Here is a 60,948-nt window from a genome sequence, read left to right as displayed (position 1 = left end):
TTGATTTACTGACACTAAACTTACAAGGGATAGATGGGATCACATGAGACCTGATTAAAGAAAATGTAAAAGCTTTGTAAGTTAGACACCCATCCCACCCAAAATAACGAAACCAAATATATTAGAAAAAAATATTAACTCTAATAGCAACGTGCCATTATTCCCTTATCATCCAGGACTGACAGAAACAGAAAATAATGGCAAAAACCAACTATGCTGACTCTGAATTCACTAAACTGGTGCACAGAGGGTTTTAGTAAGTAAATGCAGCAAGGTTGACTAATCCATTTAGGATGACTTGGGAATTATAGATTCTTAGGTTAGCACTTTTAATTTAAAAATAAAGATACACAATCTGTAGTTTAGAAAAATGAAGCAACACTAAGCAAGGCAAAGCCAGGATGGGACAGCTTTGGTTACTAGATGCTATTCTATGTGTTTATATTGCTATATAACTGAAAGGGGAAAATGCCTTTGGGTTTTTCAGAAAGTAAGTGTTCACGTCACATCCATTAGCTACTGTATAAAATGTAGATAAACTCACCGTATTCAAGATCTATGAAAGGAGTGTAGCTGCTAACAGACTCACGGATACATCGAAAGCTTACTTCACTCCTAATCTTGACATGGCTACGCTAATAAATCTCCAAATGCTCCAACTCTCTCTCCTCTCTCTGTTCCCCTCACATCCTGGGTATCACTCACTGCCGAGGGGAAGTAGTAATTGGTAAATGATGGAGAAGCAGAGAGAGTCCTTTATAAAAGACTTTTATTTTGTCACACAGACATATAAACACTTGCTCACAGACAGAGCATTTAAGACACAGTAGTGATGATTACTGCAGGTGACAACACTCATCAGTCTCCTCAGTCATCTCTGAGGACTCACTAAGATGTCTCAGCGTACTGGTTAAACTGAGAAGCTTACTTTTCATTGAGGAGAGTAAGACTGATTTGGATTAAGTGAGAACCCAAGGCACAGACTGTTTGTGAAATGTCAGATAAAAACAATACTGCAGTGTCCTGCAGGGATGAAGCACTGTACCTTCTACAATTACCTTTTTACAGTCTAAAAGCAGCTTTTGAACTCCTGTGGCTGGGACAATGCAGAAGACACCTTCAGGGACTTTCAAATGGACCATGCCAAACACAGTGCTGTTCTTTCACTAATAATCCTCAACAGGAGCACTGTACCCTAAATCTTTCTGAGTGGGTCGTGACCCTATTGTAGATAACCTAATATGGCTGTATTTTAAATCCTCTTTTTTCTCTCCCTCCCTCCTCTCCCTCTTCCCTGATGGTTTTGAGGATAGATCTCAGGGCTTTAACACATGCTAGGTAGGCACTCCGCCATTAAGCTTCATCTCTAGGCAATTTTCCCCCTGAAAAATTTTCATAAATATGCCCAGTATTTTCCATTTTGAAAATGTAAACTATCTCATAATGGGAAATTGGAACCAGTTATGACTATAATATTACAGAACTGTTTATGTCCTAATGCTCTTTCATATATCCAATTAATCTTTAATTTAATACAAATAGGTTATGTTAACTATAGTTAACTTTAATTTTATTATATTAAAAACATAACTTATCAATGAAAAATAAAGCACATTTTGAAGCTCTGTGCTCTATTTATGAACACATACTGTAGGTGAAAACTCCTATCGTTCCACATTCTTAAAGCATTTATTAATGTGCACTGATTACATTATGCACACATTAAGAATGCTGTAACGAATGCCAGGCTATTAGCGAAGCGCCGTCTATGGAGTGTGCCAACACACAGCAGGACTGGAGAGCCCCTCTCCACTGCCACACAGTTTGTGCACTTCCACACTTGCTGCTCTTCTCTTTTCCTCGTCCACTCTGAAGCACACTTTCTGAATGCAACAGCGGCAACCCTCTATGGGAAATGATCATTTTTTCTTTGATTCAAATCAAAAGAATGTAAAAAAATATATAGTCTGGGGATGTAGCTCAGTTGGCAGAGTACTTATTTAATATAGCATAAGGTCCTGGGTGTTGTCTCCAGTACTGTACACACTAGGGGTGGTGGCATACATGGTACTCTTTAAGAAAAAGGTCAAAAAAAAAAAAAAAGAAAAAGAAAAACCACTAAGTTTTTTTGTTTGTTTTGGTTTTTGGTTTTTCAAGACAGGGTTTCTCTATGTAGCCCTAGCTATCCTGGAACTTGCTGTATGAGACCAGGTTGGCCTGGAACTCACAGAGATCTGTCTGCCTCTGCCTCCCAAGTGCTGGGATTAAAGGCGTGCGCCACCACTGCCTGGCTATGAATGAGATTTCTAAAATGAGTGGAGCTTATGTTTCATTATAACCTTGCAGTCAATGATGTCAAGTGTTCACACACTTAGTAAGTGTCCATGAGACACCTACAGATCATAGATGGTTTCAAGAACAGCAGCCATTGACCACGCTTGTGTCTCACAACTGAAAGGGCAGTACTGGCCATTCTCATTGGTGAGTTCCGGAAGTCCTTTCCACGGGGATCTGAAAAAGAAAAAGAAAGAAAGAAAAGCATTTTATGAGGCATAATTTAATGCATATGAGCAAAGTAGGCAAGTCCTGATGATTTTTGTTTTTTACTATAAAAGCAATCATTTTGTCATTTGTTGCAAAATAAAACAATATTCTACAAGTATATATACAAAGAATTTAGATTAAAAACTATTCTTTGGTATATTCTATTTTGTGATTTAATACTAGCAAATACAAATGAATATTTCATCATTGCTATTTGTTTTTGTTTGTTTGTTTGAGCTAGGGTCTTGCTGTGTGACCCTCGTTGGCTGGGAACTTATGTAGCTGAGGCTGACCTTGAAATTGCTGTAATGCTCCTCTCTGCCTTCCAAGTGTTGTAAACAAAGATGTGTTTCACTAGGCCCAGCTGCATGATTAAAATTTTAAAAAACTACCATTCCAGAAAAATCTATAAATATATATGTAATATCCTCTCAAGCCTAATTTTAATCTTGTTTGTGCTTTGAGATACGGTCTTATGTAGCTCATGTGGCTCTGAACTCACGCTCTCCCTGTTTTGTTTTGCCATGTGCTGAGATCACAGGCTGATGCCTCCATGCTGGCAATAATTTCAGTCTTTCAGAGTAAGTTCATGACTCACACTGCAAATATATAAGTGTATTATGTGTGAATTTGATAGAACTAGAAAACTAAAGGAAGTAATACAGAGACAGCGAGAGTTATAATTAGGAAAATGCCAATTAGTTCCTTATTCTACAGACTAACAAGCCAACTGATTAAATATTTACCTCTAATACTTAGTACTTTATGTACAGTACCTCAACACTGACAGCAACTCCACGAGATAAATGCTATACCTATCCCTACATGTACAGAGAGAAGAGGGATGGACAGACGTGACGTGACTAGTGACAGATCCCAGCAGCACTACACGGACTGTTAGTGCATCTCCTGATGCTTACGTGTAAGGCCACTTACACATTTAGTGTAAGCACGCAGAAGGAGACACACTTTTGTCTAGACGTAGAGAAATGCAGGTAGACTCTGGCTGAGTGTATGCCATCTCAGAAAAATACTCAGCACTGACCCTGCTTAATTCACTAATCATCAGGAGAAAGAGTGTAACAAATACCACTTGAAATAACAGTCAAATACCAACTGATATTTTAAGGATAATGGAAACTATGACTTGAAAAATGAATCATCTCAAAAGGTCCAACCTGGATACTTCAAGTACTTTATGTATCCTAATCACATCCAAATTATCAGTTATCTTGAAAATTAAAGACTATTCTACAAGTACAGACCATAAAACATAATATCCTCAAATTAAAACCAAAATAGTTAAGGGAGGTAAAAATTACATGGTTGAATTGAGGTGCAGATGCATACAGCTTGCAGAAGTGAATTCTGAGAAAGCCTTGTTTACCTGATATCTGATACACTGACTGGACATTAGTCATGCAATAACTTACCTCTCAAGATAAACATAATGTCTGGAAAGGACATTTTTAACCAAAACTACAGTCTTTGCAGCAGTCTCTGGGCCCATCAGTTTGGAAAAATACAACTTTGCACGAAGAAAATACCCAATAGGCCATAGCCACTCCTAAAGTATGATTTAAAAAGAAAGGAAAAAAGAATTGTGATATCTAAATTTATTTCAAAACCAATTTAAATTGAACACTCTGAAAAGAGAAACAAAATTCTTACAGGTCCTTGGTGGTAATTGAAACCTTTAGCAAGATTGTAGTTGTCGTTGTCTAAGGCATTATCATAAACTCCACAGTAAACCATATCGCTGCAAAATGATTGGAGTTTGAGGTCAGTAAGAGGTCAGGCATCATAGAGGAACATCAGAATTTCAACAGTAAAGGCAAGAAAAATAATCATCTTCTCTTCCAATCTATAGAGTGAGCCTGCTCAGTATTAGTACATTACTTAACACACAATTAGTACATATGAGCACAGAGGACTTTATAATGTGCTCAGGAAAGATTAACAGAGAAGCCAAGTGTCCTTAAGCTTTCTTTCATATTTAGAGCCCAGATATTAACTTATTTACAGTTGAAGGTCATGATACTAGAGGTGGGAGTATACAAAGGGGGGGAGGAAAGGAAAAGGAAGATAACAGCATATATGTGATGTGGGAACAGAGGGAGGGCTATAAGGTGGGAGGAAGAACAGGTGGCCAGGAAATGGGAGAGGGGCGTCACAGAAATATATATGAAAATGTAGATGCCACAGCTATTACTTTGTATGCTAATTTTAGAAAATTAATAAAAAATATTGAGGCATCTTGTCTTCAAAAAGCTAGTCTATTGTTTAACCATTTCACTAGGCTTCTAATATGTGAACATGTGTAACACTGGGTAGTGGTGGCACATAACTTTAATCCCAGCACTTGGAGGCAGAAGCAGGTGATCTCTCTGAGTTCAAGGCCAGTCTGGTTTAAAGAGCCAAGTTCCAGGACAGCCAGGACTATTATACAGAGAAACCCTGTCTCGAAACCGCACCCCCCCCAAAAGTGTATAACAATTAAAATACCCATACAGTTATTTGAATCAGTAAAACATCATTAAAGACAAGGTTTCACTGATTGTAGAGCAGAAAGCCATTTATTTATTTATGTAAATTATTTATCTTGTGGTGCCTATTGATCAAACCTAAGGCCTTATCTATGCTAGGCAAACATCCCACCACTTAGCTTCATCCTTAGTCCACGTAAGGTTATATTTTAAACTTCTCAATGAAGCTATTTTAAAACTTAAATTAGCATACTGTCAGATTATAAATAACAATTGAATATAGATACTGCTATAATATATAGAATTTATAACATAGTTATATACTGAACAGTGTTACAAACAAGACCACTAGATGAGTTATGCATATTGAAATTTAATTAAATTGTAATTTTAAAATCCCGTTTAGTGATACAAAATGGCCACATGTGCTTTTAACATATCTTTTAGTTCTGATCAGCAGGTTTTCTGTTTGTTTTTTTGGAGGGAACAGGAGTTTGAAACAGGGTCTTACTGTGTGGTCCTGGCTGACCTGGAACTTTCTCAATAGACCAGGCTAGCTTTGAACTCACAGAGATCTTCCTGTATATGTACACCTGACAAGTTTTTAATCTGCTCTGAGTATGTAAGCATGCAGAAAATGACAAGTATTAGCATATAAAATGTTGCATATATCAGAATGAAATGAAGCCAAGCATGGTGGTATGTATCTAATTCTGGAACTTGGGAGGTTGAGACAGGAGAGTCAGTAATTCAAGGTTGGCTTCAAAAGAGCCTGGCATGGTGGCACACACCTTTAATTCCAGCACCTGGGAGGTAGAGGCAAGTAGAGCTTGTGAGTTCAAGGCCAAGCTGGTCTGCAAAGTGAGTTCTAGAACAGCCAAGGCTGTTACACAGAGAAACCCTAGCTCGTAAAACAGAAAAAAACAAACAAACAAAATCAAAAATAAAAGACCAAAAAAAAAATGAAATCAGTATATAGAAAGGTGGGTACAATGGCACACACCTTTAATCCAGCACTCTTTATGCAGTGGCAGACAGATTTCTGAGTTCCAGGTCGGCCTAGACCACATAGTGGAAATCAGTATATAGTAAAGTAGAAAACCCAGGACCAGCTGTTGAGCGCCCTGGCGTGTGTGTGTGTGTGTGTGTGTGTGCGCGCACATGTGTGTGTTTGTGTGTGTGTGTGTTTGTGTGTGTGCGCGCAGGTGCACAAGACCCAACAAAACACCAAACTCCCAAAACTGAGAAAGGCCATTAGAAATTTAATTTATAAAATTAAAGACATTTGCACATGCAAATTGTAAAATAAAAACAAAGTTATTTACTAATTTAAGTAAAAAGAATGGTGTAATTATACAGGAAGACTGCCAGTAAAGAACACAATTAAGCTCTCTCCTGCGCAAATGAACAGATAATGCTCAGTATCTGAAACAGCACAGACAGTTCCAGTTCAGCAGGATGAAGAACTGCCAGCAAAGAAACACAGAGACTGTCTCTGAGGACCTGGAGAGATGGCCCAGTAGTTAAGAGAAGGCCCGGGTTCACATGGTGGTCACAACTATCTGTAACTCCAGTTCCAGGGTATTTCCACACCCTTATACCAGACATGAATGTGGCACATAGGCACACAGACATAGATAAAGGCAAAACACTCATACACATTGAAAAAAAAAGATGGCCTTTAGTTGTGGGGCGTGGTGCTGGGGACATAACCCAGGGTCTTGTTGGGGCAAGCACATGCTCTACCACTGAGCTACAAACTCCCAGCAGCTCTCCCCTGCCCAGGACAGGCTCTCCTGTAGCCAGGCTGGCCTCAACTAGTCAGACAGTAGAAGATGATCATGAGCTCCAATTCTCCCGGTTCAGCTTTCTAGGTGCTGGGTACAGGCATGTGCCATCATGCTGGCCATTTATAAAATTATTTATTTTTGTCATCTTGGGAATTGAACTTGTGGAACTTTTTAGTGAGAGTGGGTGCTGGGGCCCTCCTACACGCTAGGTTAATGTCTGCCAGTGACCTACATCCCTATGAAGTTGTTTTTTTGATTTTTATTTTTTCTCTTTGTTTCTTCTTTCTAGATAAACTTGCTTTTGTTCCCTTTTAGACAAACTTAGGTAGCTGGAACTCATGTGCCAAACTGGCCGGGAATAATCAGCAATCTTCCTGCTAAAGCCTCCAAGCGCTGGTGTCATGGTACTGAGCTTCCATCCTCAGACTTGAGTCTGTTGTTTTGTTTCTGAGACAGGGCCTGGCTAGCGGTCCAGACTGACGTTGAACCTGTGATCACCCTGCTTCAGATTCCCCAGTTCTAGGACTCAGACGTGAGGCACCAAGTCTTAGTCTTTCATACAAATTCTCCTAGATTTGCGACTATATGGATACAAAATGTACAAAAATGAGTAGAAATGACTTGAGTAATAGAGAAGATGCGAATGCTGCTTGGGTCTTGGACAAAGGGATTTAAAGAAACTTCTTTTTCTTTATACACTGTTGGTACTTTTCAACATCCACAATAATCATGTATTACTTTTATAGTCAGAAAAGAAATAAAAGCTATTCATGACATTAGCTTCATGTTTTTATAACTTTTAAGTTAATTAGTGAATATAGGAGAAACCACACACACAATAAAGTGGCAAATGTTTTCAGAAGTTTGAATGCAATTTTTGAGAAGTTATTTGTAAACAAGTACAAAATGGCTAATGCTAGTCTATGTGGATTAAAGACAATATCAACAACTTTCTTAATACTTATGTTCCAACTTACTCTGGATCTAAAGTTTTCATGCCAAGGGGACCAAGCAATTTTTTTTCTGCAATTTCCAAAGCTTTCCAAGCTTTTTCAGCAGTAAACAGTTCAGGGGCCTAATGAAGAAGGTAAAACAAGCAAAGAAAAAAACCAAGCATTTTAATATCACAGAAAAATGAGCTCTTACCTAGATACGTTAAGTATAAACTTTGAAAAGAAAGAAAAAATTAAGGCTATGGTGTGGTCAGAATTTGAGAGTGCATACCAAAAAATCTCACCCGATGAGGCCGAGCCCGAATTGCCTTTGTCAGCCTGAGAAGCTGGGAAAGCTCAGAGTGACCATTCCCTCGGGGCACGCAAGAAGGAGTAACCAGATCCAAGAGTAACCATAGCTCCCAGAAAGGCAGGGCTCACTTCGACCCATCACTTTATTTCTAGACTTACAGAAGCACCCTGTAAGAGTACTTGAACTGCTGGCAGTGGTGGCGCACGCTTTTAATTCCAGCACTTGGGAGGCAGAGGCAGGCGGATCTCTGTGAGTTTGAGGCCAGCCTGGTCCACAGAGTGAGTTCTAGGACAAACAAGCTGTTACATAGAGAAACCTGTCTCGAAAAATTGAAGAAAAAAAGAAAAAAACCTTAAACCTTTTCCCCTCTCTTGGCCATAATGAATTCAGAACTTGTACTCCAACAGTGGAAGTACTTTCCTGTGTTATGCGGAAGGGGAAAACATTTTGCATCCACTTTAATAGTAAAATGACGTGAAAAATGAATCAAACCAAAGCTACCTCTGTGCAAGCTTGCACTTCCATACCACGATACTTAGTAATATTCTGCTTAGCAATCCTTTTGACAAAGTCACACACCTAGGGAGGCATGGATAAACACAAAGCTTTCCTAGTCTACTTGATCTTAAGGGTTCATCTTTAGACTGAGATTTAACAACAAAACAGTCAAGAATTCTTAGCTAGGTGGATGGAGAGATGGTTCAGTAGTTAAGAGACCTTCTAAAGGACACAAGTTTGATTACCAGCACCCACATGATTAACTCAAAACAGTCTGTCATGCTAGGCGTGGGGGATCTGATGCCCTCTTCTGGCCTCGGGGGGTACTGCATGTACATGGTGCACAGATATACACGTGGGCAAAACACCCCCTACACAAAATAATAAAATAATTAAATAAATTACTATGATAATTTACATTAACAATACTATATAATACCGAATACATAAGTAAATAATTTAAAACATTCTTATCTAAATAGAACTAATTAAGAGAAAAATGCAAAGGAGACCAAAAGTGAACATAAGCTGCCTGTGCACAACTTTCCAACTGGTGCACCGGGGAGCTGCTTGTGGCACCTGCTTGTGTAGTACGAACGCCCACAGCCTTCAGGGAGAATGTGTGAGGGCTGAGGCTAATGGAAGCAGCCCAAGTCATCCAGTGTGTGGCACAGGTACCAAGTACTGTCCTATACACAAACACTCGGAAACACTTTGTTTATCATCACCCATTGTTTTCTATTTTTGACACTAAATGTTATAGATTAGAGATAATATGCCTACTTAATTCCTTAAGCTATATAAAATTATCCAGAAAGCAATGACTTTTCATGGTTAAGGGGAGCTGAAAACCAAACAGGAAAAAAAAAATCCCATAGTATAGGTATGATAGCATTTTTGAAATTTGAAAGTAACACATGGCTTACCACGACCATTGCTATGGTAAAATTAGGCCTGAGCTGATAGTCACACCAAGGACTTGATGCTCCATAGCTATCCTTGTAGATGCCACGCTTGTGAACCAGATTCGGATGCTTCTCATTAGGATCTGAAGGGTCTTCAGAAACATGGAACAGCTTTTCAAAGTTGTTCTGTATTTTTCTGTTCCACTCGTCATATGAAACTGTTACAACTTTTCCTGAAAAGCAATAAGACATGGCAATTGTAGGCATTAAGAATATCCCAAGTACTATTGCTAAAACCTCATGTTTAGCTTACTTGTGAAACACATTATTTATGTTTTGGAAAATGTGGCTACTTTGGATGAAAGTATAAGTTCAAAGACCAGCTAGCTGCCTCTCCTAAAAAGAACGTAAAGGGCCCAGGAATAACTTCAGATTCATCACACGTTGAACATTTCCCATACATTGAATTAAAAATACAATTGGCTTTACCCAATTCTTTTTACTTTTTACAAAGTTTAAAGTTGTGTGGGTAGCTCAAACATTATTTCTATTGTATAGAAATTGTTCCAGAAAAAAAAAATGTAATGATTTCCAGCTGTTCAGAGAATGTAACTTGCTCACAAAGTTAGGGCAGAGAGACGCACAATGAGGCCAGCATGATGCTGCCTTCCTCTGTCAGTTCAGGGGTGCTGTGGGAATGTTGTTAGTAACCAACTTCATCATAATTTCCACATCGGTAAATTAATGACTTTTCTTGCTTCTTAAAATTTTGGGTCTTCAGTCCGATGATGGAAACAAAGGTTAGTACCTTGTGTGCTCCTTGTAAAACAGGCCACCTTACCGTGCCTTCTCACGCTGACTTCATGGTAAGGGAAAATATTTTTCTTGGACAATTCCAGCAACCAACGAACAGCAGATTTGCACATGCCAACAATTTCCACAGCAGATCCATCTCTAAAATTAAAAAGATTTATTCTCTATGTTGAACTTATTTAAGCATTATTTAAAAGGGCATTCAGTAAGTAATTTTGGGTTGGGGATGTAACTCAGTGGTAGAAGGTTTGTCTAACATTAAGGAAGTCTCTGGGGTAACACAGAACTAAAGCAAACAAACCACTATCAACAAATGTTGGTGAACAACGCATCATATAAGCAACCATCTGTCCCCACCTCTTCACTTTATAAGCAGTACATATTATATCATATAAGAAAGCTCTTCCCTTACCATTTTCGCACTGATTATGGTCCTAACATTAAAAACATTTACATTTTTACTTTGTGTATACATGTGTTTACATGTGTATACATGTGTGTCTCTATGGGAATGTGCACGTATGTGGAAGCCCACAGAGTCCGTAAGTGCACTGGATTTCATGGAACTGCTGTTACGTTAGGTTGTAAGCCTCCTGCCCTGAATGCTGGGAAATGAACTTGAAGAAAAGCAAGCAGCTCTCTTCCCAGCTTAGCCATCTCACCAGCCCCTCCCCTCCTAACATTTATTTATTAGTTTTGAGACAAGGTCTTTCTATTTAGTATGCCTGACCTGTTTGAAGATAAAAATCTTTTATATGAAAATAGCTTATGGGCTTGAGAGATGGCTCATCAATTAAGAGCAAATATTGCTCTTTTACCCAAGCCTGGTTTGGTTCCCAGCACTCACAGTGAGCAGCTCCAACGTGCCTGTAACTCCAGTTCTGGAGAATCAGATGCCCTCTTCTGGCTTCCAAGGGCACCTGCACACACACGCACCTTCCCACACAGACGCATCAGTTTTTATTTTAAAAAACTAGAAAATAGCTTCTGAGCTTCACTCAGTATAAAAAAACTTCTGGTATTTGTTGACAACTTCTGAAATCATAAATGAAAACTCCTTAAATAACAAAGCTAGAGATAAAAGGTTCAGAAAATAAAAACTTTTTTTTTTTTTGAGAAAGCCCTGACTGTCCTAGAACTAGCTATGTAGACCAGGCTGGCCTCAAATTTACAGAGGTCTGCTTGCCTCTGCCTCCTGAGTACAGGACTAAAGGCGTGTGCTACCACCATCTGGCAATAAAAAAACATTTTTTTTTTTTTTTTTTTTTTTTTGCTTTTTGAGACAGGTTTTCTCTATGTAGCCATGGCTGTCCTGGAACTCACTCTGTAAACCAGGCTGGCCTCAGATTCACAGAGATCTGCCTGCTTCTCCCTCCCAAGTGCTGGGATCAAAAAGCGTGAGCCACCACTGCCCAGCTAAAAAAACATTTTTAAAAGATCAATTTCAACTAGTTGTTTTCCATACTTGTAAAGATAGGCATAATAAAATCTAAACATTGTATGAAGTTCGGATTAGGAAATGTCTTAGCCAGGGCTGGGGAGACGGCTCAGCAGGTGAAGGCCCCTGGTGCCAAGTCTGATGACCTGAGAACCACATGGCAGGAAGAGCAAACTGACTACCGCAAGTGGTCCTCTGACCTCCATGCGTGTGCTGTGGCGTGAACACACACATGTACTTCCTCCACTCCACAAATAATTGTAACAATTTCTTTAAAGAATTATTTTTGTGATTTATTTAACTTTATTTTAAGTGCATTGGTGTAAAGGTGTCAGATTCCCTGAAACTGGATTTACAGATAGTCAGGAGCTGCCATGTGGGTGCTGGGAATTGAAGCCAGGTCCTCTGGAAGAGCCATCTCTCCAGCCCTGTAACTTTTTTTTTTTTAAATTTAAAGAAAATGTCTTAACCATTAAGATGATGAATTATAAAATGTTTGAGATTCTTGCAGAGGTGCAAAATCCAGATCTCCTGGAGGAGACCAGGTCACTCTCCTTGATGACTTAGCCCAAGACAGCTGCTAATCTGTATAATGGGGAAAGGAAGGGAGGAGCAGAGGAGGAAACGAAGAGAAGGATCTGGAATGATGCGGAGACTGTGGTGAGTAACAAAAGATTCCGTGAGTGAGTGTGTGTGCAAAAAGAACTGGAATCGCAAGAGCATCACTGCTGCAGCATCCAAAAGGAACTCTACCTCGGGGTGGCTGGGATTCCTCTGTTCCTAGCTCGGTCGCTTTCTCCCATCTTATCCATCCACGTGCCACAGTTGAAGCGATTCCCTCCATAGACAAATCCCGTTTCTTCATCAACCCCTATAGTTATATTGAAACCTAAAAAAAGCAAAACAAACACGTATAAAATAGTCATGATGGCACAGGTTTGTAACCCGGGCACTCAGGAGGCAGAGGCAGGGGTGTCTGAACACGGCCATGACACGTGGTGAACAGTGCCGTGGGGAGCTGTGACAGAGGCTCCAGGAGAAAGGCAGAGCCTGTTACCTCAGTGCCTCTTGTTCTCTGGTTGTTCTGGATGTGATTTTGTGCTTCTCATGACAAACATGTACATTCAGTGTATAAGACAGGCTTATTCTTGTTGGATGTCAGCACATAGCTACAGAACCCAATCTGGTGAAAGGACGTGCTGAGTGCTGTCCCCAGTGTGCTCTGAATCTGCATATGGCCTCTGCTTTGCTTTCGTGCTTCCCCAGAAGAATGTGAATAATTAATAATAATAATCAATAGAATGTGCCAGGAAATTCTGTTTAAACTGGTCTGTCCTGAGAACGTTCTGAAAAAGGGCAGCTCTGCTCATTCTTAGTAGGAGCTTACTGATGGTTGTTTACATATTTTTTGAACTCAAACCTTCCTCTGATCATTGCTTTCTTTGTTACATTTGTGTATAAAAGCACAATGAAACTGAAATAAGGTGTCTACAGTGTTACACTGTAGTCCACCCCATTCTTTCAGGTCCTCAGATCCCAAGTTAAACAGAAGAGTTCTGCACAGGTCAATGGAAGTCGACACAGGAGAATGACATAAGTTTGAAGCTGGCTTATATAGTGAGCTTGAGGCTAGGTAAGCCTATACAATGAGACTCTTTAAAAACAAAACAAGCAAAAAAAAACCCGAAAGAAACTAAAAATCATTAAGTTTTATAATAATAAATACATGTAAATTTTATTTCTCCTTCAAGAAAACACACATATACATGATGTTCATTCTAAAGTACTGCTTACAGCCGGGCGGTGGTGGCGCACGCCTTTAATCCCAGCACTTGGGAGGCAGAGGCAGGCAGATCTCTGTGAGTTCGAGACCAGCCTGGTCTACAAGAGCTAGTTCCAGGACAGGCTCCAAAGCCACAGAGAAACCCTGTCTCAAAAAACCAAAAATAAATAAATAAATAAAATAAAATAAAGTACTGCTTACATTAGCAAAATCATAAGTCACTACTCAGTGGAGGGACAGCTGAGCGTGTGTACACGAGGAAATCATAAGTCATCACTTGGTGGAGGGATGGCTTAGCGTGTGTACACTAGGAAATGTTCTGCCCTTTAAATAAAAAAACAGAATGTATATGGAACAAACAGATGAGTTCCTAAGACAAAATGGTTTAGGGAAGAAGTTACAAAAGGTTACATATAAAAAAAAAACTTTTTAAAATTAGGTATAGTGGCACATGCCTTTAATCTCAGCACTCGGGAGGTAGGGGCAGGCAGATCTCTGTGAGTTTCAAGACCATCCTGGTCTACATAGTGAGTTCCAGGACAGTCAGGACTACACAGAGAACTTATCTGAAAAAGAAACAATCAATCAAACAAACAAAACCCAAAACCAAACCAACCAACCACACAAAACAAAAAAGGCAATATAGTAAAATATTAATATATTTCATTTCAATGCCCAATGCAAAGGAAAAATTATTTTGTTTACTTAAAGTTGAAATGTTTCACAACAACAACAACAAAACCCTAAAACGTCTTAGACATACCATAAAAACATTCTTTGGAATCTTGTTTCCATTGACTTCTCTTAGAGAAGGATAAAAATATATCAGGGATTGTTACCAAATAGCTTGGATAAATATTTGTGTATTACTACTATACTTAATAAATCACCATGAGTGAGGCTAGTCTGGTCTACATAGTAACTTTTAGGACAGCTAAGGCTTCATAGCAAGATCCTATCTTGATCAGTCAAAAAAAGTTACATACTGAGTATTCAATTTTATATAATATTTTCAAAGGTAGGGATATGGCACAGACTTTTAATCCCAGCACTCAGGAGGTTGAGGCAGATAATCACTGTGAGTTCAAGACTAGCCTGGTCTACATGTGAGTCCCAAGACACCCAGAGCTACATAAAGAGACCAGTCTTAAAACAATAAACAAACAATGAGTTTATAAATATGTTCAAAATAATGACAGTGTAGGGAGGCAGAGATTAGTAGTAAGACCCAGGTGGGATAGGGAAAAATGTTGTGATGATGGATTAGGTCTGCATCTTTCTATGTTAGTGGTTTCAGGAACACACAGCCCAACATGAGTTAATATGAGAACGGGTGGAAATGAATGAGGTCTACCATCTAGTTAGTAGCATCATACCACATTTCTTGATTCTGATTGATTACCTCAGTTATATTAAGACTGGGGAAGGGTTTGCTGTACCCTATCTATCATTTTTACAACTTTTTATCAATCTGCAATTCTTTTAAAATTACAATTAAAAAGTAAATATACACCAAAGCTATCAAAACCATTCCCAAAGTGAGTAGGGACGAGGGGAAGTGAGATAATCAGCCTTGTACTGGCTGGCCTTAGGGCAAATGAGTTAAGAGAGTGTAACTACTTTAAGTTGATATACAAATACAGCACTGTAGAGGTGCTGGGGCCAGCCTGGTCTAGACAGAGACAACCATGGGTGACATTCTTCCTTTGCCACCCAGCAGCTCTGAGAAGCCAACTTTCCATTCCTTCATTTTGTAAAAATTAAGAGTAATGTAACATATTCTTTTACTTAAAAAACTAATTCAGGTATTTCTATCTGTACAGTGCATGCATGTGTCCCCCTGTGTATACTAGTGCACACATACACACACACACGCAAGTGGGTGCAGGCCTAAGGTTGATGTCAAATCTTCCTTGCTTCCTCTTCTACCTTTGTACAGTCACGGTCTCTCAATCAGACCAAGCTCCCCAGTGTGAGATGGTCTCTGGAGCTGCCTTACTTGTTTGGAGATACCGCGCCTCTGCCTTCGGAGGCTGGAATTATCAGGCTCACCTGGCATTTACATAGGGTCTAGAGATCTGAACTCCAGTTCTTTCACTTGTTCTCCATGCATTTTAACTGCTGAACCATCATCTCTCAAGTCCAATGTAATTCATTACTAATGTTTTCAGGAGTTAAGTAGGAATAACATTGGTAAAGACATCATTATAATGGCTGGCATATAACAACTCACAGAACTGTAATTTTTTTTCTTCCTTCTTCTGTTTGATTATTTATTTATTTTGCTTTGTGAGGGGGTTTCTCTCTATAACCCTGGCTGATCTGGAACTCACTCTGTAGCTCTGCCTTCTGAGTGCTGGGACTATAGACCTGTGTGCATCACCACGCTGGGCTTCCTGTTTACAGTTTTGAGATAAGGTTTCACAGTGAAGCTCAAGATAGCCATGAACTCATGATAGTCAAGCCTCTACCTCCTGTGCTCCATGACAGGCATGTGCATACCTGGCAGAAAAAAACTATACTAACATTGTGATTATAAACTGTAACACCAGGAGCTGGAGAGATGGCCCAGCAGTTACGAATACTTGTTGCTCTTGTGGAGGACCGGATTCCAAGGCCCGTGGTTCCCTACTATCCCTACCTCCGGTTCCAGGGGCTCTGCTGCTCTCTTCTGACCTCTGCAGGCAGCAGGCCTGTACATGGCAGTGGTTCCCTACCATCCCTTCCTCAGGTTCCAGGGGCTCTGCTGCTCTCTTCTGACCTCTGCAGGCAGCAGGTCTGTACATGGCACATACACTTGCAGATAAAAACTCACACACACATACATAAAATAAATTATAAAAGCCAATATTATCTTGAAAATTGGCTGACAAAAGATATAAACCTTGATTTTTTTTTTTAGCTTGGAGAGATCAGAAATAGCACCGTTAAGTCTTAACTATGGGGAGGATTACATACCCTCGTCCTTCATGTTCCGATCTATCTGGGGGCCGGCGTTCCTCTCTCGGAACTGAAGGCCCTGCATGTGCCTTTGCATAGCTTCCTGTATCACTTCAAACAATGGCTGATCCTGTTGGAGATAGCAAGAATGCGTCCTCTGTTAGAAATGGATTCTACTCTTATTTTCCCCAACTCTAGTAATATATATGTATTACTAGATAAATGCCCCCCTTGGGGAGGAAGTAAGGAGCAGGCGGGGCTGGGAAAGCAGCAGCTCCTGTGCTCCCAGGCTGTCTGTGTTTAACCAGGGAGCAAGTCTAATCTCTGCGACCTCTCACGGTGTCAACACTAAATAAAGATTCATATTCAACTTTTTTTGATAATTGAATCCTTATGACTTGGATTCTTAATACTTTACATTAAAAATAAAGTCACATTTCATTAAAAATTATTTTAAGAAATGCTCTTTACCAGTGTACCAGCAGGCAAAGGTGCAGAATCGTCCGTGGGATACATTCTAGAAACTGGACATTTGAGGATGTCTAGACCATTTGGAACCATCTTACAATAGTCCTGAATACACTGCAGCCACCACCATACGGCATCCCGACAGTTGTACCTGGCGTAAGTTCCTTCACCCAGGAGGTTAGGAATGAGGCCATGCCTCAGGGTACCAGCAAATGCTAAAATAATATTCCTAAAACAACAGAAATAAATGGATCACTTGAGATGAAAACACTTATGAGATTGAAGGGAAAAAACAGTCTCTTTTTCAGGGGTCTGGGGGATGCCCAAGCTCCCAGAGCAGTTTTTCTCTCTAGTCATCTTTGGAGTCAGTTCCCAGTTAGGAATTTATAAAGCCATAGCTTTAGCTTCTATTTTAAAAATGATGTATTTATTTTTGTTACCTGTGTATGAGTGTTTACCTGTGTGTGCATATGTGTACCACATGTGTATGGAGCCCATGGGGGTGAGAAGTGTGATGGATCCCTGGAACTGGAGTTACAGATGGTTGTGAGCTACCATGTGGGTGCTGGGAACTGAATTCTTCGAGAGCAGTGAGTGCCATTAGTCACTGAGCCATGTCTCTAGCCCCCAATTTCTGTGTTTGAAGTCTATGTTATTTTCATATAGAAGTAATCCTCTAATATGCAGTTTATTACTTTAAATAGTAGGTATCAAGAACAAAGTAAATACATAAGAAAACAAATGGACAGAAACTGGCCTTAAAACTATAATTCATCCCAACACACAGGAGGTACAAGTTGGAAGAGCTCTGTGAGTCCCAGGTCATCTGGCCTACAGGCTGAGTAATAGGCTATTTAGGGCTACATGGTAAGGGCCTGCTTTAAAACAAAGAAAGAAATCAAAGAAAACCCAAAACAACAACAGCAGATGCCAACTATAACCCACATTAATAACTGATAGATGGCGGTTTATCTTCTATGGTATTATTCCAGTACAAATGAGAACTTGGCTTGTGAGATGGATGCACTCTAGGGACAGCTTGTATCTACATGTGAGGTCTGATTAGCAAAGGTCACTGAAGAAGGCTAGGCCTCATTATGTCTCAGTTTAACACTTATCCCTCTCCTCACCTCTTATTTTGTTTTTTGAGACAGGATTTCTCTGTGTGGCCCTGGTTGTCTTGGAACTCACTCTGTGGACCAGGCTGGCCTCCAACTCAGAGATAGATCCACCTTCTTCTTTCTCCCCAGTGCTGGGATTAAAGGCCTGTGCTACCACCACCTGGCTAATACTTATCTTTCAATGGTGCCATAGGAAGCTTTTATTCTAGTTTTGTTTATAGGCCACACAAAAAGTGGTGGACCATAGGATGACAATGTATGACTTAGATGGCCGAATGCAAAACTAAGAGACAGAAATTTGTAACGGCACAGAGAGTGATGACTGAGGGTGGGGGCTGCTACAGCAACATAAAAAGCCCCCAACCGTCATGGAGTGCTTTCCATGTGGCAGAGATATTTTTTTTTTAGGGTAAAATAAAGCTGAATCAAATGGGCTTTAATTCAATGAGTTATGCCACATGTGAACACAAAAGCACAAAAACCTTGGGAAGGGCATCCTGTGACGATGGAGGCAGAGGTTTGTATGTATCAAGTTAAGGGATGCTTATAATCTCTAGCAACCAACAGGAGCTAAGAGAGAAGAAACTGATCCCAGAAAAAATCAATTGTGCCTGTACCATTTTGATATATGTCAGTCTCTATAACTATGAGAGAACAAATTTCTATTGTTGCAAACAACTCAGTTTGGGTAAATTTTTATGGAAGCTGTAGCAATCCACTTCCAGAAAGGCCTTGTGGGTAAATCAAGATTCTACTGATGGGAGAGAGATTTTTGGGTCCTGTAACTGCATCCATCATCTAGCAGAGTACGGTGAGTATGTCAACTATCCCACATACAGCACAGAGGGAGGATGCCATTGTCAGCTGGGGATATGAACAGCATCAGAAGTTCTCCACGCCACAGGCAAAAGCCTTTGCCACTGTGTTTTGCTGAATTCTGATTCTTTATACCTAACTCCTAAGCCATTTACTTAGGGGATCTAATAGGTAAGCAAACAGCCCTCCAAATTAAATTTACAAAAATTTTATTAATTTATGTGTATGGTATTTTGCTTGCATGTATGCCAGCCTTCCTGGTGCAATGCTAGCTGAGGCCAAAGGTGACAGATCCCCTAAAAACGGAGTTACAGATGGTTGTAAGCTGCCATGTGTTTGCTAAGAATCAAACACGGATCCTCTTAAGTACTGAACCATCTCTCCAGTTTCCCCAATTTTTAAAAGTATGATTATTATTATTATTAGTGTGTGTGCATATCTGTGCTGCAGAATATGTGCTGAGGTCTGAGAACAACTTTGTGAAGTCATTTATTTACCTTTATGTGGGTTCCAGGAACTGAAGTCAGGTCACCAAGCTTGCATGGCCAGTACCTTTACACATCAAGCACCTTGCCCCACTAAGCCATCTTGCTAGCTTCCCAATTTATTGTTTGTTTGTTTGTTTTGAGACAGCATCTCATTAAGTATTTCTGGCTGACCTGAAACTGTCTATGAATACTACTAAGCTGGCTTTGAACTCATAAGAGATCTACCTGCCTCTGCCTCCCTTGTGCTGGTATTAAAGGTGTGTGCCACCATATCCAGCTAACAATACTTTCTTAAGAAGAGAGAAAATGATTCTTTTTTTTTTTTTAGATAAATTCACAAATACTGAAGAAGATCTGACCTATGATGGAATCTAGTGACCTCAACAAGAATATGAAGTAGGACTTTTAAATCTGGAGCCTGTGAGATAGCTCAGTGGGCAAAGGTGCTTGCTGTGAAGCCTAACACTGAACTGGGTTTCTGGAACCCACATGGAGGAAGGAGAGAAAAACTCCAGCAAGCTGTCTTCTGAACTCCACACGTGCACCATGGCATGCCTGTGATTGCACACATATAAACACACACAAAATAAAAAATAAAACACCTAAGGAAAACATACTTTTCAAACGTTGACAGTAGATGGGTAAGAGGGAACATGGAGCCGCAAACTGCATGCGGTTTGCGGAGGCTCTTACCGGGCTTCTAAGTAGCGTCCAGTGACCAGCAGCATCCCCCGGAGTGCAATGAAAGTATCCCGCCCCCAGCAGCGGAAGAGACCAGAAGAGAAGTGGGGCAAGCCTGGCGAGAGACAACAGAGTCATGTGTCAATCAGAGCATTATGTTTGATCCCATCAACTCCATCAACACAGACTTTAGGTTTACAGAAAAGAGCAAATTAGAAGGAGCCCATGAACCTTCCAAAAATCCTGTACAGTGAAATATATGTCTGCACTTCCCGTCAGCTTTACGGGATGAGGTTTCATGGTCATACCAGAGTCTAAAGGGCCTGTGACCCAGAGGAGAGTAAAGGCAGTTCAGCAAGAGCTGAACAATTTAGTCACCAGAGTAGAGGGGGGGTTAGCTGAACAGGTTCTAATTTGTCTTTTAAATTAAAAGCTTAAAATTAGAGATCAAATATTTAACATGTGAAATGACAGTATAATTAAACACATACTTTAAAAGATTTTGCCCTGATTCTAAGGGCAATAAATAAGTCTAAATATAAAATTATTAGTTCAATGTATTTAATTAAATGTTTATTAATTTCTTTACAGTGAAAGTTTATCACCAAATTTCACATTATTTCATAACAGATTGTTAGTGCTATACTTATCTCACACAATATATATGTATATAGCTATATATAACTAGATATATAAGCTAGATATATAGCATATATGCTATATGGCTATATATAGTTATACACATAATATATACACAGCATATGGTTATATAATAGTTATATATAATAAATAGCATTGATATCACAAAGTCTGAGCCAATGAAATACCTGAGCCAATGACAATGAAAGCTTAAACTTAGCCAAGGGAATCACACAGATATTACTACTTTGCTATATTTTATATATTTCAGTTTAATTTCAAAAGCTGTAAACTTTACACTTCACTTTATCAAAACCCCCAAGAAGCAATGGGCCTCAACTACCTGATATTTTTTAAAACACATTGGAAGTTTATTACATGAAGAGGCTTCCTTTGGGCGCACCTTATTTCCACAGATGTTTTAAACCAAGTTGCAGGAGACGGTGTCAGTAGATATGGCTAAAAGTACTTGACAAACAAGGAAGATGTAATTTAAAAAAAAATCATTTAACATGTTTTGTAACTACAATGTTGGTTTACTTTTAAGAATTAGGAAAGAAACACACAGAAACAGTACTTAATTAAAGATATTTAAAATGACAAGAACTGGAATTTAACAGATACCTGCAAAAGAAAGGATTACTCAACCATCACAAAAACACATGTGAGTTCTTACTAGTTAGTTATCATGAGCAAGCAGCTATTAAGTGAGCAGTTTACTAAACAGTGGCATGAAAACCATTTTTCCATGCATTCTCCTTGTTGAGCACCACGGGCTTTTACATTTAGCTGCCTCACGTCCTTACCTGCAGCCAAGGAGACACAGCACTGCTCCTTCTCCCTTGTGATCTCATTTAGCCTGTAGGGCACATCCAGGAGCGAGGGAGAAAGGAGAGGCAGACAAGGGCACTTTCCCACTCCACACATCTGGACGGAACCCAGTGAAAGGTGCTTCACGAAGGTCGAACCATTCTGGACAAAGCTGTGAGCAAGCGGCAAGGTTATCTCAAAAACACTACCTTTCTAGCAATCTTATTACACATCCTTTCGCCCACTGATTCTTCTACAGAAATGTGTAAAATGGTAAAAATACTTTTATGTATATCATTTAGCAAGTTAATGAACGCATACTATAATTTTATTTTTTACATATCCTCTCTTACAGGCTCTATAGACCAGATTTAAACCCCACCCCTATCCTGCCACTCCCAGCTGGGGACTAGACCCAAGGCCTTATGCTTGCTAGGCAAATGATGCTCTTCTGAACTAGACACCCAAACATCCCCACCCATTTTTAAAACTGTATTACTGTGTTTGTGTCCACGGTGTATGTCCACGGTGTATGTGTTTGTGTGTAGGGTGCTTATCTTGTGTGCATGAAGCCCTGAGTTTGATCCTCAGTGCCTTATACACTGGACGCAGACCCATAATCCCAGTATTTGGGAGCGGAGGCTGGAGGATCAGAAGCGTAAGATCATACTTGCCTCCACAGTGTGTTTCAAGTCTTCAATACAGGAGACCCTCTCTCAAAACAAAACAAACCCCACCGAGACTCCACATTTGGTTTTGCATGTTCCAGACTAAAGGATGCTAACACACTTACAGTCCAGCTAAAAAATTTCTCAGTCTCTGAGTCTGTGATATGACAGCTCCTTAGCTTTTGGTCTTTTAAAATCAAGTACAAAATTACTCTCTCTGTATAGTTTCCACAGAAATATGCCTGTTTACTCAAGTTTTGTTGGGGATACCTTGACATCTGCTTCCATGCTACATCCAGCAGAGTGGTATATGCGCCAATTAAAATAGCATCAAAGTAACAGGGGATAAGGTATCGTGGGATCTGCTTCAGGTAGAAGAACATAGCCTGCAACCATTTACCAACCTGTTAGAGAAATAATGTTAAAGGTTAATTTGTTGTGTTTACAGGCTAGGTATATTTTAAGAGCTGAATCTACACATGCAACTTTGCCAGCCAGTAACCTACTGATGACCACTCTTTAAAACTGAAAGAAATCAAGAACGGAAAATGGTTCAAGGAAACTTAATATTATCTGTAACAGGGTAGTATATAATTCTTAATGGTCCCTCACTTGTTTGGACTAGAATATCATTCTACTTACTTCAGCAATATGTCCTGATCGTGAAATAAGCCGGCCACTAACATAGTCAATCATCCAATCTCCAGACCTCAAATTTTCACAGAATGGATGCCCCAAGTCGTTCTTTGGTCTTATTTCTGCCAACACGGACATTAATCCTGAAAATTCAGACATTATTACACTGTTGGCCAAGTCAAAATGTTCCCATTGCTTACTTGTGGCCAGTCTCTGATGATTTGGGGTGAACACAGACACAGGCAGACATAAGGGCTACGTCCACAATGGCACGTGACACGGCTGGAGATAAGTAGGAGGGTCTCTACTTTAACCAAAAAACAAAGGCTACTGAAGGGGTCTACTACTGCAAGAACAACAAAGAGCTTCCCGAGAGTGAGGGCTTCCAGGACGGCACTTATCTATTTATATTCAATAGTATAACATTCCAAAGTAGCGGGCATGATTGCTCTACCCTAGAGCATCAAATGAATAAGCCTGGGTATTTCTGTGTTAGCAAGCGATAGATTAATATTTAGGAAAGAATTACAGAAATCACAAAACTGGTTTAAGAGGAAGCAAGACCACCAATGGAGGATGACAATGAAAGAGCTTCAGAAGCAGCTTCTGAAACGAAGCAGGAAGTACTTACAACTAAACAAAATCAGCACGTGAGCTATTGGCGTGGGATGATTACTAGGAAGATTTCTCCGCTGAGTCTTGGCATCCCTATGCACACTCACAGCAGACTCTGTAACTCTGCTATGGAACGATTATACTTTCATCTACCGTAAAGCAGTACTTGGCTTCACTGGTTTCGTTTTAACTAAGTTCATTTGGTTAGAATTTATTGAATTTTATGTGGTATGTTTTGAAAAATTAAAAAACAATAATTTTTTTTTTTTTTTTTTGGTTTTTTGAGACAGGGTTTCTCTGTGGTTTTAGAGCCTGTCCTGGAACTAGCTCTTGTAGACCAGGCTGGTCTCGAACTCACAGAGATCCGCCTGCCTCTGCCTCCCAAGTGCTGGGATTAAAGGCGTGCGCCACCACCGCCCGGCAAAAACAATAAATTTAAGACGTAGGATTTTTTTCACTCAAGGAGTTTGTAGTTCTCCTTGGCAAATGTAACTTTCAAAATAGGATGGACAATACGGCAGCACCAATACTGCATTATAGACTCTGTCCTTGTCCCAGTACTTTCAGGGAAGAGGACCATTGCTCAGCATTTTCTGCTGCTGAGTTATGGAATGATAATGAAAACTGAGAAAACAGAGCTTACAGAAACCAGTGGGATGCAATGGCTTATTCAGGAAGTAACAAGAGGATAGAAAACTGTCTGGCTGGTTTATGGAAAGCTTTCTGTCTTGGATTAGGTGGTTAACTACGGAGAGCAAAAGGACACGTTACGTCAAAGTGAACACAAGAATCCACAAATAACTGACTGGCTGTTGAGAATCTGGAGCAGAACCATAAACAAGATTCCTAGATTCCAAAATAACAGAGCACAGAATACTGTAAGCACCGGGGAATGGAATCTTGTCAAGGCAGAAAAGGGGTAAGACAGTGACTGAATCTGATTAAACTCATGGCCGTCATTAGCAGTCTGCTAGGAAAATGCCTTGGGCTGCCCAAAATGTTAGCTTATGAGAGGAAAAAAATGACTGAGATAAAGTAAAAAATAAATCAGATAAAGGCATTTTATTTGAACCGAGTCACCTTATGAGACATAGATGAGAATTAGCAAAGAACCAGAAAAAGGATAGGAAAAGCCTTTTTAGCTTAAACTGGTAACATATTTTTTTTTAAAATCTCCTTTTATTTATGTGTATGTGTTGTGTAGTGTTCATGGAAGCCAGAAGAGGGCAAAGGCCACCTGAACTGGAGTTAGAGGTAACCATGAGCCACCTCTGGGTGCTAAGGGCTGGATGCTGCACATAGATCCTCCAGAGGAACAGCAGTAAATGTTCTTCACCTGAGACATCTTTCCAGCCCTGGCAAATGATTCCCGAGTGCTTTACTTTGAATGAATAGGAGCTGCTTTAATCCTAATCACGACCCTTACTGTATGCGATTATGGTGATAAAACTAAATGATGGAGGGGCCGGAGAGACTGCTCAGTGGCTAAGAGCATGGCCTGTTCTTGCAAAGGTCCTGAGTTCAATTCCCGGCAACCACATGGTGGCTCACAACCATCTGGAATGAGGTCTGGTGCCCTCTTCTGGCCTGCAGACACACACACAGACAGAATATTGTGTGCATGATAAATAAATAAATAAATAAATAAATAAATAAATAAACGATGGAGTTTCTCTACTGCCAGGTTACACAGCCAGTCAGTGTACGGGAGTCTGGTTTTAAAGTCTGATTTCTTGTTAGTTTGTTTTGTCTTTTTTTCCAAGACAAGGTCTTACTATACAGCTTTGCCTGTCCTGAAACTCACCAAGTACACCAGGCTAGCCTTGAATTCACAGAGATGCACCTGCTGGAATTTGTTTCTAAACCACAGTGAATATACTCACATACACAAAAAATACTAACTTCCAGCATAAGATAATATTTTCCAAAGAAAAAATAAAAATTACAATAAATAAATATGTGTCAGCCTGAGGACAAAGAAATAACTATGATAAACAATAACTAAGAAAGTCTTTATGATGCTGGGTGTGGTCATAAATGCATGTAATCCCAGTATTTAAGGCTAGCGGTAGGCTCAGGCATTTAAGGTTATCCTTAAGAAAATAGTGTCTTTGAGGCCAGCCTGGGCTACATGAGACCCTCTTTCCAAAAATAAAAATGAAGAAGGGCTTTATAAAAGACATAAGAAATGAGGTGGTCTTAAAAATATTTTGGACTTTATTTATTTTTATACTATGTGTCTGACTATTTTCCTGAATACAAATATGTATGCTATATATATGCTGAGTGTGTGGAGGCCAGAAGGTGGCAGGCATCCAATCCTCTGAGATTGGAGTAAACTACCATGTGGGTGCTGGGGACTGAATCCAGGTCTACTGGAAGAACAGCCAGTGCTCTTAACCATGGCCTGGACCCATAAGGTGGTCTTTAAAGAAAGCTCAGACTTAGCCATGATGGAAATGCAAATTAAAATTACACTGAAATTCCATCTCATCTCAGTCAGAATGGCTGTCGTCATGAAAACAGACAACAGGGTCAGGGAAATGAACTAGGTAGTAAACGGCATGCTTGTGCCCATACTCATACTTACACAATAATAACAATAAAATCAATTTAAAATAGAAACTAAACAACAAATGTGGGCAAGCATGTGGGGGGAGGGAATGCTTCACTTACTATTATCAATGGGACTGTAAACTGATAGACAGTTAATATGAGTATCAGTGTGGAGCCTCCTCAAAACACTAAAACCAAAACTACCGTATGATCCAGATACACGCTGCTCTTGGGTTCACACTGGAAGGAACCTTAAGTCAGCACGCCACAGAGATGGTATATCCACATGCACTGGAGCACTATGCATAGGAGCCAAGATAGGAAAAGCGGTAGACACAGACAATGGAACTTTGTTCAGTTGTACAGAATGAAATTATGACATTTGAAGAAAAATAGATGGAACCAGAAAGCGTCATATTAGGAGAAATAAGTTAGACTCACACAGAATATTGCATGCTTTCTCTCATATATGGGTTAAATTCTCTCTCACTTCTGTATCAGGCTCATCTGGTAGTTCCATAAGCACTCTAGATATTTTAACTATATAGGAAGACCCAAAGACGCAGCAAAAACTTTCCAATTAAATGTTTTATTTACAAGGTAGTCTCACATGACTTTCCTGAAGTAGCACAACATGTCTAAAACTCAGCGACAAGGATATCGTTTCTAGTTACACAATAAACCAGGATAAGACATATTAATTAAGATTAGTATTTAAGAGACATAATTGTCCTTAAGCAAGACAGAACTAGCAGTTTTAGTTTACTGACCAAATACTTTCCCATGCTCTATTTTTAGTATTTTATATGAATGACATCATTATTTATAGTTTTTTTTTTTTCGTCTCTTGAAACAAGGTTCTCCTTATTGTCCGGGTGGTCTCAAATTCTCAACCTTCCTGTTTCAGTCTTCTGAGTACTTGGGATTACAGTCTTGTTCTACCATGCAATTATTAACACTTTTTTTTGTTTTGTTTTGTTTGGGACAGGGTTTCACTGTATAGCTCTGGCTGACCTGGGACTCACTATGTAGACCAAACAGGCAATGAATTCACAGAGATCCACCTACTTCTGCCTCCCAAGAACTAAAACTACAACCACGCACTAGAGACGGCTCAGTGGTTAAGACTACTTGATGCTCTTGCAGAAGATCTGGGTTCAGTTCCCAGCATCCACATGACAAAAATCACTGTAAATTCAATTCTATGGGATTGATACCTAGTACCACATGGCAAAAATTCACTTCTAGGCGATCTAATACCTTCTTCTGCCTTTTGCAGGCACATGTATGCATACATATACACAAGCAAAAGACTCACACTCTTAAACTAATCTAAAAATTAAATATAAAATTTTAATCTAAAAATTAAAATGTATTATGACATGACTGGTTATATTATCCATATTTTATTGAGTTCAGAAATGTTATACTACTTACTAGTGGTCAATCAACCAGGAGCCAAGAGTTAGGTGTTGCTATTCTAGGTGTATAATCTTACTTCTATAAAGGCGACCACTACAGAAAAACAACATAGCTTTATCCTTATGCCTACCTTGAAGACCTGCATACTTAAGGGATGACCAGTTTGGTATGTCATAACAACCTCCACCATCTTCTTGTTCTTCTGATTCACATCGGTAAAGTACCTGATTTAGCTCAGCCAAAGTCAATTTAGAGGCAATACTAAGAATTAGAAAATAAAGGAGATTAATAAATATACTGATAGTTCATTTACTATAAAAGCAAAAGAAAATCTGTACTATAAATATTAAATACATCATTCTAGTTCCTATTCTGCTGATATAATAAAACATTCTGACCAACACCAACTAGGAGTAATGTGGTGACTTGAATAAGAAGGGCCTCATTAGGTATTTGAATACCTAAGTCATCAAGAAGTGGCATGACTTAGAAGGATTAGAAGCTATGGACTTGTTAGAGGAAGTATGTCACTGGGGGTGGGCTTTAGGGTTTCAGAGCTTAAGCCAGGCCCAGTGGTTCTCTCTCTTTCTCCGACCTGTGGATCTACATGTAGAGCTCACAGTTAGTTCTATAGCACCAGGTCTGCCTGTGTGCTGCCATGTTCACCACCATAATGACAATGAGATAAACTTCAGAAACTATAAGCAAACCCCCAAATAAATGTTTTCCTTTATAAGAGTTGTTGTGGTCATGGTGTCTCTTCACATCAATGGAACACTGACTAAGACAATAGTTGAAATTGCATTTTTAAAGTCTTCTTAGTTGCCCAGGTAATTTCATTTATACAACCAGCATTTTTTGTGAATACATATATTCTTGAATGTACTCCCTTTTCTCTTGTTTTGTTCTATCTCAAGTGAGAAAACTGTTGTGCCCTCTTCCCAGATGTTACTTTGCAGAATGGATTAAAACTTCAAATCCAGAGGAAAGACATATAAGCATGAAAAGGTGCACGCGTGTGCACACACACACATGATAAAGTCACAGACCGAAACGCTAACAGTGGCTGGGGCTGGCATTAACAGCCGGCAGACCACACTTTGAGTAGCAAGGAGAGAAAGCACATTTAAACCTGCCCAGATCGGGCCAGGGGTAGCTCACCATCCTGTTAAAGTGGTAAATCTATAAAATAAGGAATACTTACGAAGCGAAGGGGATTTTTAATATAGGATCTGAGTTGCCAACAGCAAGGCTTCCAGATTTAAAGTGAGGGCTGAACTGGGTCAGGTGATTTCGAAGAATTCCGACAGCGACTTGAGCGTGTGGATCAAGACTAACTCTGAATAAAGTTGATAAGAAACAGGTAGTTTTCAGTTTTTCAAACTTAACAAGGTAAGCTATTTTCTCTAGATTTTTTTAAAAAATGTGTCTGTGCCGGGCGGTGGTGGTGCACGCCTTTAATCCCAGCACTCGGGAGGCAGAGGTAGGCGGATCTCTGTGAGTTCGAGGCCAGCCTGGTCTACAAGAGCTAGTTCCAGGATAGGAACCAAAAGCTACGGAGAAACCCTGTCTCGAAAAATCAAAAAAAAAAAAAAAAAAAGAAAAAAAAATAAAATAAAAATGTGTCTGTGCCTCTGTGTGTACAAATTGCATGTGTGCAGGTGCTCAGAGAGAGCAGAACACATCGGCTCCTCTGTACCGGGAGTTATGGGTGGGTCCCCTACAGTGTCAGCAAGCACTCTTTACCACTGAGCCATCTCTCCAGACCCCCAAAACTATTTCCAATATAAGTAGAGTCAACAGTTTGAACTCTAATGAACATACCTGAATATGATAACACTTCCTGGAGATAGATTTTCAAATTCTATTTCCTGAATATATTCATTGGGACCCTTTGTGGCAACTCCAGCTTGTCTGACAATTTTACTTTCATGAAGCTTGGAAAAAAAATACAGGAAATCCACTTACTAACTAATTTAAATTTTTTAAAAATATTAACCACAGTAAAAAACCAGAACCCCAATACCTGGATATGCTCTTTAAGTTCCACTGTCATATTTGGCATTCCATTGATTGAATTCTCATCTTTTCTATAAGGTTTTGTATTCCTCTCAATAGTTCTAGCTTCAAGAACTACTTCTTCAATTTTGCCTAGGAAAATGTAAACATTTTAATGAAAACTATTCTAATGCACATTCAAAATTTAATGTTAGTAGAGACTCTTTAAAGATCAAATACTCACAGAACAAAAGATGATATTACAATAGAGTGAACTGGAAAATGGAAATGTTTTGAGAATGTCCAAGATAAACACAGAACCCAAGGCAGCACTGTACAGTGCCTATGGAGCTGGGAGTATAGATCAGTGGTACAATGTATGCTCGGCACAAGTGATACCCTGGGTTTAGCACCCAATACCCAAAAATACTAAATAAACAAAACAAAAACAAAGAACATTACCAAAGACCTGACCAGACTAAACATAAATTTATGAAGTTAAAGTAGGTAGTGAATATTTAACCCTAAAATTCTTTAGGTTGATAACTTTTGTTTTGGTTTACTGAGACAGGGTTTGACTTTGTAGCCCTGGCTGTCCTGGAACTCACTCTGTATGTAGACCAGGCTGGCCTCTAACTCACAGAGATCCATCTGCTTCTGCCTCCTGAGTGCTGGGATTAAAGGTAATGTACCACCACCTGGCTAGGTTGAAAAGCCATGGATATTTAGAAACTAGCAAGAAATAAAGAAGGTGGGCTGGGCATGGATGTGTACATCTATAATCCTAGCAACTTGGGAGACTGAGACAGAACAGCACCTGTAAGTCCAGGGCTAGCCTGGTAGGCTTTAGGCTATCCTGTATGACTACGGTCCTACCTACACACACACACACACACACACACACACACACACACACACACTGTTTTTTTTTGAGACTCTTCATTTAACAAGCAGTTGCTACTTGTGTAGGAGTATGCCGTATATACTATATTATCTAAAATATAATTATAATATATACTATATTATCTAAAATAGTAAGGAGTGAAATGTAGACATTTAGCAAAAAAAAAATCAACTAACAATAAGGGAGGATCATAGGGCCATATAACTGTCAAAGAGAGACAGACTATATTTTTAGAGGTAGGACTACAGTACTTAAAGGTTATAAATAATCCTATGTAGGTGGGTAAGAAGACTACATGGAGAATAGTGAAAATATCTACTTGGTTGAATGCCAGATAGACAGAAGGCTAGGATGGTAGATGAGGGTGGGTTGTGAGCAGACTTAATATTTGCCTTTTAAACATGCACACATGTGTATATATGCATATGTAGTATGTGTATAAGTTATAATATGTAAAAATGGAAACACAGACATGTTATCCACAGTATAAGGAAACACATGTATATATACACATATATGGGTTAATGTTCGGGACTATTTTTCTCCAGGTTGTGTTCCATGCAGTGAAAAGTGTCCCCATCTAAGTTCTTTTCTTAACCAGGTTTATGTCAGTGAGTCATATATGACACATAAAGACAATGTGCTAATGGCGCTTCATGCTATAACTCCACCAGTGCTTGCTTTCGGTTACCAGGGATGCACATCTGGGGCACTTCTTTGCTGTAAAATGAAGTCTTGGGATTCCTAAAAGCAGTCCTGGACACAGCGACAACCGACTGATGGCTGCTCGGCGAGTGCCTTGTTACCGCCACTATGTCTTCATCCACCTGGTCCACATACACCTACGCATTGGAGAGAACTGCCTTAGAGCCCATCTGGACACAAGTGCTCAAGTCAGAAGGTCTTCCTTTGAAATGGCACGTCCAGAGAGAAAGCTCGAAAATCCCACTTCTTACTTGAATGAAACCCTTAGCGCCCAGCTCTTGATGTAGTCTATTGATGGCACATCTGGCTGCAATAATCCCACTCTGGACATTAACATCTCCTGTATTTGATGGTGACGCCCCAGGATTCCACTTAGTGTAAAATCTCTCTTCTGCGACCACTGAAATCTGAAGAGAGGCCAAGCTCGGTTACACACACATCTTGATTACAATGTAAGTGTGGATAAAAATGACCGGTGTCGCTGCTCATGTGGATTAAACACACCTGATGAGGCACAAGCTCATCATAGCCTCTTGTGCTTCCACTAGCACAACACGCCATGGAGACAATTGTGGTACTTGGAAGAGCATCGTAGGCTGACCGGTGCTGGAAAAGAAGAAAGCAAAAGTTCACGTTCTTTCAAATGTACAGCGACACAAATTCTCCATTAGCACAGCGAAGCAAAAGAACAAGGACAGATACATTCTGTAAGACACATTTTTTGTTTCAAAACAACAAAAAACTTTAAAATCAAGGTATTTCAATCAATTAAAAAGTATGTAGATATTACTGTCATCAAGCATCAGCTAAATATTAAAACATTTAGCAAATAAGTCAGCATAAGAAACAGGTGGATGCTTACCACAATCGGGCACTCATTATCGTGGGTAATGTCCATGAACAGGGCATGCGCAATAGCTGGCATCAAAGGCCTCAGACAGGGCTGAACAAAGGATCCAACAGGCTCCCCTCCGTATCGGTAAACTAATCTGCCTTCTTCATGGCTGTTATATGCACTCATTGCCTCTGCAGAGCAGCACAGAGCAGTTTAGCAATCCCAGTCACTCATAAATGTCTGAGAGGAGGTTAGATTTCTGATCATGACTGACATTCAAGGCATATCAACACTATCAAAAGTAAGAGCTAAAGGGTTAAGCAAATGTCACTAAGTCCAAGTAACCAATACTTAGCCACAATTTAACTTGAGTAGAAAAAAATTGGATGCTGATTATATTAAATCTATGGGAAAATATCTAAAAAATGTATCATATAGCAGTTAAAACAGATTAGTGTATTTTCAAAATATACAAATACAGCTCTGGTTTTGAGTAATTACCACCTCTCTCTCTTTCTCTCTCTCTCTCTCTCTCTCTGACTCACCCTTTCAAATTGATTAATTAATTTTGTGGCCATGCTGTGTGTGCACAGGTGTCAGCACGTGTACAAGTCGCAGGAGAACTTTCAGGAGCCTGTTCTCTCCCACCATGTGGGTTCGGGGACTGAACGCAGGTCACCTGGCTTGGGGGCAAGCACCTTTACTCACTGAGTCATCTCACCAGCTTTCTTTTCTTTATTTTTTGAGACAGGATCTCAAAAAACATATTCTATGCTAGCCTGGAACCTATGTAGCCCACTTAAACATGTGGTCCTCTTGCCTCAGCCTCTTAAGTGGTGAGATAACAGGTGTTAAGCCATCACACCTGGGCTCACTGGTCTTTCTATTTGAAATGAAGTATCTCAATACAAACCAGACAATTTAACTGTTAAAGGAGACTCAGTTATATCAGGTATTGCATATAAAGCTGTTACATTAAACAAAATGTAATCCCGATTGACTTAAACAAAAGCAAAGCATCTCAGACCGGAAATGGACGTCGGTGGGCCTACCTCTTATTAAGGAGCTGATGCCCAGTCTAATCACAAAGATATTGTCCAGCTCCTCGCTTCCTGTGAACAGCTCAGCCACTACATAAAGATTGGGTTGTAATTTTCTAGCAGCATCCAGCATGTACTGCAAAAAGCATAGTCACAAATGAAAAAGAAAGAAGAGAGCAAGACGGAGAGGGAAGGAGGGGACAAGACTAGGTGTGCGTTTGACGTAAGACAGGAACAAAGTAAGAGGAAAGCAAAAGGAAGTGCCAGATAAAGTTTGATGCACACACATAAGACAGCAAGAGAGTGATCAGCACACATGGGGACAAGGGTTACAGAGAACAACAGTAAAAAAGAGGATTAAGTTTTGCAGACATAGAGAAAAAGGGGAAGGAAAAAGAAAAAAGGAAGATGTTAGTGTCATTAAAAATACAGTCACTGCAATTCTGCCAGTCATTCCCTGTTTTTTTTAAATTTGTTTTTAATACTTTAAATAATATTATTAATCTCTGGGTGGCTAAATAAGTCAGAACTGATTATTCTATCTGATGGTGAATTATAAAGAAAAGGTTAAATTAAACTATCCTGTAGATGACAACAAAGGTCAGCAACTTACCACTTCTACACGAGTGTGTGTGTGTGTGTGTGTGTGTGTGTGTGTGTGTGTGATGCATATGTAACATTAGTGCAGAGAAGCAGATAATAATAGTGGTCAGTAAATAAACTGTTACCAATTTCTTCTTGAAGGTAAAATACCTGCAATTTTATCAGCTAAGAAGTAGAATCCTAGAGGCTTTGGCCATTTAAAATTAAATTTGCTATTATAACATTATAGCAATGTTACAAATATGGTTTGGTTTTGTTTGTTTTGTTTTTTTCTGTTGCTAAAAGCACAGCTGAAAAAGGCTCTCTGCTTAATTTTCAGAAGTAAATAATCTTCCACCAGCCTGGCAAATTCCTTCAAATTAAAACCATATGAAATTTCTCTCTCTCTCTGTCTCTCTCTCTTTCTCTCTCTCACTCACACTTACACACACACACACACACACACACACACACACACACACACGGAGCATGTGAACTATATAAGTTAAACTTTTTTTTTTCCTGGTTTTTGGAGACAGGGCTTCTCTGTGGCTTTGGAACCTGTTCTGGAACTCACTCTGTAGACCAGGCTGGCCTTGAACTCACAGAGATCCGCCTGCCTCTGCCTTCTGAGTGCTGGGAGTAAAGGCCTGTGCCACCACCGCCTTGCAGATAATGTTTCTTATATTAGCATTTTCTTTTTATTTTTTTGAGACAGGGTCTCTCTTTGTAGCCCTGGATGTCCTGAAACTAATTCTGTAAATGAGGTTGGGTCTCAAAATCACAGAAATGACCTGCCTCTGCCTTCAAGTGCTGGGACTAAAGGCACTAGACATTAAATCAGGTTTATAAGCACATATTTTCATGAACCGTCACTTTAAAAACTATCAAAGAAAAAGATGCATGCAGTTAAGCAAATACTGGCATTGCTCAAAAGTCCAAAAAAACAGATTATAGCTAGCTCACATTTAGGTTTCTAAGGGTGATGACTCAAATTAGCTTTAATATGCCACAGTGTTAGTGTTTAAATTCCATTATAAGGGCTAGAGGTATAGCTCAGTATAGAACAGAGCACAGTCCTAAAATGTGCAAAGCCCCAAGTACCCCAAAATGAAAATACAAGCCAAAGTTGAATAATCACTCTAATGTGCAATATGCTATTCAGCTTTACATTGGCTAATAATATATATTAGATATATAATAATATTGGAATAACCCAAAAGACATCTTAACATTTTACATATTGCCAATAAAGTTATTATGCATATTATTACATAAAATTATGATCTTTTTTAAATTTAAAAGCTAACTTATTAAAACATTTTATAGTCTAGTATTCTATAACAGTTATATCAAAAGATGTTAGAGGCTGCGCAAGGGAGGCAGAAGCAGGTGGATCTCTGAGTTCGAGACCAGCCTGATCTACAGAATGAGTTCCAGGACAACTAGGGCTACACAGTGAAATCCTGTCTCAAAAATCAAAACCGAAAACAGGTTGTTAGAATTAAATAAGCTGTCATTGTGCCAAATACACTACTAAATCCAAGCAGTGTGCAACCAGCAGGCTAGACCTACGAGGCAGGAACTTCAGGAAGCTACCAGACGACACTGCGTTTCTTTCAAGGCAATGGAGTTGTTCGTACCTCAGCCACGTGCAGAGGAGTGGAGTGGCAGTTGTCAAAACGCACTCCCTGGAAATAAGTGGCAGTTATCTCGGTGTACTTCTTCATGTGCGCCCACAGGTAGGGGCAGTCCTCTGGTTTGTTCCCATAGCGCAATTTAACACTGTCACCCCAGCAAATAAGTTCTCTCCTTAAATAAACGTCTGAACCTGTTAAAGGAGAACAATTGCCTTCAGTGATGCAAGAAAGAGGGATCCAGGGAACGAGGCTGTTTTCAAACTGCTGTTTCTTCCATAAATGATATTATGGCTAAATTTTAAACTTAATTGTGATTTTATCTTATGTGCATAAGTGTTTTGCCTGCATGTATGTCTGTGTACCATGTATGTGCTTGGTGCTCTCAGAGGCCAGAGGAGGATGGTTGATCCCCTGGACCTGGAGTTACAGATGGTTATGAGTCTCCAGGTAAATGTTGGGAATTGAACCCAGGTCCTCTGGAAGAGCAGCCAGTGCTCTAAATGCTGAGTCACTTCTCCAGCCTCCTGGATAAGGTTACATCTAAAACAAAGATATAGTTCAGAAACAGAGCACTTATGTGTGTAAAAGCCACTGGGTTGAACTCCCAAAACTTAGGGGGAAAAAAGTAAAATGGCCTACGAGGAAGTTTTAAAATATCAATTTTAACATAACTATTCCAGAAAACCTAGTTCAACTCCCAGCACCCACATGGAGGCTCACAACAATCTACAAATTCAATCCCAGGGTACCTGATGGCCTCTGTGGGTACTGCAAGCATGTAGTACACATACATACCTGCAGGTAAGACATCCATACATATTAAAAAAAAACAATAGAATATTCTGCTCAAATTGAAGCCTATGTAGACTAACATATGAAATAAGCACACAATAGCTATTTAGTTTGAGAAAATGAGAGGTGGGGGTGAAGGAGGCAGGTTCTCTCTCAAATTGATGCATTTCTGATACCTCTAGCCAAACAGTTTAAAAACCATGAACCTATTGTTAAAAACAAACAAACAAACAAAAGCAATAAAACAGACCCCAGCTTGAGCCTTCCGCAAGCTCTTGTTTCCTATCTATAGAGAAGTGAAAAGTCAGGGACCTGGCTCAGCAAAATTGCGAAGGGGATCATCGCCCATCACCCATCCATTGTGCGCCATCAGGAAGCAAGCTTTATCTGGGTGGTGGATCATGCATTCTTCTGCGGATAAGGCCATTTCTTCAAAGGGGAAGGTAAAATACCTAGGAGGACAGAATTAAAAAGAAGGTGTATGCAAAGAAACTCTCTGAAAAGAATGAGAAGTAGCAACATTAAAAATTTAAAGAATTAAAAATAGAAGTTTAAGGAATAACTAACATTAATCTTTGCAACGTCACAGAATTATGAAGCCACTGAGGCTTTCCTACCCTCTAGCTGTCCGACATATCTATGTGTTACTAATGTTATTTTGCATGTGAGCTTTTGCCTGAATGCACTAAGTGCACTGTGTCTATGTTTGATGCCCGTGGAGGCCGGAGGAGGACAATGCACCCCCTGGAACTGGAGTTACAGATGGTTCTGCCATGCACAAGCTGGGAACTGAACCCAGGTCCTCTGCAAGAGCAGCAAGTGCTCTTTACCTGCTGGGCCATCTCTCTAGCCCGATGCTACGCTTGCTCTCTCCACCTCACACTGAACTGAGTACTGCTAAGTGCTCTTTGTAGAGTGCATCTCCAAAAGTCCATGCAGTGGAGCCTTACCTCCTGCCCCTCCCCACCTGTTCTTTCGACACAGTTTTACTTTGCAGCACAGGCTGACCCTGAGCTTGAACTTCCCCTATCTCTGCTTCCATACTGCTGGGATTACAGACATGTGCCCCCACACCAGGTGTGGAGCCTTAACTCCCTAAAGTAGTGGTGTTGGGAGATGAAGCTGAGTGGCAGGTGTCCTGGTTATGGGCAGGACTCCTCGTGAGTGGATTATAGCTTTCTCTTCTGGGTGAGCTCTTCCTCCTGGGGAATTTGTGTGTTTATGATGATGGTGGACTTTCAGACCACCTTATGTTTTCTGTCTTCTATTTGCACTCACTTGCCAGGCATTTTTCTGGCATGAACTGAGAGATCTCAAAGCCGTGGCCAGAAGATGAACAGATACTGGTTCCATGTTCTCAGACTTTCTGGTCTGTGGACCCTTATCCAAATTAAATTCTATTTCTCTATAAACTACCCAATCTTGGGCATTATGTTTTAGCAAAAGAAAATAGACTGACAATAAATATGCAGTCCTCCAGAAATATCAGCGTAAATACATGTAATCTTGTTCAAACTGGTGATAGGTTTTCTAATTAAAGAAAAACAATATGAATGAGTATTAAGCCTATTTCTGAATCAAAACTTGTACTTCAATATAATGTATCGAAGAAAAGAAACATTTAAGTTAAGTTGAAAAGTTAAATGTTCTCAGCCTTTAATTATCATCAAGAAGACATCTTAAGAAACAGATGAATACCTGGTAACTAAAGGGTGTTTCCTAGTGATGGGTCCTAGTTTAGGGCCATGGCCAGCCAGTCGTTCATAAAACACGTTTCCCAAAAGACAATTAACTGCCTAGAAAACATTGGATTATGTTACAATGTCAATGAAAACAGCAGGGACTCAGATTCAAAGAAAAGCAGCGACCCAAAACTATTTGAACCTGCTCCTGATGACAGCTGGTGAGGCGGTGCTTCTCGGAGTTCAACTCCTCCAGTCTCCTGCGGAACCAACCGCAGCACTCCTCGATGGCAGCCGGCCCGTTGCTAGCACAGAGAGAGCAAAACAAATGTTAGTGCTTGCAGAAAGCCCAGGCTTAAACATTTCCCACCCAGTGTGACAGAAATCTTAAATACCCTCGTCAGGATCTGAGCCATGACTGAGGAGCTTTGCCAGCTGTAAGAAGTCTGACTTACACAGAGAACGGAGGAAAAGGTCAGGTGCTGAGATTGTGGCAACATGGCAGGTTACTTCATTTCGTTTTTAAAAACATTTTCACATTTGTCCATTTAGTATGGAGGGGCTGTGTGCATGTGTGTTGTGTGGTCAAAGGACAACTTTCCAGAGCGGTTTTCTTCTATTATGTGGTTGCTGAGCATCAATTTCAAGTCATCAGCAAGTGCCCTTACCTGCTGAGTCGTCTCATCAATCCCCAACTTTATTTCATTTTATATGATGGCTTTAATAACCAATATCAGTATTTGTGAGTAGCAAGACAGGGCAAATACAACATACTCATGCGGGATGAAAGTCGCCAGTGCGATGTTCATATCGACAGCACAGCCGAGCCGTCTGTATTCAGGGTCCTGAATGATTTTCAGATGTTCCTTTGGATCAGACTTAGCTACTCTCCTGTTTTCTGAAATAAATAAATAATGGTATTTTTAAAAGCAAACAATCATAGAATAACTGTCACTTTTTCAGAATATAACTATTCCACAGAAAATAAAACAAAAAGTTAACAAGCATCTTTCCTCCCTCCTTTCTCCTCCTACTTACTTACTCCCCCCATACACAGTGAAGGGACATAAAAAGAACAACTCTTCGAAGAGAGAAGCACAGAACTCCTTAGTTCAGCTTCACTGTTCACCACCAAATCCTTATGCCTTTAAAAGTCTCTAGCACACGCTGGCTAAATGAATGTTCTAATGAATGAATGGTGAAAACCCTGCAAGTAATCTATCAAAAGCAAACGAAATACATTCAAAGCCACGCACTGCCTAGCAAGGCGCTAAAAGGAGCAGTTAAACAAAATAATAAATTCATACTGTCAATGAAAAAATAAGACATATAGTTTAGTTTATAGTCTTATTTGTATGTACTAAATAGATATTAACACAAGACATGAATACACATTATATAGAAAGTTATATGAAACTACAGATAAATTCTGGTTTTTCTTGAAAAATAATTAGAAAGAAACTACTAGTTAGTAATTTTAAGATTTGAGAAAGAGAAAATTAGTATCTATTTATGTAATGTGCTTCTCCCTTCCTAGTGCTAAGATTGAAGGCATGTGCCACTATGCCAAGAAAAATTGGAGTTTTGTAGTATAAAGAAGCCACAAATACTATATATATAAAGATTTAATAATTATGCTAACTAGAGAGAAAGAGTCATCCCTTTAAGAGTAACCTTAAACGTCCTAAGAAGCAACAGGGACAACCTAGTTTAAAGCCTTTACCTTGAGTGAGAAGTCTCCTAAATTGCTCAACTGCTTTGTGAACGTCTACCTGGAAAAACTCCCAGAGCTGAATCCTTGGGAAAATGTCCTCCCAGACTATTTTCCGAATGCACTGAAAAATTTCAATATTAAGAACAACATAAAATGACCACATTTCTTTCTCCATATTAAACCATATTAACACATGTTTGCATATATATAATTTGCTCTTTGGAAGTTGGTGGGGTGGTCTTCTCCATGCACTTACATCCATGTGTTGATCATTCTCAATCACAGCAGGGACTCCTTTTTCCCTGTACTTCCCATCTGCCACATCACAGGAGAAATGCCAAAATGCTCTGTCTAGGACCCAGGCCGGTTTCAAGTGTGGAGAATTCACAAGATTATAAGCAGCTTCTGGATGTTCCTGGATCCACTTACTATTAGTAGCTTAAAGAAAATGGAAGAAGACTCGTAGTCAGACTGAACTTTATGATCACTATTAGTTATTTTATAAATAATAATTTTTCATTTATTTAGTAATTAACTTATTTACTCGGTGTTTATTTGTACCTACAAAGAATAAACACTTGGATGAAGACAGGATACCTTAGGAACACAGCTCTGATAATAAAACTTTAAGCAAGGCCTGGTGGCTTATATTTATTCATTTCGTGATTTTTTGAGACAGGGTTTCTCTGTGTCACCCTGCCTGGAACTTGCTCTGCAGACCAGGCTGGACTTGAACTCACACAGATCTACCTGCCTCTGATTTCGCATGCTGGGGTTAAGGGCATGTGCCACCACTGCCCAGCATGAATAATTTTTTTAAATCCAACTTTGTTTGCCATTACTATTAGAGACTATTACCAATAGTGATGTAATACATATATATATATTACATATATTTATTACATATATAGCTTCATACTTTCTATGACTAGTTAGGAAAGACTATGGAACAGCTAGAGAGGCTACACTATCCAGAATTTCCATTGTTGACATATGTAAATGAGTGGTTTCCAGACTTTGCATCCTGCTGTGTGCACAGTGGATCCTTGTAAGGCACATGGGGTTAAAGCGCAAGGCCATGGCCTGGCAAGCTGCTCTGACAGGCACGGGACAAACATCTCCTTAGAGGGTTGCTGTCAGGAAAATAATACATCTATTTGGGAACTCAAACAGTCTAACTTCACTCTTTTTAGTACGTTAGATGTCAAAGTGCACTCTTTAATCATGCAAAAGATTTAACTTTTGAGTATTTATCAACATTTTTCTCTTCAATAATGAAGAATGCTGTTGGTATATTGGGTTTCTGGTAATTGCCTCATAATACAGCCCTTCTGGTCTGCAACTCAATTTGTAGCCCAGGCTTGTCTTGAACTCACAGTAACCCCCTACCTCCGCCTCCCTGGAGCTGGGATTACTGGCATACCCTTCATGTTCAGCATTATATTTTTAAGTGTGTGGTGGAGAACAAGGGTTCCTGCTGTACTGACTCCCCTTGTCAGTCTGAAAAGAATTTATAACCAGGTGGAAACACGCCTTATGTCCCTCACGCTCACTCTCCTACTTTTACAAGCATCATTTGCAAAGTACTTCCATGTTGACTGCATGCTCACCTAACACCGCTTGCTTTAAAAGTAAAAAAGGCCTTATTCTATAAAGTGGTTTTTAAAATCAAAGGCCTCTCAACTGTCTTTTTAATCTTTAGAATGAATGTTATATAAAGGCTGGGGACATGCCTAAAGTAGCAGATAGCTTGCTTTGTTTAGTGTTTATAAGGTCCAGAGTTGAATTCCTCACACTGCAACATGCTACTACTAAAAATAATAATGTAAACTGAAAATATTAATACATAAAATAATAAGAATTTAATATTCACGCTGAAACACTGAATCTCATACCAGTATGATTGTAGACAACGTCTGTAATACAAAGAATATTCCACTCCTTTTTCAGTTTATCTACTAGCTGCCCAACATCATTCCAGGAGTATCTTTTATGAGGTCTTGAAAAGTCAGGATTTAATTCTAACTGGTCAGCAAGGGAGTAGCATGACCTGGAAAGTCCGAGAGTCTGCAGTGGGGTGAAGTGAATCATGTTGTAACCTACAAGTAAGAAAACAGGGACCCCTGCATGAGAAGGCAAACAGATCAACCTGGAGCTAAGCACGGTGCACACCTGAGCTTACTTATCAACAGCGAGACAAATGTGCCAGTAGAAAAGGAACCGATGACTTGGGTTCCCATTCTAGCTGGACCACAAAAGATTGTTAGCAAATCTACCCAAGGCTTTCAGGCTATCACTGTCCCCATCTATGAGAAGTGGGTTATGACATGATCTGCTTGGTAACCATCACCACAGTCTAAGCTATTATCAGGTTCAACAGCAATTGCTGGCAGAACAAAGCTGCATGAACAAAATATCCTACACGAGTGTAATACTGAAAGTGTTCTGTGGGACTTGCATTGATCATAGTTATCACTGACACTTTCAGTCCCTTCTTTATAGTATATTTAGCTGGAAACTAGAGTGTTAGTGCTACTCTTACTTTACTTAAGAGGAAAATACAATCTAGTTTCATTTCACTTTTGGCATGACCAGCAGCATTTGTCTTTTTTATGGAAAATGGATAATCAATATTGGCTAATGAAAATTATATATACTAACTTATTTTCCTTCATCTTAACAGCCTTATTACTAACTTTCATGTGCCCCATAAAATCTTAAAAATGATAATCATTTTACTTCATGACCAAGTGCCGCCCTTTGCTAACTTGACCCACAGAACCTGCCATCTGGAGAAGCTGTGGATTTTATTTTTCTCACTACATCAGTAAGCAAGATTAGAAGGAGAAGGAAAGCCTTTGAGACTTGCATCATAGCAACTATGTCTAGTTTTAAAAAGACAAAGAAAGCAAACTGAACACTACCTGACTCCTTTGCAACCCTTAGTCGGCTTTCCCACTCATCAAAGGGTCCTAAACACTTTGCTAAAAATGTCTGGAGAGTAACACAGTCCAAGGGTAACACGTGATTGTCAGCTCCAACACGTAAAACAGGATCCACGACTATGTAACCTCCTCCACTTTTCTCATTTCTAAGGGAAAATAAACCAAAACAGTTCTAATTAGTTGGAGGGAAAAATCATTAATTCAATTTGATTCCATCTGGAAGGTTAATTCCCCATTTAAACCCTTTCCTTTCTCTGCCTCCCTCCCTCCCTCCCTCGTCCCATCCCGGGTCTCATGTAGCCTAGGCTGTCTCAAACTTACTATGCAGTGGAGGAAGACCCTGAACTCCAGATCTTCCTGGAGTTTACTTCTAAGTATATAAAGGTATTTTCCCAGGGGCTGGAGAGATGGCTCAGTGGTTAAGAGCACTGGCTGCTCTTCCAGAGGACTGGAGTTCAATTCCCAGCACCCACAGGGCAGCTCACAGCTGTCTGTTATTCCAGTTCTGGTGTACCATAAGCCTTCACACATACATGCATGTAAGCAAAACACCACTGCACATAAAATAAAAATAAATGGATCGTTTTTTTTAAAAGTCATTGGCAAGGTGGCAATAAAACATATATAATAGGCATTTTCTTTTCTTTCTTTTTTAATTATGTATTTGTGTCTGTCAGTGTGTCCACTTGAGTGAATATGCCTATAGAGGCCAGAAGGGGGTGATGGATCTCCTGGAGCTGGAGTTACAGGAGGTTATGAGCCATCTGATGTGAAGGTTGGAAACAAAACTTGGGTTCTCAATGAGAGCAGTTCAAGCTCTTGACCACTGAGCCACCTTTCCAGCCCCAGAACACGAATTTCCTATCTTTCTCAACTACTAGTGAAATCCACAGAAAAGAATATGACATCCAGTAACACTGACTTATCAGAAAATAAATACACTAATGTCTATCAACAACAATATCATTCAAATAAATAGTATCCTCTAGACTGATGGCAGAAGAGCTTGGAGTTTAACTACACACAACTTGAATCTGCAATAGGCTATACAGTCACCTCATCAAAACTGAAGAATCACAGCTTAATCGCATCTCATGAAAGCACTGTAGTTAGGCAGGTGACATACGCTTTTAATCCCAGCACTTGGGAGGCATAGGCAGGCAAATCTCTGAGTTTGAGGCCAGCCTGGTCTACAGAGCTAGTTCCAGGACAATCTGAGAAATACAGAAAAACCCGTCTCGAAAAAACAAAAAAGTAAAGCAACCAAACAAACAACTCGGTAAAAACTGCACCACCATGGCTTCCCACAGTGACAGTTACAGTCAGATAACTTAAGTTATAGAACACATTAACTCCTGGCTTACCCTTGAAGAAAGTAGTACTGAAAAGATCCAGACTGCAGCAGGTGAAGTTTACAGTATTTATCGGAATCATCTTCTCTTTCTGTTGGGTTTTCCCAATCCAAGGATCGGAATTTTTCTCGATTAAATGGTTCTCCAGGAAATGGGTAATTTGTATACACAGTAACAGCTTTCCCCTGTAAAGTCGGGCCTAATCGGAACTGTAGTTCAAACCCTAAACAAAAGCATTTGAATAGATCACTTTAATAAACTCACTGAAGGATTTAGTATTCAAGCAGGTGTTTTACTTAAAACATTATAAAAACTTATGAATTTTCAAATATACTTAAGATAAGCTGTCATCCCTAATGTTACTTGTGGAATACTTGGCATTTGATTTAGCTGAACTTTGTATTTTAGCATACAGAATATGCACCCAGAGCCACCTCCTTCGTAGCATCCTCTCTTCCTTTCCTCTGATCTGATTTCTAGTCATATATTGTGATTGCACAGGTTCTTACCTGGCATGTGACCCTAATCCCTCCGCCACCCCACTTTGAACCCTACCTGTCACCCCTCAATCAATACCTAGAGGTGGGTATCTGAATAGAGATCTCTGCTATTTCATAGACCACAGTGAAAAAAGTCAGTATCTATGCCAGAGAATGGGATTGTATGCAAAACTTGGGAGATGTCACAAGACAGATGTCCTGCTGCACAGAGCAGCTGAGTAGACTGTAGTCTCAGCAAGTATCCTGGAAGCACTGCAATGAGTCTCTTAGACCTGCTCAAACAAGTAGTGTGCCAATGAAGGTCTAACAACAGTCCTTAGGATGGGGAAGTACTAGCTTGTAGTATTTGTTGACTTCTTTACAGAACAACCCCACCATGGATGATCTAACATTACCAAACACATCAGGGAGCTCAGATCTGGGAAGAGACGTGTGCAGCTGGTGCTTATGAGCCAGCATATTTGCCAGCAATGCACGGCTGCCTATATCTCATGATTATTAAAACTTTGTGAATCCCAGAAGCCAAGATATGCCCACGTTCACCAAAGTTAGGCTGTTTCAAGACTTCCATTTTGTGTTACAGACGTTTTAAGGGAGAAAACGACATACATTATAGTTAAAATTATACTTAATTCAATAAAAAGTTTAGGTTGGTTTATAGTAGACTTTAAAAAATTATTTCTTTTATTTTGAGATTATAATTATTTAATTTAGTCCTTCCTTTTCCTCCCTTCAATATACTCCTTCTGGCTCTCTTTCAAATGAATGACCTTTTTTCATTGTTGTTACATACGTATACATACAATACATATATACATATTCCTAAAAACATAGACACAACCTGTCCAGTGTTGGGAGCACAGCACAAAGGTCCTTGAGCCCAAAGATCTCCAGAAAAACCATCAATGTTAAGCATACACATTGTCTTTCCAATGGAAAAGATTAAAAACCTGTTCTTCCATTCAGGAAGCTGAGAGCTGGAAGTGATTAACAGTCTAGTGATCTGTGTTATCTGTTGAGTCAGGCCATATCAAGCCCCTACAACTAGGACTGGAGGTGGCTATTAATCCAAATGGCCCTTGTAGCCAGAGGCTCCCCCAAGCTCCCACAACCAGGACCATAGGTGGCTAATAGCCCAAATAACCTCTACATTATCTACTGAGACCAGGCCAGACCCTTGGGTTTTAAGCTAGTACAGGTAGCCTATCTCTAGACTCCATCTTCTTGGAGGACATGACATGTACCCCAAGTTGAATTTCTTTTCTTTTTTTTTAAAGATTTATGTATTTAATTTATTTATTTATTTTGTTTACACCATTCTGTCTGCATGAGTGCCTACAGGCCAGAAGAGGGCACCAGATTTCTTTACAAATGGTTGTGAGCCACCATGTGGTTGCCGGGAATTGAACTCAGGTCCTCTGGAAGAACAATCAGTGTTCTTAACCTCTGAGCCATCTCTCCAGCCCCCCAAGTTGAATTTCAATGTAATGATGCTCCTTTGTGCATTGGGGATTGTATTACACCAGGAAACTTTTTTTTTTTCAAATTGTACCGGACTAAAATATATTGGGAGTACACTGCCTGTTATTAGACTCCCCAAAGTCTGATCTAGGTTGATAAAGTCAATCTGCACTGGGTTTCTCTTATCTCTTCACATGGTTTGTTTCCCTGTCTGACACTTTAAGTGGCTGATGCCCAGTTTGCTGTTTAGAATTTTGGGAAGGAGGAAGTCCATTCCTCTGCAGTTCTGATCAGCCACAGAAGAAGCAAGATGTGACTACCTCGCTGAAAAAGGTACTGTGGCTAACACAGACAAGAATAATGGGCTAATATACGTTATAAGAGTTAATACGAAGCCTGAGCTAATGGGCCAATCAGTTTATAGTTAATGTAGACCTCTGTGTGGTTTCTTTGGGACTTAATGATTGCAGGAACCGGGCAGGACAGAAAACCTCATACAAAAAATGCTGCTCTGTAGACAGCCAAAGACCTACAACTACTGCCCCCAACAAAACTATGGAGACTACTGGACCCTAAAGTAACCCATCCAGGTAATGGGTCTCTGTCAATTTAATCGATACATAGATCATTTCTGAACACAAACAGAGGAGGAATGCATGGAGGGTGGGGAGGCAGAAGAGGGAATGAAAGGAGAGGAAGGAGGGGAAACTTAAGTTGTAGCGTGAAATAAATAAATAAATAACCTGAGCATGGGAGTGCATGTCTGTAATCCCAGCAATGGAGACAAAGGGCTCCTTGGGGCTCCCTGGCAACCTAGCCTGGCCTTAATGGCAACCCCAGTGCCATCCTAAAGAATACACCGAGATTAATCTTGGCCTTCATGTGAATATAAATACCCACACATAAATGTGTACCTGCACACATGTGGACATGCATACACACATACATACGTATACATACAAATATTCTGAATAAAAGTAGTGCAAATTCATAAGTCTCTATGCCCCATTTAGGCCACAATTTCAATATCTTCTATTATATCTGGTTTGCTAGATCAGTAACCTTTGATACTAATTTGTTCTGGGCTACTATTAACTGCACTCACTTAAGATGGAGCACTTAGCTGCTAAACCCCACCCTTCGATGATTCCCCCAGGCTGCCCTGAGTGGCAGTGATCCTTTATGTCTGCTGCTCTACTGCTGCCATCCCAGCTCTGGCCCCGGAAACAAAGCAATCGAAAAGATTGGTGCCTGTTTTAAAAGAAACTCTACTATGGATAACATGCTATCAAACTGATCTTTTGAAATCCCTCTAGAAAAAAAGGTCTGGCTGAAACATAGAATACAGAGACAAATATAAAATACATAGCATAATACTAGGACAAGGGGGGTAAACAAACAGATTACAAAATGATTCTGATAGTTTTTAGATATTCCTATAATTTTACTTGAAAAATAACTAAAATTAAAGTTGTATTAACACTGAGATAGATTTAAAAATAACTGCATGAAGGATTAAAACATAACTGGTGTAATCCTAGGACCCAGAGGCTGAGGCAAGAAGATCACAACTTCAAGACCAACCTGGGTACATAGGGAATTCAAAGCTAGCCTAGGCCACACTGGCCCCAAAACAAAAGCACTGTGTGCACGTGTGCACACCTATGAGCCCAGCGTTCAGTAGGCAAAAGGAGAATGATCACCAGAAAGGCAAGGCCTGCCTAGTCAATGTAGCAGGTTCCAGGCTGGCCAGGGCTAAAAAATGTCATTGGAAAAACAGAACAAAAGAAAATAAAAACTCCATCTCATAGCATGACCCGTCTCAATCAATAAATGAAGTAATACTGTCTGATGTTCAGAATTAGAAATATCTACATTTTCTAAGACTAATTAAATTTACCACCAGGAAAAGCAGCAACATCTGGAAGATGTACAAATATCAGAGGTATTGCTGATAAACAACTTGTCTTTTAAGTTTATACAAATATTGTTTTAGTAATTACACAATGATACAGAGAAACTGTAGTACAAAGGTTAAAACTCACCTAACCTCTCTCAAACAGTATTTGGAGCAATGGATTATCAAGAAACTTGAGAAAGAAAAGAAGCATTCTTCAAATACGAATATTTATTTGTATGTAGTATTCATGTATATTGTTCTTACAGATTCTGTAAATTATGAAACACCAAAATGAAAGTAAGGTTGCTGGAGCATTTTCAGTCCCCAGTACCAACATGGTGGTTATAACCATCCTTTACTCCAGTTCTAGGGGATCTGGCACCTCTTTTGGCCTCACTGGGGACCAGGCAAGCACAAAGTACACATACAAACATGCAGGCAAAACACTCATACATATAAAGCAGACACTATCAAGAAAACAGTATGCCTGAATATTTTTTACTTTTTAAAAGTTCACTATTTTTTAAAGATTTGTTTTTAATTATTTTATGTAATTCCTCTGCATATATATTTGTACATTATATGCATTTTTAGTGCCTTTAGAGGTCAGAAGAAGGCACTGGAACTTTGGAACCGGAATTACAGATGGTTATCTGTAGTCTTGTGTGTGCTGGGAATTGAACCTGGATCTTCTAAAAGAGTACCAAATGCTCTTAACCACTGAGATACCTCTCCAGCCTGTTCTTCTTTTTCTTTCTTTTTTATTATTGGTTTTTCAAGGCAGGGTTTCTCTGTGTAGTTCTGGTTGCCCAGGAATTCACTTTGCAGACCAGGCTGGCCTTGAACTCAGAGATCCACCTGCCTCCTCCTCCTCCTCCTGAGTGCTGGGATTAAAGGCATGCGCCATCACGCCCAGCTGCCCCATTTTGAACGTATGTATACATGTATGTAGATATACACACGTATGGGTACAGGGGTCGCTGGAGTTACAAGCAGCTGTGAGCCACTGAAGGCGGGTGCTGGGGACCAAAGTTGGGTCTTTTGTGTGAGTAGGAAACATTCTTCACCTCAGGCATCTCTCCAGCCCCCTAAAGTTCACTAACTTTTTTAAGTCTTAATTTAATATTTTGTAATAAGGTAATTAAATATTAAAAATTCAGTTTATTCCAATAATTGGCTTTAATAGCCTCAAATATTTAAAAGAAAAATACATATGAAGATATCCAAATATGAATAAAAAAGAGTTCTTTTGGTTATATGTACTAAACTATGACCTTAATCTTGAATCCCATTCATCTATTATGTAGACTGTTGCTGAAATATGGCTAGTAAATGTCTATTTTTCTTGACATTTAGCAATTATTTTATAAGCTAATCTATATTTACACATTAATTGGAAAACCAACTGAAATTTTATTTAGAATAGTAGAAACATATTACAAAACTTATAAAGGTGACAGGTATTCACTTATATAGATAATATCATGCAATAACAAAAGGATTTCTAGAGTAAAAATCAACACATTGCAATAAGAAGGGAAACTGCATTCTAGCACAACATGTTCCTACAAATAAAGTTTTATTGGAACATAAGCACATCTATGGCTGCTTTCCTGCTGCAGCACCAGAGTCGATTAGCTACAACAGAAAGTGGAGAGCCACAGAGCACGAAAGCTTTCACACTGGCCAACTGTCTGCTCCACAGCTTCAGTTTTATTCAAAAATGAAAGAATGAGTTCTCATGTGCGTTTACCTCAAAGGGTCAAACAAAGATTTGTTTGTTTTTCTGATGGTATTTTCTAAGTTTCACATGATGGAAGGCTGATCACCACTTCTAAAAAGGACAAATCTCAAATTTCGAACATTTACACTACTTCATCTACAAGTCAGTCAGGTTCGGTCTCCCCTCCACCCTCCTTCCCTCTGTGTCTTACTACACAGGCCAGGGCAGACCTAGACCTCATTGAGATCCACCTGCCTCTGCCTCCTAAGTGCTGGGACTAAAGGCACATGCCACCATACCTGGCTAAGTTTGGCAATTTCTAAGTAAAAGATGTCTGTGGTTATTTTTACTCCTGTTACTAAATTTTGGAAAAAGAAATTTCTGACTTTTAATTTAATTTACGTTTTTTGTGGGGTTAAGAATGGTGTCTAAGGTCTCATGCATGCTATATAGTTGCTCTACTACGAAGCCACAACCTAATCTGTATGATTTAAGACAATATGGCTTGTCTACCTAGTGCAGACATAGGTGGATTTCAAGGCAAAACACAACAACAAATAAAGGAGGTTGGGCTGTGAGCCTCCATTAGACTACGACCTCTACCTTTTCCAACGATGTCTTTTTTTTTTTTTTTGATTTATCTGATGAATTTAGAGCATCAGTACCAATTCCTATGTTACCAAACTCTTCAAAGAAAGAAAGATGCTATATTTTCTTTCTTTATCCCAGTAAAGGATTAGTAAATATTCCCAAAGCACAAAGCCACTGCTAAGTCAAATTGTTGAAACTGAACCGGTTCCTGACAGTACATGAAATACCTCTGCTAAAATTAGCTTAGGTCACAGCAGTACATGGTGTGGCTATCTTGTTCATGTTAACACTAAGAACACTTGGATCGGCCATAGCCCTCTGGTAAGTAGCTAGCTAGGAAGACAAGAGATTAAATTACTACTGTAAACAAAAATTCCCAATAGGGGCTGGGTAGATTTCAATCAAGAAACCTTTGGGGACTGGAAAGTTGACTCAGCAGGTAAAAGCATTTGTGGCACTTGCAGGTGGTCTGGATTCGGCTTCCAGCACCTGTATCAGGCAGCTCACAATTGCCTCTAAATCCAGTTCTAGGGAATCCAATACCCTCTGGCCTTTGGGGACCCATGAATGCATATGGTAAACGTAGACTCATGCTGGCAAGCAAATATATAAAATAAGTAATAAATAAATCATTTTTAAGGAAACCCTTGTAAACGAACATTGTATTTTATTTTATATTTATTTTATTGTTTTTGAGACATGGTTTCTCTGTGTGGCCCTGGCTGAGGTGGAACTTAACTCTGTAGATCAGGCTGACCTCGAACTCAGAGATCTACCTGGCTCTGCCTCCTAAGTGCTAGGATTAAAGGTGTGCACCACCATGCTTAGCTGAACATTTATTAAAAAACAAACAAAAATAGTAACAATTAGGCTCATAGGTTAGCCCTGTAAGAGTTCTTGACACCCAGGCTTGATAAACCCGAGTTCCCTCATGGAATACTGTGGAAGGTAAGAACCAATTCCTGAAAACCTTCTTCTGATCTCCATACATTTTCATGGCATGAGCAAAAGATGGAAGAATTAATTTCAGGTCTGAGGAATACCAATTTTGTTCATTTTCTGATACACTATGAGACAAGGAAAATAGAAAAGACTATAATTTGATTAGAATAGATAATTTACTTGACTTTTACTTGAATTTGAAGGATCTATAGAGATGTCAATGTTGAAAATTATAACTGGCGCTTAGGATGAAAAAATAAACACAGAGAAGGGATTGGGGACCAGTCAAGGATGAAAGAACAAATATCACCAGGTTTCTCCTTTACCCTTGTCACCAACTTCTGTGAGTTTTAACTTTTCTTATTCTGTCTCTGTTTTCAACTCTGATATCATTAAATTCTTATCTTTAATCTTGTACATCTGTTCATTTGTTTCCTTTCTTTCTCTTTCTTTCTTGTGTGCAATGTATATGCAGGTGTGAGTATTGTGAGTATTGCTGATATAAACTCATGCCGTAAGTTGATGCTGGGTGTCTTCCTTTATTCTTCTTTGCCTTATTTTTTAAGATTAAAAAATTAAAGATTATTTTTATTTTGTGTATATATGTACGAGTGCCCACATGCATGTGTGTGCACCATGTGTATGTGCGGTGCCCACAGAAGCTAGGAGAGGGTGTCAGATACCCTGGCACTAGAGTTACAGGAGGTTGTGAGCCACCATGTAGGTGTAAAAGCAGCAACTGCTGAGATATCTCTCAAGTCATAGCCATCTTACTTTTTGAGAAGGGTCTCTCACTGAACATGGAGCTCACTGATTGGTCAGAATGGCTGGCCAACAGGTCCCTAGATCACCTGTCTCAGTACCCCTAGTGCTGGAGTTACAGGTGCATGCCACTAAATGCACCTTTAATGGAGCATGGAGATCTTCCTTGTGCTTGTCCAGCAGGCACTTTATCCACTGAGCTACAGCCCAGTTGCAATTCTCTAAGGAGGAGAGGGGGCAGAGTTTCACTGTGTAGCTCTGGCTGGCCTGGAAATCTATGTAGACCAGGCTGGCCTAGACCTCACAGAGGTCCACTTGCCTTTGCCTCAGCATGTAGACAGGGTGGACAGGATTTTTATTTATTATTTATTTATTTATTTATTTATTATGTATACAATATTCTGTCTGTGTGTATGTCTGTAGGCCAGAAGAGGGAACCACACCTCTTTACAGATGGTTGTGAGCCACCATGTGGTTGCCAGGAATTGAACTCAGGACCCTTGGAAAAGCAGGCAATGCTCTTAACCACTGAGCCATCTCTCCAGCCCCCGACAGGATTTTTAAAAAAGGGTCTTCTCCAACAATGAGGACCCTAAGAGAAATATACATAGATCTAATCTACATGGGAAGTAGAAAAAGACAAAGATCTCCTGAGTAAATTGTGAGCATAGGGGCCTCGAGAGAGGGTTGAAGGGGAGTAGAGAGGCAGGGAGGGGAGCAGAGAAAAATGTAGAGCTCAATAAAAATCAATTAAAAATAAATTTAAAAAGTCTTCTCAATTATTTCTTGTCCCAGTGTTCTCTCTAATCAATACTTCTTTCACATTATAAATTGCCTTCTAAAATAATATGATCACACCGCTATCACAAAAAATGGATGGATTTATTGGTTTCATCTAGTGTTACAGAGTGACATTAGTCTTAATAAGCCCTTCAATTTGTCTCTTCAAGCAGTTTAGCTGAATTTCCAGCTTGGGCTAGTTTTCACTGGGGTTTATAATTAGTCAGCAAGCATTTATTAAGTGGTGCACATAGTGCTCAGACTGTAATGCTATCCCAGCCTCACAAAGCTCAGCCTCCAGCTGGGTACTGTACCACCACCAAGCTTCAGACGCTTCATTGGTCAATTAGCTGATCAGTGAACAAACCACAGAGAAAGCAAAAATTTAGAGGAAGCCTTCGCTAAGGTGGTAGCATTTTAACTGAACGCTGAATACACAGAATGACAGTAAAAAGGACAACATACACAGAGGGATCTGGCAGGAGTAAACATGCAAACACTGTATGAGGAAGGCCACTCGAGATGGAATGAAGAGGGAAATTAGAAAGACTCAGACACTGAGGGCAGGGAACAGCGAGATTCAGTCTTGGCAAGAGAAAAGTGCAGAACCATTCAGAATGCCTTGGAAGTCAGGCAGGGATTTTAGGAACAGGTCCACATAAGTCAAAAGGGAAGAGCCTGGATAAAAAGATGACTTGGGCTCTCTCTCATTTGGTTAGATGGAAGAGACAAACAGAGAGATATCACAAAGGAATTTCAGACTTTAAAGAGAGACGACAGTTAAAGAGGAGACATTAAGATGCTTGAGAGTCTAGCCTGGGAAAAGCTGAAGAGAGAGAGAGACATCACTGGAGTTTGCTAAAGGGGGTGACTTAGGACACATGGGAGGAAACTGACAGAACTACCCTATGACAAATCTACTGGATAGTCAGAACAAAGCTAACTAAACTCCAGGGAGTGGACTGCTAAGCAGAAAGACCAATACCTTGTTGCTTAGGGCTGTATCACTAAAAAACTAGGAATTACTAATTTACAGTTTTAACACCGAATGCCAGAGGAGAGCAACAGCAACATATCTTTACAAGGATATGAGTTAATGTGCCCAACATCTGTTTGTTAGCAGCCGAGCAAAGGCAAAGCTGCTTCTAAACCCTTGTCATTATACTTGATTCAAAAGCTTCCAGGAAGAAAGGGAAACTCCAGGCCTTTGTTTCAATGAGAGTCCTCAGCAGAGAGGCAAGAGATGAGGCCATGAGAATGCCTAGCAGACACTGGCAATTAATTGAAATGTGGAAGGAAGAGAGCCTACTGGGAGCCACCAATCTGATGGGAATGCTGAAGATGGGAGAGGAAAGCCAAAACCAGGAAAAGTGCAGACTCAGGAGAGCCAAAATTGAAGCCAGGACTCGGTGACCTAAAACCCTGAACAGATTTGGAAGAAGAGGGCCATTCGGCATCAAGGGAACACAGCTTTCAAAAATTCAACTTTTAAAACACTAAAGAAAAAGCTTCTTCCAGATGCTTGTCAATATGTGTTTAATACATCCACTGGAGGGCTGATTTTGTCTTGATACATTAAAAACTTTCTTCTTGCATCTCACAAGTTATATTTATAAATTATAAGTGAAATGTATCCAGTACTGAAAGTAAAGTCATCTGTCAGTTTGTTTTATAGAACTGTAATTGGATCTTTGATCTTTTATTTGTATCTTTTGGTCATGCTGGGGTCCGAACCCGAAGACCTTGCTTGTATTAGGCAAGCACTTTACCACTGAGCTATATCCCTGGCTCAAACACGGTTACCATCACCTGGTCAATTTCCCACTTTTTATTTGGCCTTATCTTCTACTTGCTCGAGAGGCTTCTGATAATGCAAGGAATAGCTACTGTACTATACTTATACTATACAGTACTATACTGTACTCTGTTTTACCAATGCTTAGGTTCAATAGAGGAGAAAAGTGTACTCTAAAAAGCAACACTACAGATTACATACAAAGCTAAATTACATATGATTGAATAAGCTATATCCATAAGTGCTATTACAAATAGCATGTTCAATCTTCTGATTGCATATGTAGTTTCTTCCTTCTCTCCTGGGACTGAATCCAGTTCTCGCAGACTAGGCAAAGGTTCTGCCCCAAGTGACTTTCCATGCTCTGTAGTTTCTTCATTAGGTGGTAGTTGGCAACAAAGTGAACTGAGCTATCATTGTTCTAACAAGAAATATCTATTCTTAAACACCATAAACCTTCATTAGTCGCCAGTAATGTGGAACACAGTATCTTGGCACAAATCAAGCAAAATCTAGGAAATTTAAGTTGTGTGTGTGTGTGTGTTCATACAGAGGATTTAATCTGAGCCTCATCTATGCTAAGTATGCATTCTACCACTGAGCTATATCCACCACCCCCAGTCCCTAACTTTAAGTTAAAAAAAAGTAATAGACCGTCAATGCAATAAAAGATATAAGAGAGCTGATCAAACAACTTGTGACTGACCTTGCTCAAGTCTGAAGAGGGTCTTCTCTAGCTTTTCCATTTCATTCATTAGTAAAATTCGAATCTGCCTACTGTGTTCCATTTTGGCTGCCGGAGGATTTGAAGTCTTTCCGTAGAATTAAAAGGACCCCAAAGTGGAATGAGTTACCCCTACAAAACAAAAGGTAATTATGAAAAGAAAATATGAGCTAAAACTCTCTAGAGTTGACAGTGGCACTTACATGTCCTAGATAGATTTAAAGCCTAGAAGAGCAATGAGAAAGAATGAAATCTTGTCCGTAAAATCCGAGAAGGGAGAAGTTTCTTCTCTCTTGGAGCAGAATAAGAAAGCCTGAAGCAAAAATGTCGATTCTTACAGTCAAAACAGGACAGACCAAAAAAAAAAAAAAAAAAAAAAGCTAAAGCATTCTCAGGGAAAAGCAACTCATCTGGGAAAGCCTGGAATTCAGGAGTAAAAATTCCGTCCCGAGTCCAAGGGCCCAGAAAACTCCAAATGGCACTGCAGCCTCCAAGAGATCAGGCTGCTCAGGGAACAGGTGGAAGGGCAAAGGGTTCCCAAATTCGGGTCTGAAGCCACCAATGGGGAGGTGATTAGAGAAGGAAGCAGTTGCTGCCCCGGGAATAGCTGTGACGGCATTCGATGTACAGAGGGGCTATAGATAGAAAGAATGCGCGTCCACAGCCGGACGCATTCCAGGCACTTACGAGCGGGACAGACGTGCGGCGTCGGGAGCGGGAGCCGGGCGCAGCGGGAACGCCAGGCCGAGCGGCAGCCCGGGGAGGGCAGGGAGCCTTGAAGGGCACGGGGAGGGACACCGGGACCCCAGCCAGGTGACAGTGACAGGCCGGGGACAGCTGAGACTCCGCCCAGCGCGGCCGGAGGACGCTCAGACTCTGCTCGGCAGGCTGACAAGCTCAGGGGGGCGTGGTCCTGCCTCCCCCCACTTCCGGGAGTCTTCACTCCCGCTAGAGCAGACCGCTGGTCTCGCGAGAGGTGGGCGTGGCGGGTGGGGAGGGGGATTTGAGGGGGTCAGGGTCTTGGGGACAAGGGTCCTTGTATGGTCTTCAAAGCCCATGTTGCATCATCACTGTTCCTTTCCAGGAAGAGTGAATTAAAGAGCAAAGATAAGCGGAGACAATGTTTAGGGAAGTTCTCTCTGTCAAGAAATTGCAAGTTAGGAAAAAACAATTTCTTAAGGTATTGTACAAGTCATTAACTTCTTTGCATGCCTAATTCCTAAAATGTCATTGGCAACCCCCCCCCCCCCCCCCCGCTTCCCCACCACGCACATCCCGCAAAAATATGTGAAATGTTTTGGAAAATAATGTATGTCCTGTAACTAGTAAATATCAACTACAATACTGAAGAGATAGCTGATACTCTTCCAAGTCCTTCGAATGCGTGAGGTTCACTGGGATGGTTGGCTTTAATGTTATTTAATGTTAATTTGCCACAGACTAGTAGGAGCTGCCTCCATCGGATTGACCTATGGGCGTGCCTGTGGAGACATTTTTTTGTTCTATGATTGCTGCTACAGGTAAATGGGCGGTGCCACCCCTGGGCAAATGGTCCTGGGTTCTATAACAGGCTGAGCAAACCACGAGGAGCCAGCCAGTAAATGGCATTGCTCCATGGTCTCTTTTTCAGCTCTTATTTTGAGTTCCCCCAATAAAGGACTGTGTGATTAGGAAGTGTAAACCAGATAAATGCTTTCTTCCCCCAACTTGCTTTTGGTCAGGGTTTAATCACACAAACACGTCTTTTTGCTACCATTGATTTAAAGGTAAGGAAACCGAGGCTCCAAAGGTTAAGTAACTTGCTTAAGGTCACTTAATGTACAGTGGAGCAAATGTGATTTGCAGTGCATTCTTGGTGATTTCTGTTCAGCAAACCATTTATCTGAGGGCACTGACATTATTTCCGTGGCTTGGTATCTATAAAGACCTGACAAGTTGAAAGAGGGAGTTTGCTTTCTCGCTTGTAAGGACATTCGTTTTCTCTAGGAGGCATCTCAGGATTTCCCCTGCAGGAAATCTGTCTGCTCTGTTCCTCTCCCGTGTGCGGATTTATGATGCTCCTTTAGGTCTCTTCCCTCCTGGGGTCTTAGGAAGAGTGGAGGCCAGAGCGTGCCTCTGTGAACAGACTACAAACTCTTGCTTGACTATAAAAACTATAAAATCCCCCACTCCAAGGCTGCCAATAGGCTGAGCAACACAATGGCTCTTTTTATGGGGAGGGTTGACTGGTGAGAGCACGTGACCCAGCTACCATGTTGCTGCATGTTGGGTTTCACATCTGTACATGAAAACTTATATATATATATATACATATATATATATGTATATATATAAGTTTTCGGATCCCCGACTACCCTAACTGAAATAAGGAATGGCCCCACATTCTCTGACTTTTCATCTGGTACAAATTCACCAGACTGTCCTATGGCCAGCTTGTTTTGCCCTCCCCCGACCATCGACCCGTCTTCTCCAGGACTCCAAAACTAGCCTTTCCCATTGCCTTGCCTCTAGCAAAACTCTCACAGTGGTGCCCAAATCACAAATAAATGAAAGAAGTAAAGTAGATCGAGGACATCATTTTTTTTAAAGAAGTTAGTTCTTCTAATGAAAATGCTAGATTTTTTCAAGATTTGGGAACTCAATTTTTGGAGGCTTCATAATGTGAAATGAAGAGAGTGATTAATGATGGACAGCTCCTTTGCTGTGTGCTACGTTCTGTGAAAACTGTCTGTCTAGCTGTATTCATTTCTGCAAGAGGCTTTGAGGCAGGTATTGTCTGGATGGCAAAATTATACAAATATTTATAATGCTTACGTATAAGTGAATATCCTATTTTAAGGGTGTGTGTGTGTGTATTGGTAAGTGTTCTATTGGTATGAAGAGACAGGATAACATGGCAACTCTTTTTTGTTTGTTTGTTCTTTGGTTGGTTAGTTTTTTGAGACAGGGTTTGTTATAGCTTTGGAGCCTCTCTGGAACTAGCTCTCATAGACCAGGTTGGCCTCGAACTCACAAAAAACCTCCTGCCTCTGCCTCCCGAGTGCTGGGATTAAAGGCATGCGCCACCGCCCGGCCCATGGCAACTCTTATACAGAAATATATTTAATTGGGGCTGGCTTACAGTTTCAGAGGTTTAGTCCATTGTCATCATGACAGGGAGCATGACAGAGTGCAGGCAGGCACAGTGCTGCACGAAGAGAGAGCCACTGAGCCTTACTTGGGTTACTGAAACACTCAAAGCCCCCTAGTTACATACTTCCTCCAATAAGGTCACACCATTCTTGTTAGTGTCTTGATAGACCACGCAATCTCTCTCAGGTAGTGCCACTTCCTGATGACCAAGCATTCAAATACATGAGTCTATGGAGGCCATTCTTATTCAAGCTACCATAACAGTATATTTTCCTGATGTATGTGTTTGGATGTGTGTGCACAAGGTATATATTCTATCATGATCTAACTTATTCCCTTGAGACAGGGTCTCTCACCAAAACTGAAGCTAGGTTAGCAGCCAAAACTCCTCTGTCTCTACCACCCACAGCACTGGGATTATTAAGTATATGACTGACCTCACTTAACTTCTAATGAGGGTGCTGGGGATTTGAACTCAGGTCTTCATACTCGTACAGCAAGCACTGGTTCTACTGGGCCATCTCTGCAGCCCTAAGATGTGTGTTTTATTCTTAAAAACATCTCTTAAGGTCTGGAAGACAGCACAGTTGCTAAAATGCTTGCTACGTATGCATGAAGACCACAATGGTGCTTGCTTGCTTGTGTCCAGTGCTAAGGAAACAGAAATAAGAGACCACTAGGAGTTGCTGGCCAAGGAGCCAAGCTTAATCAGTGAGCCCCAGGCTCTGTTAAAAGTCCCTGTCTCAAAACAGAAGATAGAAGTTCCTAGGCTAGGTATGGTGGCAGGCAGATCTCTGTGAGCTCAATGTCAACCCGATCTACACAGTGAGTTCCAGGCTGGCCAGGCTACACAGTGAGAGAGTCTTTCTAAAAGAAAAAGACAAAAGCCAGAAAGCTCCCAAGGAATGAGACCTGAGGTGACGGCTGGTATCACATGCATGTGTGTTTACCCACATACACACACAAGAACTTCTGATTGCCTTTAGTTTTTCCAACTACAGATCAGAAAACAAGTCATTTGAGCCTTACTGGCTTTGAAGCTAATTCTCATCATACTTGAATGATCTCTTTATCTCTGCCTCTTTGAAACAATTGCTCTTCTCTTTCTATGACACCCCCCTCTCCAAGAAAGGTGTCTGCACACAGAGCGGAGTCTCATACGAACATGAATGTGCGGGGCTTTCTACAGGGTTTGCATCACAGGGAGATGCCTGTCCAGCCCTGCTTCTTAGCTGTGCAGTTGGCACAAGCTACTGATGTCTGCAGCTGATAACTTCCTTATTCTTCTTTCTTGGCTTCAGCAGAGCATAAAGTTGACCACCCAGCATGTGCCTCAGCCTTGTCTGATATCCTGGTTTCACTGTGAGCTCTCTGTGCATCTAGGTCTTCTCTGTTTCATAAGCTTGGGCTGGAATCAGCTCCCTGGTGCCATGATAGAGTGGGATGGTTAGTTTTAAACTGTTGACTTGACAAAATCTATAGTCATCTGGGAAAGAATTCTCAGCGAGGAATTGTCTGAGATAGGTTGACCTGTGGGTGGGTCTGTTGGGGTACAGGTTGTGTTATGCTAACTGATGTAGGGAGACCCAGACTAAAAGTGGGAAGTACCATTCCTTGGGTTTGGGTTTGGGTGCTGGGCTGTGTAAAAAAGGAGAGTGAGCTGAGCCCCCACAAGCATTCCTTCCTTCTCTGCCTGCTTTTGACTGTGGACGTGACGAACTGACTCAAGCTCCTGCAGCCTCGGTTTCCCGGTTGTGATGGACTGTAATTGTGAACTACAACAAACCCCTTCCTCCCCCAAGGTGTTTTTTGTTAGGGTATTTTAATCACAGCACCAGAAAAGCACTAAGACACAGCTCCCTAAATCGTGTGCAGGAGATGAAAAACTGGTCCTCCTTGTAACTGATTTCTGTGATTCATCTCTTTAATTTTTTTTGTTTTCTTTTTTTAAAACAGTCTTTTTTTATTTTACCTATTTTCCCAGTTTCCCCTCCCTCCCCTCTTCCTGCTCCCTCCACCTTCCCTCCACCCCACCTCCCATCTGCCCCCCAAAGAGGGTAGGGCCTCCCATGGGGAGTCAACAAAGTTTGTCAAATCACATCGAGTCAGGCCCCCCCTGCCCACTAGGCTGAGCAAGGTATCCCTCCCTAGGGAATGGGCTTCAAAATGCTAGTTTATGCATTAGGGATAAATCCTGGTCCTACTGCCAGTGGCCCCACAAACTGCCCAAGCCACACAGCTGTCACCCACATTCGGAGGGATCCTTTCTTTTGGATCCACCACCTCCATTGCTGTGCTTACTACTGCACACTACTCAAGTGCACTAAGTTTGTGACACTCAGCAGAACCAAAGACCTGAAATTCTATTCCATAAACAATAATGTTCAGTCTCCGTCTGTTAAACACCTGATGAAGCTATGGCTAGCATGATGCTAACCATAAGCCTTTACTAAATGTTCCAAAGCGGCACCTTTCTTAATTATCTTGGTTAGTTTTAAATTAATCGTCCCAACTATGACTTGGAGATGAATTCATAACTAATTTTGCCGGTTCCTTTGCCAAGGTCAGAAGGACGGAAACATGTCACCAAACAAAGCTACGGCAGTGGCAGAATTTGGACATCAGGTCTCCTGACATAAACATTTGTCTCTTACTCAGATTGAGTCTGACAGGAGAAAGGATCTTTTCTCATGACAGGCTAGTATGTAGCAAGCACTCAGTCCCCTGGGAATGAATCCAACAGCAGCAGCAGTGTCTGCTCTGGCCCTTCCTCCCCTCTCTTCATCCCAAGAGAGTGCATGCATCAAACTCAGTAAGCTTCATGGTTAACTTACTGGGAAATATAAATATGAAATTGAGTTCTATGAATAATGCAAAAGTGAGCAGTTATATCATGTGGCTTCAGAGTGTTGAAAGATTTACAATTGATTGTAAGAGGACTGTACTTTTTCTTTTCACCATATCATTATTGATTGCTTACTCCTTTCAAAGCAATATAGACTTCTGAATTATTCAAGCCTTAACAGCCATGTTGATAAACTGTGAGTAGATGGGAAATAGAATATAAAGCCAGAGCTAGCATAAAGG

At 40.3% G+C, this 60,948-nt stretch overlaps 1 protein-coding gene across 1 annotated transcript; it reads right to left on the bottom strand.

Annotated features, from left to right (window-relative positions):
- Nucleotides 1-752: 752 nt before the first annotated feature.
- On the bottom strand, nucleotides 753-54,949 carry Agl (amylo-alpha-1, 6-glucosidase, 4-alpha-glucanotransferase). Its single transcript, XM_041652352.1, is given in 35 exon segments — nucleotides 753-2,511; nucleotides 3,978-4,111; nucleotides 4,216-4,303; nucleotides 7,798-7,895; nucleotides 9,490-9,701; nucleotides 10,310-10,422; nucleotides 12,473-12,608; nucleotides 16,461-16,572; nucleotides 16,914-17,139; nucleotides 20,029-20,131; nucleotides 21,462-21,637; nucleotides 22,404-22,537; nucleotides 22,776-22,912; nucleotides 27,493-27,623; nucleotides 28,567-28,701; nucleotides 29,187-29,299; nucleotides 29,389-29,513; nucleotides 30,956-31,106; nucleotides 31,221-31,376; nucleotides 31,474-31,575; nucleotides 31,832-31,995; nucleotides 32,857-32,980; nucleotides 35,070-35,257; nucleotides 36,171-36,310; nucleotides 37,557-37,654; nucleotides 37,743-37,845; nucleotides 38,315-38,438; nucleotides 39,264-39,375; nucleotides 39,511-39,692; nucleotides 41,150-41,353; nucleotides 42,179-42,345; nucleotides 43,564-43,774; nucleotides 54,712-54,787; nucleotides 54,789-54,861; nucleotides 54,933-54,949. Coding segments are annotated over 35 exon segments (4,668 nt in total). The 5' UTR covers nucleotides 54,935-54,949; the 3' UTR covers nucleotides 753-2,393.
- Between the last annotated feature and the right edge of the window lie 5,999 nt (nucleotides 54,950-60,948).

Source organism: Microtus oregoni, unplaced genomic scaffold (genome assembly GCF_018167655.1).
Source record: "Microtus oregoni isolate MIOR12 unplaced genomic scaffold, Mior012 000000F_ref0000247, whole genome shotgun sequence".
Taxonomy (NCBI): domain Eukaryota; kingdom Metazoa; phylum Chordata; class Mammalia; order Rodentia; family Cricetidae; genus Microtus; species Microtus oregoni.
This window is presented reverse-complemented; position numbering and strand designations above follow the sequence as displayed.